Here is a 72,089-nt window from a genome sequence, read left to right as displayed (position 1 = left end):
GACTGTCAGCTACAAGTCCACTGTCCAAACTGTGAGGGTGAACATCCTGCATATTCCAGGTCATGCGTGGCCTGGAAAATGGAAAAAGAAATTATTAATACAAAGTTTAAATTGAACATAAGCTTTCGTGAAGCGTGGCAGCGCGTTTCCCCGCATTTTGCTGGGAACACATCGTATGCCGAAGTGGTGCGAGGGGGGTCAGCACCACTTCGGTTTTCGGCAATGCCTTGGACCACGCCCAGCGTACCGAGGCAAACGCCACAAGCCCCCATGGGGAGAGCAGCCTCGGCTGCCCCACCCTCCTTGAATACAGCCCCACCGAATGCCCCTGTGAACCTTGGCAGCAGCCAGGGCACCACACAAACTAAACAGGTCCCCTCGATCTCCAGCCCGGTGGGGTTTAAGGCTCCGTCTGGCACGGCGAAGCCTACAACGAAAACAACATTATCTGTCGTCTCTCCTGAGGCGATGGACACATCAACAGCACCGGTGCAGACTGCGCCAAAGGAGCGGCGGGTTCCCTTGAGCGCTCTAAAAAAGAAAAAACGGTAATTACAGGGCCTTCTAAAGGCTCTGTAAGATAAGTCACTTCTCTCTTTAGACACCAGCCACACTTATTTCATACACACAGCACTTCTTTACTCCCATAATGGAGATACAAATTATACAATGGAACGTCAGGGGACTACTTCGAAACCTCGACGATGTCCAAGAACTTCTACACAAACATTCTCCAAAAGTGCTGTGTGTACAGGAAACACACTTAAAATCCAAGAATACAAATTTTTTGCGTCAATATGTTGTCTTCTGAAATGATAGAGATGATGCTGTGGCGTCATCTGGTGGTGTAGCCATTATAGTTAATCGAGAAGTAGCATGCAGTCATCTACCACTACTAACATCCCTAGAGGCAGTGGCTGTTCGAGCAGTTCTATTGAATAAGCTCGTCACCATCTGCTCTCTATACATACCGCCGCAACATCGCCTGGAAAAACATGATTTCCAGTCTTTAATAGATGAGTTACCAGAACCTTATTTGGTTCTAGGGGACCTGAATGCGCACAGCGGTTTATGGGGTGACTGTCGATGTGATGCACGAGGTCGTCTCATTGAACAGTTCCTCTTTTCATCAGGTGCTTGTCTGTTGAATAGAAAAGAGGCAACATATTATAACCTTGCAAACAATACTTACTCCTCCATAGACCTCAGTATCGCATCTCCTTCACTTGTACCATTACTTCAGTGGAAATTCATAAATAATCCATACGGAAGTGACCATTTTCCTTTAGTTTTAAGTACACCAATAACATATGAATGTCCTCCACATGTTCCCAAATGGCTGGTGAACAAAGCCGACTGGGAACAATTTCAAAAGATTACACACTTAAGTTGGACCGACTTTTGCGGATTAGGCATAAATGAAGCTGTGCAGTACTTCACATCTTTTCTTACCGACGCAGCAGCCAAGTGCATTCCACAAACATCTGGACTGCCCGGCAAACGACACGTCCCGTGGTGGAACACTGAGGGTCACAATGCGCGAAAGGAACAGAACAGGGCATGGAGGTTGCTGCGCAACTCGCCGACAGCAGAAAACCTTGAGAGCTTTAAGAAAATAAAATCTCGAGGCAGGAGAACGCGTCGGCAGGCCTGAAGAGAAAGCTGGCACAAGTTTTTATCAGGGATAAATTCATATACACAAGAGGCTAAACTCTGGGACATGGTTCGTAGGGTAGCAGGAAGACAAGTACACTCACTCCCACTCGTAAACACACAGGGTGACAGCCTGGAAGATCAGGCGAACTTCCTCGGTGCACACTACGAGCAAGTGTCTAGCTCGGCACACTATACTGAAATTTTCCAAAGATATAAAGCAAGGATAGAAAAACAGAAACTAGAATATAAGTGCACAAAACAGGAGGCATACAACCAACCTTTCAACTTAGCCGATCTACAAACATCACTGAACTCTAGCAGTAATTCTGCACCAGGCTACGACCGTGTCACGTATGAAATGTTGAAAAACGTGCCGCCTAAAACGCGAAAAACTTTACTCTCTGTATAGAATGCTATCTGGCTTTCTGGCACCATCCCTGCTTTCTGGAAAGAGGCTATTGTTATCCCTATTTTGAAACAGGGCAAGGACCCTTCCTCAGTTTCAAGTTATAGACCCATTGCACTAACCAGCTGCCTTTGTAAACTTTTTGAAAAAATGATAAACCACCGACTTTTACATTTCCTTGAAACACACAATCTGCTCGACCAGTTCCAGTGTGGGTTTCGAGAGGGTAGATCCACCACCGACCATTTGGTGCGTATCGAGGCACAGATCCGAGACGCTTTTGTCCGCAAACAATACTTCCTCTCAGTGTTTCTCGATATCGAGAAGGCTTACGACACAACATGGCGTTTTGGGAAATTAAGAGACTTGTCTCGCCTGGGTGTGCGCGGTAGAATGCTTTCCATAATCGAGAGTTACTTGTCCAATCAGAAATTTCGCGTCCGTGTGGGCAGTACTCTCTCCCAAACATTTGTGCAAGAAACGGGAGTACCGCAAGGTGGTGTACTTACTTGTACACTTTTTATTATTAAAATGAATTCCTTGCACCTGTCTATCCCCTGGAACATGTTCTATTCCATATATGTCGATGACGTCCAGCTTGGCTTTAAGCCATGCAACCTAGCAATGTGTGAGCGGCAGGTTCAGTTAGGTTTAAACGAGCTCTCCAAATGGGCAGAGGAAAACGGATTCCAGCTGAACCCAGAAAAAAGCACGTGTGTCTTGTTCTCCCGAAAGAGAGGTGTGCACTCAGAACCTGACATTGAACTGAACGGTCAACGTCTGTCTGTCAATGCAGAGCATAAATTCTTAGGCTTAGTCTTGGACAACAAGTTGACATTCGTACCACACATCAAGTATTTAAAAACAAAATGTTTAAAAGCCATGAGTGTTATAAAAGTGTTGTCACGTACTACGTGGGGTAGTGACAGGAAATGCCTCATGAACCTGTATAGAAGCCTCATTCGCACCCACTTAGATTATGGGGCCGTTGTTTATCAGTCTGCTACTCAAAGTGCCTTGAAGATGCTGGACCCCGTGCACCATTTGGGCATCCGCCTTTCTACGGGTGCTTTTCGCACCAGCCCCGTAGAAAGCCTTTATGTTGAGTCAAATGAGTGGTCGCTTCATCTGCAGAGAACTTACATGTGCTTTGTTTATTTCCTTAAGGTGAAAGCAGACAAGAAACACCCCTCATACTCTACAATTATTGATTTATCAAGCTCAACTCTGTTTCAAAACAGGCCTTCGATGAGGCAGCCCTTCTCAGTTCGCCTGAAGAGTCTAGCTGAGGAAACTGGAGTCTCACTTGAACACAGTTTAATGGCTACTGTAGCATACCCGCCACCGTGGCAGTGGCAGTCTATAGACTGCGATGTGTCTTTCCTAGAAGTTACAAAACATGCACCTATTGCCCATATCCGAACATACTTTCTGGAACTTCCACACAAATACACATGTCCTGAGTTCTTCACAGATGCCTCCAAGACTAACTCCTCTGTGTCCTGCGCTGCTGTCTGCCCATCCTTTTCGGATGCTGGCCCTCTACATCCACGCACAAGTATCTTCACAGCGGAAGCTTACGCGATACTGGTGGCAGCTAAACACATCAAACAATTACAAATACAAAAAGCAGTAATTTATACAGACTCTCTCAGTGTGGTAACGGCTCTGCACAGTCTTAAAAAACAAAAAAACCCAGTCCTTGTCTCACTTTACTCCATTTTGTGCACACTCTACACACTCAAACAACATGTTGTAGTGTGCTGGGTGCCAGGGCACCGTGAGATCCAAGGCAACGTGAGGGCGGATCAGCTCGCTGCATCCGTCCATGAGAGCACCGCCATTACATCCATATCAATCCCGGCCCTTGATCTTAAGCCGTCTCTCAAACGAAACCTCAGGGACTACTGGCAGAGCAAGTGGGATACACACACACAAAACAAACTACACATTATCAAGCCACACCTTGGCCATCGGCCACCAGTATCAAAATCACGTCTAACAGAGCTAACACTAACAAGACTCAGGATAGGACACACATACACGACACACACACATATTTTATCCGGTGGTGATCCACCATTGTGTGATAAATGTGGTGAGGCTTTAACAGTTCTTCACGTTTTAGTTCAATGTAAACAGTTAGACACTCTAAGAAGACAACACTTTCCATTATCCTACCGACAACATATACCTCTACACCCTGCAATGTTCGTTGGCAGGGAACCGCTTTTTAGTAATAAATCATTGTTAGCGTTTTTAAAAGAAATTCATAATTTTCATATCATATACCCAGGCATTCCGTAGCACAACCTCTCCAGAGAGGTTTTTACTGCGTTGGCTACACTGGAAAGCACTTGCCTCACGGCCCTTGAACGCAAGGGTATGAACGTGTGAGGTACTTGTGCTGATGCCATACATGTCTACCATCGTTTTTCATTATCACCAACTTTTGTCACCTATTCACACCGCACACACCTTTCACGGCATGGTCATGATTTTATTACTTGTATGTTGTTACCCGCCTTGCTGCGAGGAATTTTATGGCCCTTATACAGCCACTAATCACAAGCATTGTCCACATTCCTTGTCCCATGAACTGGCGCTCTTTGGCCATCAAATGGCCCTTGCGCCAAAAAACACCATATATCATCATCATGATCATCATTAGTTTGTTAGAGGTCGTGAACTCGAACAGTACTCTATGCCACCTCGCCACCTTTTAAAGGTAGTTTTAAGCTTATGAATGTAAGGTAAAAACAGTTGCAAGTGAGCACCCATTTTCTCTGTGTTTTCTTCGTTTGTGTCTTCGTGGTTTTTGCTCAAATTCGACTATTCGATTCAGAAATTCGTGTTTATTCCCAGCGCATGTTTATTGTCTGTAGATTTATACTGCATGTTATTTTTGTATTCATACTTGCGTGTTCAGAAGTGTAACAGCTGAGCCAATTGTGTTAATTGCATACAATTTCTTATTTTTGCACAAACCTGGTACAGTATACCCAACCAGCCACAATATTTTCTCAGTAATGTCAATTTTATCAAGAAATATAAAATCCAGTAATCGCCGTAAGTTCGTGCATCACTATCCAACTAATCACAGATGCGCGAACCATAACCAGAACTTCTACTTCAGTATACCATAACATAAAGGCAAAAAACAACAAAAGTACAGTGGTTTAAAAAAGTTCTGTACCTTCTTCTAAGATATGTCGAGCAATTTTTAAGCCACTTCTGGCACAGTACAAGCTTGCTCTGTGGAGAAGCGCTCCATGACTTAGAAGTGGCTACTGGTACTTGCTGTCACAGGACAGAAAACATTTCTTCCCTTGTTTACAGATGAATGAAGATGCTAAACAATGAGAGGTACTAACTAGTGTGAGTGCTGGCATCTAAAAATTACTAGCAGTCTTTCAGAGTGATGTATGATGTTTCTTCTGCCTTAAGAAATGAAAAACATAATTGCATGCCATTTTTTTTTCTTTTCGCCACCTCTTTAGCTCCTCCTTTACAGATCTCCCGAATTTCAGCGTTGCATGTCACTTTGACAAGCTCGGAAAATGCTATTGTGAGCTTCAAACCTTGTTTGCTCTGTGGGACAGCTTAGACTTCCTTTATTGACATAGCCGTGCTCTTGTGTATTTCAAATTATTTAGCTGGCTGGACGTTTATTTCTACATATATTTTTATTTTCTCAAATTCAGTCTGATTTGTACTACTGGTATGCTTGGAATTTCAGGCTGAAATAGTACCGTGTTTTTCCCCTCAACCTGTTCTAGAATATTGCTCCAGATCCTAACAAGGCTGTTGCACCTTCGCTAGTTCTAACAGGTTTGCGCTTTGTCTGTGTATATTCCAGCTTTTTTTCGGTCTTCAACTCTGCAGCGCTGCTTTTACCTACAGTGCCTGGTTATTGTTTCACCCTGCTTTTGCGTGCCCTTTTGATGTGTCTTATTGCATTTTTTTACGACGACATGATACTATGTAATGCGCTCAGTTTTTTAGATTTTACATAAACTATTCTGCATGGTTAAGATGTGGTGACACTTTCAAGCTATAGTATATGTGCTCACTGTTTTCGCTCCTGTTTTATTTTCTTTCAGTATTCTGTATGCATGTGGCAGCACGCAAAAGATATTCTGAAATGAAAATGCGTTTTCAACAATGTGTAGCCGCTTTATTCATTAGAATATTCCTAGGCTTACATGTTATGCATCAGGCATGCCACCACACATGAAAACTTTGGCGTATCAATGTGGAAACTGCAGTGTGCTTTGATATGGTATTTCAGTATAATAAAGAAATAAGACATGCTGCATTGTATTAGTGTTTTCGCTGTTTGTAGGCTTCGCTGCACTGCACTTATTTATTGCATTGAGGCATATTAAAACCAGCTCTTCATTTTAAAGTGCAAATTCATGCTCTTGAGTTGTAGTTCGATACATATGCCTTGGTCGTTAGTGTTTCATATCATAACATTCACGCCTGGCTTCCTGTCTTCATTGGTTGCAAATAGAATTCCACTAGGCACCTTCTAAATATGCTTGTGAAAAAGAAAGTTCTCTGAAGCCTTTAGGTACCCTGTGCTGAATAAAATAAAGCTTGATTTCATCTTACACTATGGGACTGAGTGAACGCTGTGTTATATGTGACAACTCATTTTGAGTGATCCCTTCGTATTCAGCTACAATTACGTTTTATATGTGAGAGCCGTATATGCCATGCTTCATGCGCACCATTAAAGCAGTGCTAGTGCCAAGATATTCCCACTGTGGCAGGAGCCACTATGAAAAGACGTCTGCCCGTGAAAAGTCAAGCTAAAGGTTAATATTTTTAGTGCTTCCACAGGAGCCTACTGGAAGGGGGTAACGCTCGAACTATGGACATTTCGCATGGGTACTGGGGCATAATGCTTCATGAATCGCCTCACACCCTTTTTGACACTTGTATGTGTTACACCGTTTCAACAATTTTTTCACTTGGTTTTAATCTTGCTATTACACTCCCACACATTATTGGCCTTTTAGGTGTATTAAATTTTAACCTTCTACCCACTCCCTCTGTTCCCTTGGGTAGAGCTCTCTTAGCTGCGTAGCGGCTGTTGCTATAGAAGAGAGTGGAAGGTTGGTTGCACGGTTTCCGTGTTGTCTTGTCTTGGCTGCTGCAGCTTGTAAAGGATGGCGACCAGCGCCTTTCAATACGTTGCAACAACTCAACTTTATGTACAGCAACTTATGTACGTATTTACAAGACCTTTTCACTGTTAGGACCGTCGCATGTTGCCCCGGCAGAGCCGATAGTTCAGAGCACTGTTTGCTGCGACGAGAACAACCGTGAGGAGATGGCAGCCAGGTTTTAACCCCTCGGTTGCCCCTCCCGATTCTCCTCACTGCCAACCAAAACAATTCTGTCCGTTTATTGGACAAACTAAACACACTTGTTGCCGTCCTGTCATCTCGCTCTCTTATTCAAGCACTCGACCACTCGGTTGGAGAGAGGGAGACGAAAGGATAGATAGATAGATATGTGGGGTTTATCGTCCCAAAACCACCATATGCATATGAGAGACGCCGTAGTGGAGGGCTGCGGAAATTTCGACCACCTGGGGTTCTTTAACGTGCACCCAAATCTGAGCACACGGGCCTACAACAATTCCGCCTCCATCGGAAATGCAGCCGCCGCAGCCGGGATAGAAACTCGCGACCTGTGGGTCAGTAGCCGAGTACTTTAGCCACTAGACCACCGCGACGGGGCAAAAGACGAAAGGACCAGCCTCCAAACGCTGCTACGCGAACTGCGCGAACACACACGATGGTGGCGCCGTTTCTTCTGTGGGCCCATACAATTACTGCGAGATGACTACGCTGTCCAGCGTGAGAGCCATCCCGCGGACTCTAATCCAGATTGATGGTAGTCGATACACCGGATGTCCTCACATCATCCGCCGGCACTCCACTGGCCGGGGACCATCTAGCTGGTTGTTAAAAGCGGCAACCGACCGCGGTCTTTTTACCAGAATGGGCATCCTTACGCCGGGATTATCGTCTCCTGAGAATCGGCTCTTTGGGAAGCGCACCGTTTTGCGACGAAGAAGACTCACCCCCCTGGCCTGCGACGGCCGACCTTACAAATGTGTTTTAGCTATTATACCCTCAAAACGTGTGCACGCTCTAGGGTGGAAATGCGGCACTACACCTAATTCGTAGGGTGTTAGGGTGTGAGTTATAGCAGCCTATTACACCTATATTGTTGTAAATCGGTTTACAATGTATTTTTGTTGCCAGAAATTTGATACATGCTTTTTTAGCTCTGCCAGATATAGATGTTATAAGGAATAGTGGGCATTGCGCTTAAGGGAGACTACGCGTGCTTTCCAATAATGTGAACTTGAGTGATATGCATCTGATGGGACGCCTAGATATTTTTGCGGAACACATAACCTTTGTATACTCTGAAAATGGGTTGGTTTTTATGTCTACGGGCCAAACAATAGTGCCAAAATTTTCGAAAAGCTCCTTCGTGCCCATGAAATTTTACCAAATTCTCCGATTATTTACGCCACCATTTTTATACTAGAAAAATGTTTACAAAAAAGAACGCTAGGTTATCTGCATACGCCAATACCGTTAACTTATTCAGTTAAGCACTGAAACCATGGACATTACTAGATCTAATTACACCTAAGCACAGTGGCTCTAAGTAAATAGCAAAAAACATTGGTGACAACAGACAGCCCTGTTTAACAGATGAGTTAAGAAACACGGGCTTTGAAAGATAGCCATTAACTAATAAACTGGTACCCTGCCACGGTGGTTTAGTGACTAGGGTACTCGGCTGCTGACTCGAAGGTCGCGGGATTGAATCCCGGCTGCGGGGGCTGCATTTCTGTTGGAGGCGGATATGTTGTAGGCCCGTGTGCTTAGATTTGGTTGCACGTTAAAGAACCCCAGGTGGTTGAGATTTCCGGAGGCCTCCACTATGGAGTCTCTCATAATGATATGGAGATTTTGGGACGTTAAAAACCACGTATCGATCAATCAGTCAACAATTAAACTGGTTGAACATTCATTGTACCCTAGTTTCACACCTTTAAATATAGTAGAACCAATGTTTGCATGTTCGAGAATAGAAAACATCAAAGAATGGTGAACCGTATTAAAACCTTTCGCTAAGTCTACTTGTAGTGTTGCCAGTTGTTCATGTCAGCGTGAATAATGTTCCAATGCTGTCAGAGTATTGTGTATGTTTCTCTGTATCGAGCGACATTTTAGACCGCAGGTCTGATGGGCGCCAATAAAGTATTGACATTGAAAATCGAAGCCTGTTTAAAAGTACCTTTGCAAATATTTTGTAGTCAACGTTGCACAATGTAATTAGTCTGTAGCCATCAACGTGACGAAGGTTTCTCTATTTGAGTATTTTAGCATTAAAACAGTGTGGCTTTTAGTAGTAGAGCGAGAGGGCGCCTCCTGGTTTCAACTCGGCGTAAAAATGTCGGGCAGTACAGGGCACAGTATTGATTTAAATGTTTTGTAAAACTTGCTGGATATTCCACCAGGTCTTGGCATTTTGGCAATGGTAACTGTGCAATGGCAAGTTCACACGTCAAGCCTTACTCGATGATTATCGCCAAGCTAAAATCAAATTCCTAGCAGCCTTTACTCGGGAAAATTATTGGTCAATATTGCAGTGAACTTATGTTGGAATTTGAAACTTATTAAAGAGAATAGTTCAGTGCCTTTTCTGAAAACGAAAATGAAGACCAGGTTACACATATTTTGCCATTTGTATAGTGAATTCCCCACTAATCAATTCGCAGTCTACGTCAGCTAGATGACTCACAAATGACAAAAAGGTGCATCAACAGATCTTCATTTTCGTTTTCAGAAAAAGCGCTGAACAGTTATTTTTAATAGGTTTCGAATTCTGAAATAATTTCTCTGAAAGTACTGACCAATCATTTTCCCGAGTAAAGGTTGCTATAAATAGGAGTTCAGCGTAGCGATATTCATCGAGTGGCGATATTCATCGCAACAATTACTCGATGAATTCATCGAGTAATTGTTCCGAGACCGAACGCGGGCACCTCTGTAACGTAAAGGATCTTACCTCTGGAATGTGTTTTGGCATGAGCGAATTCGGCTGTGTAGTGACCTCACCCTCGAATTCAAATAGGTTTTGAAAATTTTGCTTTAGCATCTTTTTGTAAAAATTCTGTGTAAAAGCTCCTTAAACAGCCAGTTTCTATAGCTATCACTCGAACTTCTTTTTCGAATAATTTTTAAGAGGTGAACAGAGGCATGACAGCCGACAAACAGTTTCTCAGTGCTACTCAAACGCGTGCAGTAAAATCCTGGTCACTCACAGTTGAGGAGTTGAGTTTCCAAACAGCCCACTGTGATCTGAAGTTCGATCGAATGTTGCTACCTATCTGCCCCACAACAATGCAGTGAGTTGAAAAGGAAGTAGGCTATGTTTTGCATCACAAGTCACAGTAAATGAGAAGTGCTGAAACGTAAATGCGATCGAGGCACGTATGTGTGCTGCATTGAGCATGCGTATACGAGGGCAGGTTGTTGAGTGATCCTAAATCCACTAGTCTCGCATTTTCATCTATGAGCGAGAGCACTTCGGCACTCCTGTCATTGCGACTAAGCCCGGTACGATCAGATGGATTACAGACACAGTTGAAATTGCCCATGAGCACAATGTTACTGTGAAGATCTAATAAGGTAGCCAAACTTTCAAAGAAACTAGTGCATCGTGGTGCATCGCTAAAGGCATACACGTTGATTAGGCGCAACGACCAACCATACAATACAAACTCACACTGAGCCGCTCTTCGTCGTCAACACTATATGCTATCGAATACGGTAAACTCTTCCTGAGAAACAGAAGGCAGCCCACCGAAAGGCCAACAGCATATGACACAAATACATCAAAAACAGAGAGATAAGGCTGCAAGGCCCTCTCTCTGTTCACTTCACTACTTCATTCTCGGTCTTTGTTTCTTGAACATTGACGAAATTGAGTGTCGGCTGAAGCGCAACCGGCGGAGGAAAGTGGCTCGACTGCCTGTCCTCGTCATTCACGTCATCGCAATTTATCACAGCCCGCTGGGAAGTGCAGACACTCAGACCAAGAAGGCCGGGACCTGGTGACGGGGTGCATTCACACGCCCCTTCTCCACCAGACCGGTGAGTGCATCTCTGAAAAGAATTCAGACACCATGGCGCCACCCCAGAAAGTCACGACTGCAACGGTCAATGTGTGTGGACTATAGTATGCGATCCAAGCTATGCCATTGATTGGTACTTGCTGGCAAACTTGCCTTAGGTAGGCTTGATGTCGGGAAAGCAATCCAGTTAATATGACATATAAAGCGTTTCTTAAAACAGCAAAAGAACAAGTTGTCGTCGCACAGTGCGAATAGCCTCACCATTGGGTCGTCCAATGCTCCAATCTAGTGGGAAAGCTTGTTCTTCTTCGTCTGGTAACTGTGGTGCATACTCAATTCAAGCATAAATCCTCATCTTCGTCAGCCACTGCATTAGCAAGGGGCAAGCAATTTGTTGTAAGTGTTTAGCGAATGCCACTTTTCTCAGAAGAATGACGAAAAGTAGCTCTGCGAATGCCTGCCTTTAATCAAAAAGTTTATTAATAATTCTTAGTCAATCAAAAATTTTATTAATAATGCCGTAGTGAGTATCAAGCAAGGGTGCTTTCAGTAGTTATCCAATGAGTTTTTGAAAAAGGCTCGGAAAGGCCGCTCTTCTGGCTATCGCTGTGACTATGCTGCCCCTAACGCGCAGATTGGCGTTTTTTTAAACACTACTTGATTAGCAGCTGCAAGCCTCCTTGCATCCACTACGCCATAGATTATCACACACATTCCACCTAATATGCGGGCATTGCTTATCTTGTTAATCTCTTGTGACTCATAACCACTTTGGGGTAATTGCACAAAATTCCTTGCAAGTGTGTAGCGGGAGTCACGTTTACCTGAAGAAGGACGAAGGATGGCACAGAGAATAGCTGAATCATCTGAATGAAACCAAAAGACTGACAAATTAATCTATATTTTTCTGTCGAGCAATATTTGCGGCTCATACCAACGCATAAATTCTTTTTTAGGTTGCATTTCGTTTTAGGTTATTATTCATTAATAGTACAAAAACTTTACAGTAGGTGCAACTCAGTGATCATCAAAATTTTGTTCTAAAATTAGTGACGTTTTTATTCTGTCAGTTCCCTTACTGTAATAATAAACAATAGTTTTTAGGAGCGCTCAATAATCGCGAATCCCCCACAGTGGGTATAAGCCACAAGTGATGGTCAGCAAATTACCTGGTTAAGAACAAGAATACTTGGCCAGGCATTATCGGTGCCATATATCGTCACTTTTCGGGGAAGTGTTGCACACGCTACACACTCATGTCCAATTTTTTATGTTGTGGTTCACGACGATGACGAATTATACTTGAAGCGTTCGTCACGGCTTGGAGCAATCAATAACCCACTCGTTACGCAGTTCACATTGTGTTGCGCGTCATTCTTTTGCTTTTCTAAAACACTCTATTACTCAGCGATTCCTTTCACGAAATTAAGGTCAGTTTACCATTGAGCGACGCCACTGCATAGACAGAGTACTGGGATGGCATGCCAGGCAGCCATGTTTGAATCCCAATGTATTTTGGTGTTTTTTATTCACTCAGTTTTTTTAATTAACGCGATAGGGGTTATTGACATCGGCGGCGGAGGTGGCGGCGGACAACTACGATGCACGCGACCCTTTTTGAGGTCTCATCACAGATTTCGCTGTAAAAAAATGGTTGTTGGTGTGTTTACCTTGCTGGTGTTTTGCCAGAGTTCACATGTGCGCCTCTGAGTTGTACTTTGAAATACAGAGCTTGTAGGTAGTTGCGGTTGTGAAGGTGATGATGCCACATGCGAGGTTAGCCTCTCAGACCTGGCCGGCAATCACGTCGCTGTCAGTGCTCTTGAGGGTCAATTTCGTAGGTTCTGTGTTTTCGCTACAAAGTTGGCGTTGAAGGTGTACACTGCACGAGGGTCACTTTGGTCGATTGCAGTGACTGCATATGCGAAAGAGATGCGCGGCTAAGAATAAAAGCCAAAGGCTAGTTTGAGTAAAACCTGACAAATTGCACTCGTTCTGTCTATGACTGTGCGTTTTTTTCGTAGCCGGTTTCGTTCACTATAGTGTCTTTCATAATCATATTGATACAAAACAGCCGCTAAACACGGCTGCATGAAAGAGGAGGACGAAGTGGGTTTTTTCGTTGGATGCTGGTCTGACGCCATCTTGCTCGTTTGGTTCTCTGCGCTGTAAATAGCTCAATAAACAAGTTACTCGTAACATTATTGGTGGAGGTGGACGACCCCCGTACCTCGATGGAGACGCGCAGCGGTCGCACCATCGGCGACCTTTCGACTGCTTCGACTGCTGGTACTTCCTCTACGCCACCCTCATCAGTCCAAGCCACCACCTACGTCACACTACCACACCTCCGGGATCCCGGCACTTTCTCCGGTGATGGTACGATCGATATCGACACTTGGCTGAAGCGGTACGAGCGCGTCAGTGCTACTCACCGATGGGATCCCACGCTCATGCTCGCCAACGTGCTTTTCTACCTGGACGGCACTCCCCGAACATGGTTTGAAAGCCACGAAGCCGACATAACGAGCTGGGATCTCTTCAAAGAAAAGATACGTGACCTGTTTGGCGATTTATCTGGTCGTCAGCTCGCTGCGAAGAAGACTCTTGCCACACGGGCCCAGTCTTCTACCGAATCGTACGTCTCTTACATTCTTGACGTCTTGGCCCTTTGTTCCAAGGCCGACCAGTCCATGTCGGAAGACGAAAAGGTTAACTACGTCTTGAAAGGCATTGCTGACGACGCTTTCAACCTGCTGGTTTTTAACAACGTCTCGAGCATCGACACAATCCTTAAAGAATGCCGACGTCTCGAACAAGCTAAAGCCCGCCGCGTAGCCCAAAGCATCGTGCGCCTTCCGAACACAGCGGCCACTTCTTCGTGTGACGACGCCTTCCACCAGGCCCCTCGATGTGACAACCTTACACGCATCATTCGTCGAGAGGTCGAGGCAGCACAACCGGTAGCCACGCCATTACCGACGCCTGCGCCTTCCCCGACCACGATCTCTTTAATACAAGCGGTCGTTCGTCAAGAGCTATCGAATGTCGGCCTACATCCTGTTCCTACCGTATACTCTGCTGAGCCTTCTTATCGTACCCCTTCTGCACCTCGCATACAACGCAATCCGTTCGAATGGCGTACTCTTGATGACAGGCCCATATGTTTTAACTGTCGACGCGTTGGTCATATCGCTCGTCAATGCAGCAGCCGCTGGGCTCCACCGTCCCATTATGCACCTCAGTATCACACCACTTCTGGTCGCCAGGCGTCCCCACCACTTTCTCCATCAACGCCGACCACATTTTCCGCTCCTACAGCACCTCTGAGCAGACCTCGCTACGACCGGTCACCGTCCCCTGCTCGTCGTCAGTACCAGTCGCCCCCCCCAACGCCGTGCGGCCTCCCCGACCTATTCGCAGCATCTCCGACCAAAAAACTAGGCCGTGCAGCTTCTGGAGGTGGAGCTGCGTTGACGACCTTCGTAAGAAATCTTCGATTAACATTAACAACGAACCGGAACCGTTTGGACGTTACTGTCGACAATGTTCGTGTCAGTGCATTGACAGATACTGGCGCGTATGTGTCCATTATGAGTGCTAACCTTCGCCTCCGACTTATAAAAGTTGTCACGCCCGCCCTCAACCGAGCTGTACGAGTCGCCGATGGAGGAACTGCCGCAATTCTTGGCATGTGCTCTGCGCGAGTGTCTATTGGGGAGAGAAGCACTGTCGTTCTTCTCGCCGTTATCGAACGTTGCCCTCATGACCTCATACTCGGTATGGATTTTCTAGCCACGCGCTCTGCCCTCATAGACTGTTCAGCTGGCTCTCTCCATCTCGATTTACCTCTCTTTTCCGACCCGACCAGCCCACCACAAACCAGCCTCTGCTGCATTGATTTCACACGCCTCCCTCCTAACTCTGTCACACATGTCGACTTATCCTCCACGCCGCCAGTACCTGATGGTGATTACATGGTGGCCCCGATTCCTGCAGTGATGCTAACGCATGGGGTTGCTGTGCCGCATATGATTCTGACGATTAAGAGAAACCGCACCTTACTTCCACTGGTCAACATTTCACTCACCACCCAAGTTCTGCCACAGGGTATCTCCCTGGCCAAAATTACTGCTCTCCAAGATGACCATGTCGAGCCCTTCAGAGTTGACGATTGCTGCAGCTCAGTCAGTGGTTCCACTCCATCACGTTCTTGGGGCGGCGACATCGAGCGGATGGTGTCATCGGACCTCACGTCTGAGCAAGCTGCAGCGCTTTGCCACGTTCTTGAGGGCTATCGTAGCATTTTCGACTTTGACAGCAACTCTTTGGGCCAAACGACCATTGTCACCCATCGCATAAATACTGGCCATGCAACCGCCATTCACCGACGCTCCTACCGTGTGTCGGCGTCGGAGCGTGCAATATTACAACATGAAGTCGGCAAAATGCTTGCGAAAAACATTATCGAGCCTTCATGCAGCCCCTGGGCTTCTCCAGTCGTCCTTGTTAAAAAGAAAGATGGAACATGGCGCTTTTGTATCGATTACCGTCACCTTAACAAAATTACCAAAAAAGACGTTTATCCTTTACCTCGCATCGACGACGCCCTCGACTGCCTGTACAGTGCCACTTATTTTTCAGTTATTGACCTTCGATCAGGGTACTGGCAGATAGCCTTCGACGAGATGGACCGCGAGAGGACCGCATTCATCACTCCTGATGGTCTTTATTAGTTTAGGTAATGCCCTTTGGACTCTCCAATGCACCAGCCACATTTGAAAGAATGATGGACTCATTGCTCCAAGGGCTGAAATGGTCCACCTGCTTGTGTTACCTTGATGATGTTATTGTTTTTTCGCCCACATTCGACTCGCATCTTGATCGTTTGTCACCTATTCTGGACGTTTTTCGTCGAGCCGGACTCCAGCTTAACGCCTCCAAGTGCCGCTTCGCTCGTCGTCAAATTTCCGTGCTCGGTCACCTTGTCGATGCTCAAGGCGTGCGTCCAGACCCAGAGAAAATTCGCACAGTCACGAACTTTCCCGTTCCGAAGACCACAAAGGATGTCCGCAGTTTTGTGGGGTTGTGCTCATATTTCAGACGCTTTGTTAAGGACTTTGCGACCATTGCACGCCCACTCACAGACCTTTTGAAGAAAGACGACTCGTTTACCTGGGGCCATGACCAAGCGTCATCGTTTTCGCAACTTACGACATTGCTTACAACGCCACCAATCTTGGCTCCCTTTGATACATTAGCCCCAACCGAAGTTCACACGGACGCCAGTTGACATGGCATAGGAGCTGTGCCATTGCAGCAACAACGCGGACACGACCATGTTATAGCCTACGCAAGTCGACTGCTATCTCCAGCCGAGCGCAACTATTCCATCACGGAGCACGAGTGCCTCGCCCTTGTATGGGCAGTCGCCAAGTTTCGCCCATACCTGTACGGGCGCTCATTCCGTGTTGTCACGGATCATCACGCGCTCGGCTGGCTAGCCTCCCTGAAGGACCCCACGGGACGTCTCGCTCGTTGGGCTTTACGCCTTCAAGAGTACACGTTCTCTGTAATGTACAAAACAGGGCGATTACATCAGGATGCGGATTGTTTATCCCGCTACCCTGTTGACGAAGCAACCGATACTGACGCTATCATGGACGCTTTTTCCGTGTCGCAGCTGTTAAACATTGGCGAAGGGCAACGTCGGGATGCTTCTTTACGAGCCATCATTGACAAACTGGAGTCAACGCCTCGCGACCCGTCCCTACGAATGTTTTTGGTGAAAGACGGGATCCTATATCGCCGCAACCTTGATTCCTTCGGATCAGACTTACTTCCTGTCATCCCAGCGCACCTGCGTTCCACTGTCCTGCATCAACTTCATGACGCTCCCATGACGGACCATTTGGGCGTTTCTCGCACATACGATCGGGTACGACGTCGGTTTTTTTGGCCTGGACTTGCCCGCTCTGTTCGACGCTATGTCGCCGCTTGTGAGCCCTGTCAGCGTCGCAAAACGCCGTCTGCCCTCCCAGCCGGCTACCTTCAGCCGATCGATGTTCCCAACGAGCCTTTCTTTCGAGTTGGTCTCGACCTGTTGGGCCCTTTTCCACTCTCCACAGCCGGAAATAAATGGATTGCTGTTGCCACGGACTACGCGACGCGGTACGCAATCACACGAGAACTCCCGACCAGCTGCGCGACCGACGTTGCGGACTTTCTGCTGTACGACATAATATTAGTGCACGGTGCTCCCCGTCAACTTCTCACCGACCGTGGCCGCACGTTCTTATCAGCTGTCGTTCATGAAATCCTGAGGTCTTGCCATACCAAGCACAAATTTACTACTTCGTACCATCCCCAGTCAAATGGCCTGACGCCCTAACAGGACCCTAACCGATATGTTTGCCAAATACGTTGCGCTAGACCACCATGATTGGGACATTCATTTGCCGTATGTGACGTTCGCCTACAACTCATCTCGTCACAACACTGCCGGATATTCGCCCTTTTATCTACTATATGGCAGGGACCCAACTCTACATTTAGACACGTTACTACCTGGAGCCACTGAATATGCTGGTGAAGCCTTTGCCCGCGCCGACTACGCGCGCCAAGTCGCCCGTAACCGTCTACAGGCTTCACAGGCGCGCCAACAACAGCTCTACAATTCTCACCATAGGGACGTGCACTTTTCTCCGGGTTCTCTCGTGCTCCTCCGGTCACCTACTCGGCGTGTGGGACTGTCGGAAAAACTGTTGTCGCCCTACACTGGACCATTCCGTATCGTTCGCCAAGTGACAGACGTCACGTACGAGATTGTTCCAACCGATCCAACAAAGTCATCGTCAGATCCGAGCGACGCTGTTCACGTGGCTCGGCTAAAGCCCTCTTACCCCCCTTCGACATCATCTGCGTAAATTTAGCACCGGGACGGTGCTTCTACCACCGGGGATTATGATACAAAACAGCCGCTAAACACGGCTGCATCAAAGAGGAGGACGAAGTGGGTTTTTCCGTTGGATGCTGGCCTGACGCCATCTTGTTCGTTGGGTTCTCTGCGCTGTAAATAGCTCATTAAACAAGTTACTCGTAACAATATCTTTGTTTCACCATGCTAAAGCCGAACAATACTTATATCTTTTCCGCAGTAACAACGAAGAGGGCAACTAACTGTGCAGGTGCGTATATTGCCTAAAAAAGGCGTCGAGGGGGTTTCGCTGCTTCGTAAAATGGGATGGAAAGCCTAAGATAAGAAGAAAGAGAAAAAGAAAGAAAAAAAAGAAGGAAAGAAACAAGGAAAGAAGGAATTAAGAAAAACTGGAAGATCACACGTGCAATGGGAATCGATGATATACGAAGCACGAATGAGGAAGGTTGATATGCCACTTTAAATTAGCACAACATTATGAGGCGTATAGATGTATCACGCAGTAAACACAAGTAGAAATGTTATGTGCACTTAAGTATCTATATAAATGAGCCGCAAGTTTGCTGTATAAAGTCGCAATATGACGGTGCCACCAACGTTTCAAATACCGGCAACAGCATGTAAATCATGCCGCACATGGCTTCCATGCCTTTATTATCTTGTTTGGACGCATTATTTACCTTCGTCACCTTTTTACTTAACGTAATACTAAACTTGGTATATGTGAAGCTAGCGAAACATCCGCGAGAGCGCTATGGCCGTAGCATGTATGTTTTACATGACACGCATATCATGATTGTCATGTTTGGCTGTGTCACTTACCTTCGTGGAATAACTGCACGTACTTTATTTTTAAGTACGCTGAGTGTGTATGAGCCATGGGAAACCTCATAATCATTATTATCATCGTCCTCATACAGCCGTAGGTAGGGCGATAACCAAAGTGTTTCGAACCTTTTTGTGAATGGCGGTTTGGAATCACGAACGTCAATTGTGTCGTCTGATCCGGTACGGAGCGTGGACTACTTGGCGGCCAAGGAGGGCGCCAGAATAGTCAACCATGCGCATCATTCCAATGTTGGAAGACAGAACGCTGGCAGCTTCGGGCAGCCACGACGCGTCTTTTCGGCCAGACGATGGACTCTTTATGGGCACCGTGGATACTCCATCTCGAGGTGCGTTGCGATGGTTTACATGCTTCCGATTTTAGAATGTGCGATGAGAAACATTTTTGACTTGTTGGCCGCAACGCTGTCAGAGACGTCATCATAGGTTCTCAGTTGCACCACCGATACGAATCATTGCATGCGGAGGCACCGCATGGTCTTGGGAACCGAAGTTATGAGGGTGTTTTTCAAACAGTGAATGCACAAGAAATGTGTCCAGAAATTGCTATTGAAAGAGCAATAGTGTAGAAAAAACAACTAGAAGCTTCATCGTAGTAGTGGTCGGCTGCTGAGCCGCCGGTCACGGGATCAAATCCCGACTGCGGTGGCTGCATTTTCGATGGAGGTGAAAATGCTTTAAGCCCGTGTGCTCAGCTTTGCGTGCATGTTAAACAACCGCAAGTGGTCGGAATTTCCGGAGCCCTCCACTATACGGCGTCCTTCTTAACCGTATGCCGGTTTTGGGACGTTAAGCTCCACATATCAATAGCCGCCAGCTTTCTAAGCGGTATAAAAATAGCTTTGAGCAGTTGAGCACACTATCGGAGATAAATAATTGCGCATAGAGAAGGCGTTGTTTTTCCTCTGAAATACCTACGTTCACTCCAACTATAACTGACAGAAACTATATATATATTGTAAGGACGAGAAATAAGACACAACGCCTTTGCTGCAGGCCGGCTGTTCTTATTCTGCTTCCTCTTCGTCGGCTTCCTCCTAGCATGCGAGTCTGTGCCAGAGAGAGTTCCAGTTTCGGTTTTCGTCATTACACTCGGCCATGACTGCTAGCGCGCAAAGGGCAATTTTCTCTGGAGGGCGGCACTGGGAGTGCCGTGGTAGTCTGTCATGTGCACGCCTCGAGCTGTCCTGTGGAACTGTCCTGTACTCTGGTGGACGACCCTGGCTGTGTCGAGGTGGTCGCTGCAGGTCGCGTCCGCGCGGCAAGTTAATGTAGTCACCTGGAGAATGTAAACCCAGCAGGTGATACTGGCTGGTGCGGAGTGATCGCATTGGTGGCGGACCATCGCGATGACTACCCCTTCGCTGCTTGGATGACATTGCAGGGACACCAGTATGCAGTACTGCGGCCCACACTGAGCGGGGACGCCTGCGTTGTTCAGAGCGAGGGAAGGTACGATGGGCTATATCGATAGATATCAGCGACATCGCTGTGTAGACTTTGCGCGTAGACTTGCGACGCAAGTCGTGCTCTAGCGTCTTCGCTGATGCACTGCTGGTCGAAGTGGAGGTTTTTGCCAATCCGTCACGTGCGTTCATGTCGACATGGCCAGTTGCCTCGCCATCCGGAGCAACCGTGAACTGCACCGGAATGACTTCGATGGCATCCTCCTCAGGTGGAGTAGGCACTTGTGGCTCGTTAGGGGAGACGGCATTTGGCAAGTTACGAGCGTCCACGCACTCGGCCAATGACGGCAAAGGTGGCAGGGGATGGTGCGGCTCCTTACTATGGGTCAAAGGTAATTGTGTGTCAGGTGTCGACGCGGAGTCAGAGATCTGCCCGGAGGAGTACACCGTCCAGCTTGTCTCGATGATTGCCGCAGGGTACTCTGGGAAGCTGTCCGGGGAGGGGGCACGCGGCACAGCTGTAGGGGGGCGCGGCGCCTCGTGAGGTTGATCTCCGAGGTAGGGCAGGTTGGCAGAGGGTGCAGCTGCCTCGTCGTTGTGCTTCTCAATAGCCCCTTGCTCGGTAGTGGCGAGGGTAGAATGAGAGGTAGCAGTGAGGTCAGACTCAATTCTTCCAAACGCAGCAATGAGCTTGGCGCTCCAGTCCGCCCAGGACTGCTGCCGCACGCCTTCGTACCTGTGCCACGCAGCAGCAGGATTTTGAAGGCGGTCTAAGGCCACGCACCACTTCTGATTGTCGCTCCATCCCTTGCGAGCTCCGAGAGCATTGATGGTAGCCACCCAATCGACGGCATCGTCCTGGAAGCCGCGAAACTCGGGTAGCTCGGAGGCAGCCGGTGGTGGTGTCACGGCAGGCGAAGCTCCAGAAAATAGCGACGCCACACAGCCAAGTTGGTGTGAAAGAGCCGCGAGAGTATACTGGAGCTTGCTGCGGCTCTCGGGGGAAGTTGTTGAATGGTCTTGCGAGGCGGCCGCGGCCAACGCCTCATCGATAATGTGAAGTCCCGGCAAGGCAGCAGGGAATATCGCAGAACTCGACGCTGTCAGGGCGCCGACCTCGAGGCGGAGTCGCGCAATGGTGCGCGAAAGCTCGGTGGCACTCTCGGGCGGCCCACATGCGGAGCCAGTGGGGACGTGTTCCCCGATCAGCGTACTCACTGCTGTGGTACCCTCGGCCGAGGGAGCTTGAACAGCACCCCTGAGCGGCTGAGGTGCCGATGAAGCACTGAGCAGGACGTTGTCGCAGTGGGAAGCGTGAACGGCATTCCCGGTCAACGACAGGCCATGTACTGTCGTGGTGGGGCCGGGGCAAGCCTGCCCAGGAGCCATCGAGAAGGCCTGGACGCCGTCCCCGAATGGCGGCACAGGTGCTCCCGGCTGCAGGAGGGCTGTCGGCTCCATGATCGAGGAAGCGTGAACAGCGTTTTTACGATGAGAGAACCACGCTGCCGATGATCCACGAGGGTACGGACAGGTGGCTTGTGCCGCAGGGTTCACTTGTGGACCTGTGCTCACGGCACAATCCGTGGCGAAGGACGCGTAGACGGTGTCCCTTTTCATGAAGAAATACCGGTGATGGGTATACTAGAGCCGCCGAGGAGGCCTTGGCGCCATCCCCGAACGGTGGTGTCAGTGGCGGCAGGTGAACAGCTGCCGAGGAGGGCTTGACGCCGTCCTCAAGCGACGCTTACCGCGGCTGCACGTCGGCGGGCGTTCTGGATGACGAAACCGAGACGTAAGCCGTTTTCTTCGTCGACTGCGCCATTGTAAGGACGAGAAATAAGACACAACGCCTTTGCTGCAGGCCGGCTGTTCTTATTCTGCTTCCTCTTCGTCGGCTTCCTCCTAGCATGCGAGTCTGTGCCAGAGAGAGTTCCAGTTTCGGTTTTCGTCATTACAATATATATATATATATATATATATATATATATATATATATTAGCCCTCATACTTTATATGATAACATTGCATGTGGACTTCAATTAGCTCATCAAAGTAGTGTGAATTGCAGTGATTGGAGGATATACTAATATTTGCCACAAAATTAACGCAGTTCTTGTCCTTCGGTCGGTGTCATCCTAATTCATGTACGAGCGTAATGGCGGCGACTAGCATGTAGAGCGAGGGGTCCTTATGTATACTAATTCGCATCCAATAAAAGCTTACGAAAAATGTGTCGGTTCTACTTCTTAGCTCTCTTTATGTCAGGCCATATCCCATGATACGTCCTTTATTTTCAAGAAAAACATATGTGCCTAATATCTTCAGTTCAGTAGTTGTCTTCCGAGCTAACGGGGGAGTTTCTACTCCCTCCCACGCCTAGCCGTGCGTGGCTTTGCCGTGTCCGGGGAAAAGGGGATCCTGGGGGTTGAGCCGACGCTGGGTGATTGGACAGTTAAGGCCCCCCGGCAGAGGCAACACACCCCTTCGGCCCCGGCTTCACGTAGACGGCACCCCTGGGCTGACCCACCCAGGGGAAATCGGCAGTCGCCTTTTCCTATCTCTCTCTCCCTACATCTTCGTCTTTATCTCTCACTTTTTATCTGTCCTGTCTTCTCCTCTCTTCTGTTTACTTCCAAACTTCCTGGCGGCTAGGGTTAACCCTGTGCAAATAGCCTACCTTGGTCTAGGCGCATTGGGTTATAGTAGCGTTGTACGGCTGGCGTCTGCAGGTTTTAGCACCCGCAAACTTGTAGCGTCCCCTCGTTGGGCTCCGTTGTAGCGAAACGTCGGGGTTGTTAAAGTTAGGCGCATTGGACGACCAGGGAGACGAATAAGTGTGGGTGAAACTCCGCGGAGGCAATCGATGAGACGTCAACACGATGATTTCGGGGAGCACTCATTGGGGGTTTATTTAGCTAACACAACTTAAATTTACAAAATGCACTGGGTCACGAAGACAAAACATAGAAAATGGTGACATACCCCACGGCCTGCATGGCCTGGTCTCCCGTGGTGAGATCCGCTGTTTACCCCGACTCCGCTCCGCTTTTCAAGTTTAAACATCCTCTTTTTAACCCTTGGTCGAACAAAGAGTCTTTACAAAAACCAATCACATGTTGGGACTCGCAGCATCACAACCAATCACAGAAACACTTTCATAAAAGGCACTACATTTGTAAAAACCTCCTTACCAAAATGAAACACGCAAAGGGAAAGGTCCTCCGCACGTGACACTCTCTCCCATACCAGGCCGTGCTGCTTCCTTCAGCCGACTACCGTCGGCGGCCGTTCCCACGCTCGGGCCCCGTAAGTTCTTTCATTAACTGTTGCTTTCTAGAAGCGTCCTTAAGAGCGATGGGTACACCATTGCTTACCAGGTGTACATGCGACAGCGAGGCGCCCGGACATCCTAGCAAGAGCGCGGGGGAATATGGTCGTTTACCGGCCGCCACTATGTCTCGGTCAGGCTAAGTGGTCGCGTCCCCATGTCATTCTCAATGACACGCGTGCCTGTTAACAATGGCTTAGACTCAGACGGTGGCGCCGGACCTGCTATTGCTAGACGCTTTTCCTAGTAAGCTTTCCCCTTCTAATCCCGAACAGGGCGACCTTGACTGCTCGCTTTGTGAGCCGTAAAATGCAGCGTGTAGGCGCCTGTTCCAGGCTGGAAAACACGATTTATCCCACATTCCATTAAAGTCAAAAGCCGAAGCTCTGTAATGGAGCGAGAAACAAACCCAAAGGTAGAAGAGTACAAAGAAAGACTTAAAAAAGAAGCAGGAGTTGGTTTTGCACAAATTTCCTGAGAAGATACTGGAGCTGGAAACCTTGCTCTCGCGACACCTCCCCCCTACGAAAAAGAGTGCCCCACTGGTTTTATCTGCAAAACACGACAATAAATAGACTAATTATACAAAGAGGTTTTGCATTCAACAAGTGTGTGAGATGCTTATTTGAAGACACTTATGCATGTGTATAACAGGTGAGAGGCTTTAAAAAAATTACATAAAAACAACAGATGAAAAACAAAAATCATTGGACACAGAAATATATGGGTTCACTCATCGGTACTGCAATACAATTCAGTGTCCGTTTCGTAAGCACTGACATTCTGTTGTGCGTTGTTATTACTTGAAAATGTCTTCCAGTCCGAGTAAAGTTCAGTGTCCGTGTCGTAGCTTTCGCACTGCTGTACTGGAACACTGGTCTGTGTCCCGCGCACACAATGTTGCAAACGGAGTTCCTGACCCACTCGCGAACCGCACTCGCGCACATCACCATTGGAGCCGCACTCGCGCACAACACTTTGATGCAATCCGTGGTCATCTCTCCTTGCACTGCACTCGCGCACAACACTTCGATGCAATCCGTGGTCATCTCTCCTGGCACTTCCCTCGCGCACATCACCACCGAGATCGCGGACCTCATGATTATCATCAGACTCATCGTCCGCGTCGTCGGCATCGGAGCCCAATTGAACGTGGCAGGCCTTTAAACGCGCCACATTCACAACGTCACGTTTTTTCCCAGTTTGGTCTACCACCTCCCAGTTGTTCTCGGCTACCTGGCGCACAAGACGGAAAGGTCCGTGATATTTGGGAAGAAGCTTTGTCGTCTTCCCTTTCGCCCGGGAGGGAGTCCACAAGTACACCTCTCCCTCGGCAACACTTTCCTGGTGTTGTCTACAAGATACCATGCGCCAATTGCGAATCGGTGTACATTGGCACGAGTGGAAATTACTGCAGACGTCTGATGCAACACAAGAATGACGTCGCCAAGGGCCACACAGTGACAAATGCACTCGCAGAGCATGCCGAGAAGACGGGCCACGAGATAAGCTGGGACAACGCACGCATCATGGCCACGGAGAAGAATTTTACAACCAGACTGAACCTCGAATCACTAATCATTCAAACGACAAGTAACACAATCAATAGATCATCTGGCACACTAAACCACGTGTACTCCCGGACTTTGCGTCATGCGCTCAACGTTACATAAGAACCTGGTGCTCAGCCGTCATCCCATTGTGAACAAGGGATCCGTACGGATCCCGAAACGTCTTTGTTTTTATTTGACATTGGTCAGTGACCTGTTTTTTCAACAATGCCTTTACCTGACCAGACGGCATTCCGTCGAACTCTCGACTATGAGGTTATCTGATTGGTTGCCAAAGTCAAGGCACTAGTGAAAAATAAATCTTCACTGCAAAGTAGTACGAATCTTCAACCTCATTATTTAAACGAAAGAAATAAGCTAGTTTTTGGTTCTTTAAGTATTACGGCTTGGTGGCATTAGCCAACGCCCAATCATCCATCCATCCATCCATCCATCCATCCATCCATCCATCCATCCATCCATCCATCCATCCATCCATCCATCCATCCATCCATCCATCCGTCCGTTCGTCCGTCCGTCCGTCCGCCCGTCTGTCCGTGCGTCCGTCCATCCATCCATCCATCCATCCATCCATGCATCCATCCATCCATCCATCCATCCATCCATCCATCCATCCATCCATCCATCCATCCATCCATCCATTCCTTCATTCAAAATAAACCAAGCAATCACGAAGTTGTTTTCGCAGAAACATTGTGTATCGTACGTGTGGTGTGAAAACCGTGCGGCAGCGTTATTACGAATGATTTATTTTTTTAAGTATTTTTCTCTCAATAAAATAATTGTTAAGTTTAACGTCCGAAAACCCTCATATTATTATGAGAGACACCATAGTGAGTTTATTACATAGCCTTTAAACGTAATGGCAGACTTATGCGCAACTCTGCTCCCGTAGGGAGCATATAAAGTCCGCAACACCACGCGCCCCCAAGCCCACGGAACCCGAAGCGCTTGCGTACCCAGCAATAAAACTCTATTGGCGCCGGCAGGGAATCTTATCGAGAGATGGAGCAGGTGACAGGAGAGCTCTAGTTGCCGGCCTGGATAATAGAGACCGTGAGGAGTGCTTCGACAGGGTCGAAGGGAGGTGGGTGGAAGGGCGTCTGGTTTGCCGCTTTGAGCCCCCGTCGAACGACACGTGCCAAAATACTCTCAAAGGATGGTGTGACGCCGATATCAGAGAACGTTGATATAAGGCCAGCAAATTGCTCTACAATGCGGTGGCTCCTGTACCTTTTGAGGCGGCTGTATTACTTAGTGGTGAGGTATACAGCATTGTTCACGACGCCCTTATATATGGCCCACCTTCTCACCCCCGGATATTCGCTTCTACGTTTTTCTGCACAGCGAGAGTACGTGATGTGTGTACGAGACATACGACTCGGTCGATGACTGCACAGGGGTGGCGAGTTATTCTGTCTCACTAAGTACTCTACTTCCGACGGCAACAATTTGAAGACTGATGAAAAGGTTTCGTCATCTAATGTAGATTCTATTTGAACGAAATGGCGGACTCTAAATTTAGCTGCAGTATGTCTGCGTAGACGCCTCATCTTAATTTTACCACATACGACTTACGCGACAGCACGAAGGTTCAGAAATGCTTGTTTGCAAAGTGAAACAGGTACTGAGGGAGTATTGGGTCAAGAATGGGACAAAGTAAAAATATCCATACAAATAAGCACTGATGAGCAACTGTGTTCAAGTTTAATACACTCGAAAATATATAGCTGAAAAAAAAGAAACAAGACTAAAACCATGCACCACGTGCCCGAAAAGATTACATGTGAATCTGTCGCTAGCCGAAATGTCCCAATATATTAAAATCTTTCTTTCGAGAGGAGTGAGTGAAGCCTCACTGACGCATACATTTTCTTTTTTCTTGATAGAGAAGGCATCGTTGATTTCGCACTTCATCCTGTGGCGATATTCTGAGAGCACCTCGATATTATGGAAGAGTGGGGTGCAGCCACACGAGGAACAATGAGGTGCTAAAGTGGTGCTCATTGAAGTCCCAAGAATATACCATGCTCTCTCGGGTGGTCGTTCAAGCAGTGAGTTCCAGCATAGGTGCAGGCACATGACAGCAGAATGTCGTGAACGGCATTGCTAACACACTCCTTATACTGCGTCCTGTGCTTATTCAGGCATGCGTGCTCCTAGTGGTTACTAGCGTTTTCTTGTTGGCATAGGTTGCCAAGCATGTGGTGAGCGAAAAAAGGGGGTCTTACGCCTGCTTTGCTAACGATATTCCTGAGCGCATTGCTCACACCGTGGACGTGAGGGATGACAGTTTTCTGTTTTTCCTGTGTGGACGTGGTCTGTGGTGTAACTCTTGCTTCGTCCCATTTTGCTTAGTATAATACATCAATAGACCTCACTAGACACCCTCCTCAAACAAGTAAACAAGATTTTCTGCATATAAGCTATTGCTGGAATAAACAGTGGTACCTATCTCGCCTGTGAGAAATTTCTCACTTCAGACTGTGCTGTGAAATTCCGCAACTGAATTATCAATTAAACAAATCTGGACTCAACGTGTCCCTGCTGTGCATGTTTTGAAGTGAACTGAAACAATGGGACATTTCTTTATACTCTATCATCGCTATTTTATTCAGAGAAGAACAATTCTAGAAGCCTTATTCGAGAAGTTTCATTTATTCGAACTTTGATTTTTACCCTATAGGTCTCCCACTTGGTTTTAGTTTCACAGTTCATTATTTAAGCATCCTGCCACTAGGCTCATGGCCCATCTCTCTGCGTGGGAGAGGGCCAACCATACGAGGTCGTCATTATCAAATGACGGAACACGTTCTAATTGAATGTGTAGTATTCAGCCAGGCGCCATGTCAATAAAGTTACTACAATCAATAAATCAACATCAGCCTAGGTGTGCGCCTAGAAAAAATCATTACGCGAAGCCTTATGTAGAAAACGACAAAGAGCTGAGATTACCTGCAATAGGCAAAATGATAAATGGTAATAGTACTCATGGCCAAAACGTAGAGATAGAACATAAACATCATCAGCAGGAAAAATAAACACATTCTGCCAAACGGGGAAAAGTTGGAGTATGGAATACTTCTTTCTCCTCAATGCGGAGATAGGTTCTACTGAAATAGACAGTTACGGCATTACTCTGAATAAAACAACAGAAAATGTTTTTCGATATTTGTCGCATATGGTAGCACTCTGGTCATTGTCGCATTATTACTATTATTAGTTGATTTGCATACACAGATTCACAAGGGCACTGAGAAAACAGAGGTGGAGCAAGCTGGCCACTGACACCTGGAGGGGCACAATGCCTGCCTGGCCTTCCATATAGAAAGCAGGAATGTGGCTGGAAGATGAAAAACTTGTTGGAGATTTGGCTCATTCCTAACGTAGCTTTTGGTTCGAAATCAACACGAGAGACGGACAAGTGAACATCTATCCGCGCTTGTCCGTCGCTCGTGGTCATTTCGCACCAAGAGCTACGTTAGGAAAAAAAGAGAGGTACGCTCATACCTACCATCCGTCAATTCAGACCCAATTATTAGCTAGAATTTCTTCAGGCTGTATGGCTTCGTTATATTTGTACAAAGTGGCAGTGCATCGCCTCTGCGCAGGTGACGAGCCACGGCGGCGGGTACCATCGGCGTACTACGTGTGCATGCAGCGCTGCACGGTCGCCGCCACCTTGTGCCTCGTTGTCCTGGCCTTCAGCGCGGTCATTTCTGGCGTCTCGAAGAAGAAGGGCCACCACGCTCTGTTCTACATCGAGGTGCGACACGCCACGGAGCGCACCGAGCCGACGTCGACGTACGTGAGCGTCAAAGGAGGTGCCCGCCCAAGGGCGCTCGACTACGACACGACAGTGCGCGACGACACAACTCCTCTACGCTACAATGCCACGCTACACGAGGACAAAGAACAAGCGCAGACGCTCGAAGCATCGTCTTGGTGATTCCACACATACCTGCCAGCGCGATGATGGAGGTTTCGTGAGCTGTACATAAATTTCATTTAGGGTAGCCCATCTGTGCAACCTAGAATGCAAGGCTCAAACGTTATATCTTGCTTTGATTGCTTCTGAGAACTTCATTCAACAAAGTGCTACACTATCGTGTGAAATATTGGCCATCGTCATTATTCGGCGTAGACCGTAATATTTGAAAAAACGTCGCAGACCAGTGTGGTGTGTTATCTGCTATGACAACGCACTGACTATAACACACGTCTTGTGGTTAATTCCCGCTGCAAGAAGGATGCATGTAGTCAAAGTAATTACTGGTCCTTAAGGGGGACCAGATTCCAAGTCAAAGCGTATGCATGTGGGGGAGACATATAATTCGGCGAGCAGATGTTTGCAAGTGTAATGTGGCAGCAGCCAGCGCAGGATGGTAAGAGGCTTTTGCCCTGCAACGGTTGTAGATTGTCGTGGCGGTTTCGTTGTGGTGCGCAAGTGAAAGGAATTATTTATGGTGGCGCCGGTGACGTGGAAGCCAAAACAATACACGAGAAAAGCCATTTCATTGAGTTTTCATCCTAAACTCTTGAATTTCTGGAATTTAAACAATGAGAGCTGAGAGAAGCGCAAATTATTGAGTTAAAAGTGATAACGGAAAAAAAGTGTCTTCGTTCTTGTGGTTTTCAGCCGAAATAATAGTAAAGAAACGGGATTGGCGATGGGCGGAGATCCAGTAATGTATAGGGTAAAATTCCTGGGGTTCCACGAACAAGGAACACGCTGCAGACCGTAATGAATGGCTCCAGAAGTTTCGACCACCTGCGGTTAATAACCGTGCACTGACATCGTGTAAACGGTTGTCTGGCATGTAGCTGCCTTGACAATGCGGCCACAGTTAATGAGGTCGAACGCGCGTCTATCAGCTCAGCATTAGAAGACCATGTCACTGTGATTAATGGGTTTATAATTTTTCCACAAATGTGAAGCACAGTTGTTTTATTTTCATTTTTTGTATACTGGTTGCATTTGTTTTACAAGTAAGACTCATGAATGGAGGGCACAGTTGTGTATTTGGTTACATCGTGTTTTCACTATATGATGAAGCGTACACCGGTGGTTGGTACATGCCAGTAATTTCAGAAAATGACGAACTCAGACTAAAACAACGCCTATAACATGAGAGGATATTTCTCCAACAGAAAAGCTGAGACCAGCAAAGTTTTAATGAAAGAATTCGGTTCGAAGACATGACCAATACGCCAATGCCCCGTTAGTACATAATGTACTATTGATGAAAGCAGAGATGTTGCTGTAGAGGCATGACAAGATCCACTAACCCAAAAGCCCATGAGCCTTAAAAATTCATGCAGATAAAAAAACGCAGCGAATGATGCCTCCTATTGACATTCCTCTAAAAAAACAAAGTGTATTTGTGATAGTGATGTGGCAAATACCACTCATCATAGAGTATTCTAAAATTAAATAGAGGGCACTCTATAGCACTGCAATCGTTCAGTGATAATGGAACGATGGGAAGTACACGGATTTGCGTATTCCTCGTACTAGGGAGTTACTAATCGCTCTTGTGGTTCCGTTTATTCCTGTGTTTTGGTTTTGTTTCGAAGGAAAGAACCAACTTTTTTGAACTTCGTGACCCGATTTGAAATCCCCGCAGGGGCGCCTGCGCAAGTAGGCGTTTGGTGTGTAGTGACAACACGGACCCGAGCTAACGGGAGAGTTTTGACTCCCTCCCACGTCTATCCGTGCGTGGATTTGCCGTGTCCGGGGAAAAGGGGATCCTGGGGGTTGAGCCAATGCTATGTGATAGGACCTTTAATGCCCCCCCCCCCCCCCCCCGTGGCGGCAACACACCCCTTTGGCCCCGGCTTCACGTAGACGGCACCCCTGGGCTGACCCACTCAGGGGAAACCGGCAGTCGCCTTTTCTCTTCTCTCTCTCTCTTCATCTTTGTCTTCCTCTCTCACTTTCAATCTTTCCTGTTCTCTCTTTAATTTACTTCTGTTTTTTCCTGGCGGCAGAGTTACCCTGTGTGGCTATTCAAACTAGGGTAAACCAAAATGGGTTATAGTAACTGCGTACTGCTGGCGTTGCGCAGACATGCCCACATGCTCTTCCACGTCCCCTTGTTGGACTCCATGATTCCACATTTTCCCATGAGATCCTCGACCCCCTCTCTAACTGATCGTGCGTTGAAAAGGGTACGCACTGACGCAACTTCTCTACTTTGGCCAAAAAACAGAGAAACTTTCCCAAAATACCGTGTCTTCCACTGCGAACAATCATCTACAAAAGCTAGAGCAATCTCACCATTCCTTGTGGCCAAGTGCTCGAGAGAGACCACTGGAACCGGTTATAAGGCCACGAAGATGGCAAGAGGAGATCTGCTTCTCGAATTAGAAGACAAGGAACACTAAAATGAACTCTCGCACCTTGTAGCCTTTGGTAACATCCCTGTCTCTGTGAGCGCACACCGTACCATGAATACAGTGAAGGGCGTGGTATCGCACGAAGATTTGTTGACACTGAGGGAAGAAGAGCTCCTTGATGGATGGAAGGACCAAGGTGTATTACATGTCCAGCGCATCAAAATAAGACGTAACAACAACAAAATAGCAACAAAACACTTGATACTCACCTTCAACTCAACCACTTTACCTGAGACTCTCGTAACTGGCTATCTAAAATTCCATGTCCGACCCTTCAATCCAAACCCGAGGCGTTGTTTCAAATGCCAGCGATTTGGTCATGCATCCCAGTGCTACCGAGGGCATCTGATGTGTGGTAAATGTGGCACAACCGGCCACAGTGCTGATTAGTGTAGTCATGATGAGGTCCTCTGTGCTAACTGCGAAGGTAGTCACCCCGCATACTCCAGAGCGTGCCCAGCCTAAAAAAAGAAAAAGAAATAATAACTAAAAAGGTGAAGGAAAATATCACCATCAGAAAAGCAAGACAACGGATCTCGCCATCATTGGCACTAAAAACACCTTTCGCCGAAGTGATGCAAGGAGGGGCGGCACCACAAAGGCCCTTGGCAGTTTACCGGACAGCGCCTAGCGTGCCGAGGCCAACGCCACAAGCCCCTACGGCGGGAGCAGCCAGCGCTGCTCTGCCCACATTCAGCCTGTCTACACCAGTGACCTCTACAAGCTTTGGCAGCAGCCAGGCCAATCACGAGGCCTAGGGGGCCTCATCGACCTCCAGCTCGGTGGGGACAAAGACCTTGTCGAACAAGGCGAAGTCTAAGCGATGCACAGATCGCTCTATAGAGCGGACGTCCAGTGCCTCGCAAAAAGCTATGTACAACAGTTCAAACCAACGGCGCAGAAAGCGCCGAAGGAGCGGCGAGCTTCTCTCGACCGCCCCAAAAAAGACAAAACGCCGATTACAGGGCCTGACAAAGGCCCTGTAAAATGAGCTAATCTCCGTCTTCCCTGCACACAGCACTTTTTCCTTTTTTTCTACTATGAACAAAATCATACAGTGGAACGTGAGGGGAATACTTAGAAATTTAAATGACGTCCAAGAACTTCTGAGTAAGTTTAACGCGAAAGTGTTATGTGTGCATGATACGCACTTAACTCCCAAGCACAAGGACTACCTACGGCAATATATTATTTTCCGAAAAGACCGGGAGAATGCTGTCGTACCATCTCGCGGAGTGGCCATTATAGCTGATTGAAGTATAGCATGCCAGCATTTGAATCTCCAAACGGCCCTTGAGGCAGTGGTCATTCGAGCTGTACTTTTTAATAAACGCATTACCATTTGTTCTGTGTACATACCACCGCATAAACAGCTACACAGACGTGATCTAGAATCATTAATAGATGAACTACCAGAGCCGTTTCTGGTTCTAGGTGATTGTAACGCGCACAATGTCCTGTGGGGCGATGCTCAATGTGATGCGCGAGGACGTCTCAATGAGCAGCTCCTTTTCTCTTCTAGTTTATGTCTTTTAAATATAAAGGAGCCTACGTATTTCAGCCTTGCAAACAACACGTACTCCTCCATAGATCTTAGCATTTCATAACCGTCCCTTTTACCTGTTTTTAAGTGGAACGTTCTTAAAAACCCGTATGGGAGTGACCACTTTCCAATCATCCTAAGTGCGCCGAACAAAGATCAACTACCCCCGCAGGTTCCTCGATGGAAGATTGACTCAGCTGATTGGGAGGGATATAGAACTCTTACACACATGACATAGACTGAGCTGTCTGCCCTGACCATAGATGTTGCTGTCACGTATTTTACAGCTTTTATACTTGATGCCGCATCTAAATGTATTGCCAAAGCAAGCAGCATGTCTTCTAAACGGCGAGTCCCATGGTAGAACGACGCATGCAGGAAAGTACGGACCACTCAGAAAAAAAAATTGCCCGCAGCTTCCCTCGGGGGAACACTGAGGAGGATGCGGACCATATAATTGGTTAACGGGGTGTTAAAGTGCGACTTACTTGGGTCGATGGCTAAATTGGTTAACGTGGTTGTGAAATGGGGTGTTAAATTGCGACTTACTTGGGTCGATGGCTAAATTGGTTAACGTGGTTGTAGGAGGGGGTGTTAAATGAGTGAACACGTACACACGTATGCGAAAGGGCGGCGCTGGTCGAAGGGACGTCGATCATTGTGTTTGTGGATTCGTTGGAATTCATTTCACCGCGACCTTGGACGTCGACGCGCCGTACAAACCAACTGACGAGCGGCAACTGAGCGAGCGAGCGCCGACCTTGAGTATATATACAGCACAACGGCGCATGCACTGTCAGCTGTTGAATGTTCTCGAAGCGTGACGCCACATGCGCGTCCACTGGAGAATCAGGAGAATTTTAGATGTCGAACGCGGTGTGTAGAGGAGGAAGGGTGCACAGATGGTGGAGGAGTGAAGCGCGCGCGGTGTGTAGAGGAGGAAGGGATGCACAGATGGTGGAAGAGTGGGCGACGGCGCGACGGCGCATGCGCGCGCGTCAGCTGTCGAATGTTCGAGAAGCGGTGCGGACGGCGCACTACAAGGCACGAGTATAAGATGCTCCGCATCTAAAAGAACGAGCGTTGCTTCGCGATTCCCCAACAGCTGAAAACCTGGAAAGTTTCAAGCGGGTCAAATCGCAGGCAAGGAGAACGCGTCGACAAGCTAGACGAGAGAGCTGGATAAAGTTTATATCGAGTACCAACTCATACACAGATGAGGAAAAAGTGTGGAATAAGGTAAAGAAAATTAAAGACCAACAAACGTATTCCCCTCCACTAGCAAATAGCCTTGGGGAAAGTTTGGAGGACCAAGCAAACTTTCTTGGCGCACATTTCGAACACATATCGAGCTCCTTACACTACTCCGAAACCTTCCGGAATTACAAAGCGTGAAGAGAAAAAAATTGCCCGCAGCTTCCCTCGGGGGAACACTGAGGAGGATGCGGACCATATAACTGGTTAACGGGGTGTTAAAGTGCGACTTACTTGGGTCGATGGCTAAGTTGGTTAACGTGGTTGTGAAATGGGGTGTTAAATTGCGACTTACTTGGGTCGATGGCTAAATTGGTTAACGTGGTTGTAGGAGGGGGTGTTAAATGAGTGAACACGTACACACGTATGCGAAAGGGCGGCGCTGGTCGAAGGGACGTCGATCATTGTGTTTGTGGATTCGTTGGAATTCATTTCACCGCGACCTTGGACGTCGACGCGCCGTACAAACCAACCGACGAGCGGCAACTGAGCGAGCGAGCGCCGACCTTGAGTATATATATAGCACGACACGACGGCTCATGCACTGTCAGCTGTTGAATGTTCTCGAAGCGCGACGCCACATGCGCGTCCGCTGGAGAATCAGGAGAATTGTAGATGTCGAACGCGGTGTGTAGAGGAGGAAGGGTGCACAGATGGTGGAGGAGTGAAGCGCGCGCGGTGTGTACAGGAGGAAGGGATGCACAGATGGTGGAAGAGTGGGCGACGGCGCGACGGCGCATGCGCGCGCGTCAGCTGTCGAATGTTTGAGAAGCGGTGCGGACGGCGCACTACAAGGCGCGAGTATAAGATGCTGCGCATCTAAAACAAAAGTTGGAAAGAAAATCCGCAAGAAATGAGGCATATAATCAACCATTCTGCTTAGCACAATTGCGAACAGCACTCAGCTGCTGTAATACATCTACCCCAGGTTATGACAACATAATGTACGCGATGCTGAAGGAACTACCCTTCGAAACTAGAAAAAACCTACTCTCTCTTTATAATCGCATATGGTTTTCAGGTGTGATTCCCTCCTCCTGGAGGGAGGCTGCTATAATTCCGATTTTGAACCACGGAAAGGATCCTTCTACTGTATCATGTTACAGACCTATAGCGTTAACAAACTGCCTATGCAAACTACTTGAAAAAATGATTAATTGCCGCTTACTCCACTACTTAGAAACAAACAAATTGCTCGACACATACCAGTGCGTGTTTAGAGAGGGGCGATCTACCATAGATCATCTTATACGCATCGAGGCACACATACGTGAGGCCTTTGTTCATAATCAGTTTTTCTTATCTGTGTTCCTCAACATGGAGAAGGCCTACGATACTACGTGGAGGTTTGGAATATTGAGAGACCTCTCACGCATAGGTGTACACGGTAATGTGTTCACTGTCATTGAAAGCTGTCTGCCTGGTCATACATTCCGTGTTAGAATGAGCAATGTTCTGTCCCGAACATTTGTACAGGAAACCGGAGTGCCACAGGGTGGGGTGCTGAGTTGTGCGCTCTTTATTATAAAATTGAATTCTCTCCGTCTGCACATCCCATAAAATATCTCTTATTCAACATATGTCGACGATGTGCAGATAGTTTTTCAATCGTGTTCTCTTGTAATCTGTGAGCGACAGGTCCAGCTTGCCCTTAACAAGGTATCCAAATGGGCTGATGAAAACGGGTTCAAACTGAACCCACAAAAAAGCACCTGTGTCCTTTTTTCACGAAAAAGAGGCTTTCACCCTCATCATCAAGTGGTCGTCAAGGGTATGCGTCTACCCGTAAACACTGAACATAGGTTCCTAGGTATAATTTTAGATGCGAAGTTAACCTTTGTACCGCACATAAAACATCTTAAAAATAAATGTTTGAAAACAATGAACATCCTAAAGGTGCTGTCACAAGCAACGTGGGGCAGCAACATAAAGTGCCTCATGAATCTGTATAGAACCCTTATACGCTCACGCCTTGAGTATGGGGCAATACTCTATCACTCTGCCACGCCAAGCACTCTGAAAGTGTTGGACCCTGTTCATCATCAAGGCATCCGCCTGTCCACAAGCGCTTTTAAAACAAGCCCAGTTGAAAGCTTTTATGTGGAATCGGCCGAGTGGTCATTCCATCTGCAGAGAACCTATTCTTCCTTCATATATTTCCTTAAAGTAAGAGCGAACAGTGAGCAACCCGCATATTCCACCATCAACGAACTGTCCAGCTCTCAACTTTTTTGCAATCGGCCCGCAATGGCACGCCTTTTCTCACTGAGTGTTAGAGACCTAGCTGAAGAAACAGATGTCCCACTGCTTGATTACCACATCAGCCCACCCGCTCTGCAGCACCCGCCATGGCAGTGGCAGGTTAAAGACTGTGACACATCTTTCGTAGCTGTCACAAAGCATGCCTCCCCCGTACACATACGGAAGTATTTCTTAGAGCTGCAACACAAATAAGACTGTCTAGAATATTATACTGATGCATCGAAGTCCCGTACTGGCGTGTCCTATGCGGCGGTTAGCCCATTCTTCTCGGATGCCGGCGTTCCGTCCTCCAGCACAAGCATTTTTACAGCCGAGGCTTACGCGTTATTCGTAGCCGTTAAACACATCAAAAAATTGAATACGCCAAAGGTAGTTATATACACAGACTCTCTGAGTGTCATAAAAGCGTTAAAATTCTAAAAAAACACAAAAACTCTATAGTTATATCCCTCTATTCAATACTCTGCATGGCCTATGCTTCCAAGCAACATATCATCGTGTGCTGGGTGCCAGGACACCGCGAGATCGAAGGGAATGTGTTGGCTGACCAGCTCGCCATTTCAATCAACGGAAGCACTGCCAGTTGATGTCCCTATAATGGACCTAAAACCAAACATACGGAAAAAGCTCAGGGCTTACTGGCAGATGTTATGAGATCTACAAACTCATAACAAGTTACACTTGATCAAACCATACCTCGGTAACTGGCCACCCACGTCGAAAATGCGCCGTACAAAGGTTAGTCTCTGTCGGCTTAGAATAGGACACACACACAGCAAGCACACACACCTTTTATCCGGTGGTGTCCCACCCAGCTGTCACAGATGTGGCCGTCCACTTACCCTACTCCACATACTCCTTGAATGCTCTGAGCTAGAGGCTCACAGGAAAAAAAAACATGTTCCACTAGCGTACAAGGAACACATACCCCTTCATCCAGCTATGTTTATTGGTCGCCAACCTCTTTTTAAATATAATGCATTGATTGCATTCTTAAAAGAAGTAGATACTTTCCATGTTACCTACTCAATTGATTGGTAGCACGGCCTTTGAAAGGACGCTGCTGCTGCGGATGCTCTATCCAAAGAGAGCACCTGTCTCCGGGTCCTTGGGACCAAGGGCGCTTGCGAGGTATCACTGCTAATATAACACTCCTATTCTGTTGTGTCACGATAACTTAAGACTCATTCTCACCAGGCATGCTTCACTTCACTTTCATGATTTTAATAAATATATGTCTTACGCACCTTTAGAGCGCAGAATCTTAGGCCCTTTTACAGCCATTTAGCATAACCATTGCTCCAATTCGATATCATTTCCTGGCACTCTTTGGCCATCAATGGCCCTTGCGCCAATAAACAACATATATCATCATCATCATCATCATGACCCGATTTGAAATGGTAAGCCTTGATAAATATTAAGGTGGTGAAGCGCAAACACTGAACTTTTACTGATCTTTGTTTTATGACAGAATACCTACAAGCCACATGAAGCCACAGAGAGCTAAAAGTACGACGATTAGACAGATCCGTGTACTACTCATCATTCCCATGCTCGCTGAAGTGCCGTGCGTTGCAGCTCCCACAGCAACTGGCACCAGAGTTGCCTTTAGTGTATATTTAGGAAACTCCATGCCACTCGTGGCCAAGTTTTTTACTGCGATAGCAATTTCATGGACACTCTCGGCTCGATTGGGCCGTCGGCGTCGGCGTTGACGTAGGTGTGGCCGTTACTCACCGTATATGTATACGTGTATATATTATATATATACACGCAAGCAACGAAAAAATCCAGAAAAGGACTCAGGCGCATGGAATCGAATGAGAGACTTCCATGTAGTGAATGCGAGCCATTAACCCCTGAGCGATGGAGGGGCGCCTATCTGTTGTGTAGGGATGGAGCGCGGCGTAGCCGGCGGCAGGCCGGCGGAGAGGCCCCGCAACCGGCCGGCGAGCGAGGACACGCAGACGAACTTAGGCTTGGCTGATGAGAAAATTCATGATCTTCCGTGTTTATTGTGGTGGGTTTTTAGGGATTGGAAAGAAGGTGATTGGTCACTTACACACTGGTCACATGACGACAGGTAGAAACTGGATTGGTTGCCGAGGCAAATGCTCAGCTCCACCTAGAGGCATTTACGGGAAACTCTTACCCACCGGTGTGTTACCGCGACACCAGTGGTCGCACGACACACTATCTCCCCCTGGGAAAATTACATTCTTATACAAGAGAAACGTCCTTAATGATGCTACAAAGTTTATGACAATTTACACAATTCAATAAAAAATAAGCAGAAGTAGCCAGTTTGAACTTAGCTGGGACAAAATTAACAGAACTGTTCCTAACACAGAAATGACCTTACTTTGAATTCCTTGTTACAACTGCGTCACCATGAGGATATTGTGTATTAATGGGTGTTTTTTTTTGGCACACAAAGAAAACAGCTCAAGGCATCTGCAGAACTACTAGTGGTTTTTCGCACCTCTCAAGTGCGGAGCTAAACAGAGAATAATGAAGGCTGAATAAATACTGCCACATGAAATTGTCATTGCTACACGCAACGGGGACGTCGGGAACAAAGAGAAGCGCTAATGGCAGGACTACGAGCGACGAAGCCAGCCGCAATGCACGAGCCGGCCCTGCATGCGCACGGTACTTCACCGAACAGCCAACGCGGAGAAAGAAAAAGAGAACGAAGGTGCTCGAGGCAGAGGCTCACGAGCACTACCGACCTTCGGATCTTCTTGATTGTTGTGCGTCGTTCACTTTGGGCACAAGTTCGCCCTTAATAAACCGTGTAAATAGAACATCCTTGTTGTGAGGCTGCTACATTTCTCACAATAAAACAACGTTTAATGAACAAACAACCCAGAGAACGCAAATGCGCTTTGCCGACACATAACACAAGTGTCAACTAGCACTGTGCAATGAACTGCATGAAAATGAAGCCTTCTGCAGCTATACTGCGGCCTCCGAGGCAGTATTTGCCCTGAGCACAAACACAGTCGGTGCCTAGCGGCTGAAAGGCGAACCACACCCTACTGTGGATACAAGCTCGCGTCATCTGCTGGCGCACTTTGCGTTGGCACGTGCACTCCGCAGAGCAGCATGGAAAGCAAATAGGATGGCTCGTTTGAGGGTAAGTAAATGTTTTGTCACCAGTCGTTCACCAGTCGTTCGCAAGAACAATATTGAAACAATGAGAGGTAGTTGTACAATAAATAACCTGCTGCTTTGTTATTCTTAATTTAATTCTGACGGAGGCCATCGCTTACCGAGTGGAGCCAGCTAATGAATTTTTTTGCGCTTCGCAGTTGCCTACGCATGAGCCTAATTTCACCGCATATTGAAGAACGGTCGAGATGTCTCGTCGAAGACGTTTTAGTATTAGAGGCCAGCCATATAATAGTGGCAGCGCAGTGGCAGCCACATGCCGATCCGGCGGACCCGTACACACCATTGCGTACGCGCTGCAGTCATTGGGTCTTCACAACGACCCACATGAAGTGGAGCTAAAGCTTCAAGTACGCGCTGCAGTCATTGGGTCTTCACAACGACCCACATGAAGTGGAGCTAAAGCTTCAAGGTGATGAAACAATCGTCGCAATAAGCTGCACATGTCCCACCGGGTAAGATGAACGTGGTAAAACACGTGCGTTAACTATAGCACGTGAGTGGCACCCAGCGAACGTCACATTTTGTGCCTCTGTGAATATTGCCGAAAACCCAGTCACTATCAAAGTAGCACGTACTCGGCGTTCGAAATATCCATCTGTGCTGCTCATATCTATCTTATGTTTTACCACGACTTATCACAACGCCTAGATTCTCTCAAAACACGTGTGATGATCGCAAATGTTTAGCACAACAAAAGAAAGCGGTACGCGCACGTTTTCAATACGTTCGCTCTGCAGCCTCAGGATGACAACTCAGCCGCACCCAGTTTTACTACTGCTGTAAATGAATATATTAAAAGGCTAGCATTGCGTTTTTATAATAATTACTGCTCGTAATTGTTTATTATTAGTCTGAGCAACGCATTTACAATATTACATGATAATACTAGTTCCCGGTGTCTCTTCGCATTGACAAATTCGTCACTTTGTTGAAAGTTAAACTTAACGGAGGATGTTTGCCAAGTAGTGTGTATGACTGATTAATGTGATACTCTGTGCACTCAATAGAGGATTGTTACGCTTCCAGGGCGTCCCGAAAAAGTAAGCACTTTATTGAAGTTTCGCTCAACATAAAGCAAACATAACGGTTGACTCTGCTGTCATCAACAGACTTGCCGCAGTCTTGAGCACAAAATGCAAAATATACATTCAAGCAGAAATATGCCCCCGCAACCGTGACTGCACTACCGTGCTGCCTTAAGGTGGCTTATGTTGTTGGCACTATGAGTACATCTGTAGACAGGAGACCAAGTATGCTGAAAACCACTGTATTGTAATTTCAAAGTTAATGTACTGCCATGTATGACTAAAAAAAAGGGGCCTTTGCACTAAAGCTCTTCCTAATAATATATTTTGTATCTGTTGTACCAATTTTCTACATTGAAATGTGATTTGATGCTTTTGCAACTGTCCCATTTCCCAAAACAATACTGGAAAAATATGTGTTGTTGCAGCTCACATTTAAAAAAAATGAAATCTACTTCCAGGAACCATCTGTTCACCATGCAAAAGAAGAGGTATTGCAACGCTTCATGGTCAACCTGCCTTACACTTCTACTGCACAAATGCACATAAAAAAGTGAGACTGGGTAAGAGTCGGCTTCAGTTTTTCAGATCACTGAGTAGAATATGACATAGCACGTAAAACCCGATGTCGTTGGTCGAACATTATCTTTCGGTACAGCGGCACAGCGAAAGATTTGTAGGAATTAACGAAACATTTTGGTAACTACATTAACTACAGAGGCGACTAGTACGAAGCATACTAACACTAGCTTCACACGAGCGACGGTCGCCGCTAACGTTGCGCGCACCAAAAATGACAGAACCAGCGACGTTCCACATTTCGGGCAGCAGTGGCGGCAGACGGTTCAGCGGAGCACGGTCCTAACTGTCTTCTTGCCCATGCGCAGAAACCCCGCAAAGTGGACGTCATCCGCGCATCCATACCAGCCTGCAGTGCCCCGGGAATGACCAACTGAAACCAAGGAAAGTTGGTACTATCCGCATATCCACCACAGCGCTGCGCGGGCACTTGACGGACCAGCTGGTGATACGCCCCCCGCCCTTTATATACTCGGTCGCATCGTGGGACTCAACCACATTTCGGGCAGCAGTGGCGGCAGACGGTTCAGCGGAGCACGGTCCTAACTGTCTTCTTGCCCATGCGCAGAAACCCCGCAAAGTGGACGTCATCCGCGCATCCATACCAGCCTGCAGTGCCCCGGGAATGACCAACTGAAACCAAGGAAAGTTGGTACTATCCGCATATCCACCACAGCGCTGCGCGGGCACTTGACGGACCAGCTGGTGATACGCCCCCCGCCCTTTATATACTCGGTCGCATCGTGGGACTCAACCACATTTCGGGCAGCAGTGGCGGCAGACGGTTCAGCGGAGCACGGTCCTAACTGTCTTCTTGCCCATGCGCAGGTTGGTTAGTTTTGGTACGTTATTTATCGCTTGAAACTGCTCCTGCCGCTACTGCTGTCCTCGAGTTTTGTATTTTGTGACTAGACAAGTGCTGCAATGAGTGACGTATGTGAATCCTGTAAACAATACTTTTCTGAAGATGAGGATGTCATAACATGTGCAGAATGCCGGCAATGCTATCACATCGGAGAATGTATCGGAATAAGTGAACGTACCTATAAAAAGAAAGGGAAAGAGGCAAAGAAAGCCTTAAAATGTCAGACTTGCCGTGTGCCTTCATCTAGGAACACTCAGATGAATAATAACGCTGATCAATCAGCTTTAACGGAAGCCTTGAGCCAGCAACTTGCGGAAATTAACAAATGCTTGGCGCACTTGACAACTAAGGTCGATGACCTTACAGAATTAAAGCAAACAGTCACCAGCATTGAACAATCCATTCAGCACATGTCAGATACGCATGACAAGCTTCTTGAAATCAGCGCAAGGCACGATAGAGACATAGAAAGCCTCCGCAACAGAGTAGAAGCTGTGGAACAAAATTTTGACGAAAAAGAAATTCGCAAGCTAAACCTAGAACTAAATGACCTTCAGCAATATAGTCGCCGCCAGAATCTGGAAATTCATGGCATGCCGTTTATTGAAAAAGAGGATACCCTGTCACGAGTTAACGACCTTGCGAAGAGGCTTGACCTGCAGACACTATCTGACTGTGACGTTGAAAGCATGCATCGCTTGCCACCCCGTAAAGGGAAACCCCCAGTTATACTGATAAGATTCGCTCGACTGAGCTTGAAGGCAGCATGGCTTGCTAAACGTGCCGAACTAAGAGAAAAAAACAGTAATATTCAGCTATTTGATAACTTAACTCCTGCAAATAAGAAGCTCCTTTGGATGGCAAGGACTAGAGCCACCGAGATGAACTATCGATTCACTTGGTCTTCACAGGGAAAGATTTTTGTCAGAAAGAATTCAGAAGCACGCGCAATCCGAATTGCATCTGAAGATGATCTAAACAAGATTGTTTAAACACTTACTGTACCTATCGCCTTTTATGGCTTTTTTCTGTTTTGATGATCAAGTCGATGCATTACAATGCTGTCTCTTTCAAGAATTTGATTAAGGACTCGAACTTTCTTTCTGAACGTGGTCTTTCCCTTTATCATATTAATGCACAGAGTATGAGGAACAAGGGTGAGGAAATTGAAAGCGAATTAGTACACCTCAACTATGACTTTGATATCATGGGCTTCTCGGAGACATGGTTTTCTTCACAGTCAGACGTGGTCAGTTTGGGAAATTACAATATAGAATCAGTATTCAGAACTGGAAAACGCGGTGGCGGTGTATCTTTGTATATCAAACAAAATTTGCCCTATGAGGCGTGGCCCGACTATTGTGTTGTGTGTAGTGATTTCGAAGCAGTTACTGTGATACACAACAAGGTTGTAATAGTACTGATCTACCGCCCCCCGAATGGTAATACTGACTCACTTCTTGAGTTTTTAGAGAAGCTTCAACATCATGCTAATTCTAATCGATGGTTCGTGATATCATTTGGTGATTTTAATATAGATATATCAAAAGATGGTCCTATTAAGCTAAAACTAATGGAGTTAATGTTGTCTCATGGCTGCGAAAACATCATTAGCACTCCTACCAGAATAACAAGCACATCAGAAACGATCATTGATCTCTGTTTCACTAATTTATCCCCTGACAGTGCATTAGCCGGAGTATTCAGCTCTGGTATAAGTGACCACTTACCTTTTTTTGCACTATTAACAATGCCAGAACTGCAGAATTCTCCAAAATACATGCGTAGAGATATAAACGATCCAAATATTCTCCGTTTTCGCTCTCTAATGTTTAACTGCAATTGGGATGACCCGTACCGAGAACCTGATCCGTCTAAGGCATACAACCTGTTTATGTCAAAAATGGTTAGTAACTACAATACTGCTTTTCCGTACGTTGTTGTAAAGAAACACAAGAGAGCAAGAAAGGAGTGGATTACGCCGGCACTTCTTAAGCGGATAAATGAAAAAAACAAACTTTTCCAGCACTTTTTGAAAACAAAAGAACAAACTGACCTCATTGAGTTTAAAAATTTTAGAAACAAAGTAAACAAAGACCTCAAGAAGGCGAAAATAGATTTCTATGCCTACAAGTTTTCTACAGTGATTAACAACTCAAAAATGGTTTGGAGCTCGGTTAATAAATTGATAGGAAGAAAACAAGCCACTGTCCCTAGCTATATACAGATAAACGATATTCACTTCAGTGGCAAGGCACTGGCAGACAAATTTAACCTTCATTTCCTTGAGGCAGGATCCTCAAGTAATATAACACAAGCGACTGACCTTAAACCGGCTGAATGCTATATTGAAAGCTCTTCCACTAATTCTTTGTTTTTATTACTCGTTACCGAGGAGGAAGTAGCCACTGTCATATGCTCACTAAAGAACAGCTCACCAGGAGAAGATGGCATCTCCGCAGCACCTATCAAGGCAGTTGCTGATTTGATTGTCGCCCCATTCACTTACATATGCAACAGACTCTTCCTGACGGGAATTTTTCCATGTGCCATGAAAATAGCTCGCGTAACAATAATTTTTAAAGGAGGTGATAAAAATGAACTTCAAAATTATCGCCCAATCTCTATTCTGCCGCTATTCTCTAAGGTCGCGGAACGCCTGATATATAAGAGGGTATTTTCTTTTATAGCAAACAGAAATGTCATTTGTGAAGAACAGTGTGGATTCCAACCAGGTAGATCAACTCAGTCTGCTTTACTCCGTATTAAGGACAGCCTACTTCATAACTTTGAAAAAAAATTTTACACTGTGGGAATATTTCTCGATTTCCGTAAGGCTTTTGACTCGATAAAGCACGATATATTAATTAGGAAACTTCAACTGTATGGAATACGCGGGATTGCGCTTGATCTAATGAAAAGCTATCTTTGGGCCAGGAAACAATATGTACAGCTCCACAATTATAAATCTGATTTAGGCGTAATTAAGTATGGGGTTCCCCAAGGATCGATACTTGGTCCTCTACTTTTTATACTTTATATCAATGACATAGTTAACATTCAGTCCACACCAAACATAGTCATGTACGCCGACGATACCAATGCCTTCTTTTCTGGTTTAGATCTTCGCGATATTGAAATAACTGCAAATTCTTGGTTGGATAAACTAAAATCATGGCTTACAGTCAATCAGCTAGAACTAAACATAAAAAAAACTAAATTTATGCTCTTCAAACAAAAAAATAGGCCTGTAGATTATGCTATCTCTCTGATTTTTAATGGAGAAAATATTGCGCAGGTAAATAAAATTCAGTTTCTGGGTGTGTGTTTTCAAAGTGACCTTAGTTGGTCCCACCATGTGGACAACCTGCGAATAAAAATATCAAGATCGATCGGTCTAATTCGACGCTTACAGCATCTCCTTCCAGGGAGAGTTAAACGGCAGCTTTACTTTTCTTTTATCTACTCGCAAATCATTTATTGCATTTTAGTCTGGGGTACGTGTAACAAAACAAATACAGAAAGTATAATTCTTCTTCAAAAACGCGCACTAGGTTTGATAAGTACCTCGGTCCCCACTAATATGTCTCTTTTTTATATGTATAATGTACTCCCGTTCCCAGAGTGCTATAGGATGCAACTAGCCATGTTAATCTTCAAAAAAATTAAAGATAATTTCCAGATTTTTTCTGATGTGTACTTAAGCAGAGATCTTACGTATAATCTGCGTACTGTTGCGTTGGTCGGGCCAATGTGCCGGACTAACTATGGTGTACAGTCAATTAATAACCAAATCATTCTACTGTGCAACAGGATTCCTGAAATAATTGAATACGCTAAGGAGGCTAAAAACATAACACAATTTAAGAAGCGAATTTACAATGTAATAAACAGAACACAAGTCTACAGTGTATGTAAAGGAAATATGTAATGTATGTAATATTTATAGTATTCACTGTTTTTCAACTTGTATTGTATTTCAAAATATGTTATGGTGTTTTGTACTGTCCTGCTCTACCTGCCCGAGGTGCCTCACGAAGAGGGGCCAAGTCAGGAGACACACTCTCCTTTTGCCCCCTTCGTGGGCATTTCTGCGGAAATGTCCGAATAAAATAAAATGAAATGAAATGAAATGAAACGTTTACAGACTCGCCTTGTCCGTCTTTCCTCGCTGTTATGAAAGCGTCGTCAGGGAAGTGTTTGATGCAGACCATAGCAAACTTTGACGGCTGCTTGACGTTTTCTACGTGTGGGGAGAAGTCCTATCGCCACCTGCTCGTGGTTCCCCTTGCCACCTTCCGTTTCAGTAGATGTTAGCTTTGTGCTTTCACGGCAGCTATGGAAGGTGCAATGGCGAAGGCAACAAGGATCGTTTGGCTGTAAAGGTGGTCCGCAATCACTTGGCCTACCACGAAAAGTGCTGGAGAACAAAGCGGCTGCCGACAGGCAGTCGCACCAGGTGCAGGACCTAGCCGGGCGTTTACCCGCTCTATGCGTGCACAGATGGAGCCTCTGCTGCCCCCTGATGTGAGCGCCGAATTTCTTTGTCACCGACCATGCTTCAAAAGGGTCAGTCTGGAATAAAAGAGCGGGCACCTTCGTTGCGCTACCTCCCCGTATGCGGAACGCAGCGGCAGTGTGCGTGCCTGCCGGCGGCAAACAGACACGTGTCCTTACGGTGTAGTATGGGGGCACGGCCCCAGGAATGACGGCCTCTATCACCTGTTCTGCTATCAGACTCTGATTCTGATGAGCAGGTGGCACCTGTGTCTTGCAGTGAGGCCACCGGGGGGGGGGGGAATTCACAGACTCCATCAAACGCAAATAGAGGTTGCTTTGATAACGCCTCAGTTGGGGGAAGTAGTTCCAGCACGAAGCCAAGAATGTATTCTTTTCAAGAGATTTCAACTCACCATGTGTGCTCTGAATGTAATAGAGAATTTGGCACCCTGATTCGGCTAAGTCAGCACAGAAGGCAGGCTCACGCGTAAGAGTACAATGCTGATATTGATTTACAGTGAATCAAGCCTAGATGGCATGACGAGGAAGAATATTTGATGGCTGTGTATGAAGTTCAGCTGTGGCAAGAAAAGGTGTATAACCTCACCCTACGACTACACCAAAAGTTTCCATCCAGAACGTTCGATGTTATCAAGCCTCAACGTAGAGATGCAAAATACTGAAAACTAGTGGAAGATCTTCAAAGGAACCATAATCGGGAACCAGCAAGTGGGCACAATGGGTATCAAGACGAGCAGTCTAACAACGTGGATGTGCAAGATGCCAGTTCTGTGAATAAGAGAACGGAGACCTGTCAAGAGATCAGGAAACTTACATTAAAACCTCCTCCAAAATCATACCAGGCGTGTCGTCTTTGGGAGACAGCGAAACACTTTTTAAGGGGGGAGAACATAGCCATGAAACTCAAGGCATATTTACGAGAATGTTTCTATTCAGATGGCATTCGCCGGAGTACTCGTAGCCGAATTACTCTGTCGGAGAAAGCAGAACAAAAAAAAGAGGAAAGAATACGCGAGGGTCCAGAACTCGTATGAGAAGGACCAATCACGCTACATCCACCAGATCCTGGATGACACTGGTGTATCACAAGTAGAGGACCCGGATGGTTTCTTGGAGGAGTGGAGGGCAGCAATAGAGGCGCCCGTCCAGACAACGGCTTTTTCGATGAAACTCAGCCCTCACAGCTTAAGACCGTTTGATCCACGGAGTATAATCACTGCCTCTGATATTAAACATGCTTTGCCAGCTAGTAATAGTGCCTCTGGCCTAGATGGTTTCTAGGCGAAGCGGCTCCATACAGTTCCAATGGTAATACTTAGGATGCGGATCTCACCATGTTGCAGCAGAGCCTGCTTTCGGTACTATGTAATGCCGGAACCATATTTATTCTGAAAGTGCCTGGAGCATTCACAGAATACTTACACAGGCCTATCACGGTCTCTAACGCCCTCACTCGAGTGTTGTATAAGATATATACTAAACGTCTTATGAAGGAAGTTCAGCTAAATCTCCGCCAGAGAGCCTTTGTACCAGCGATTCTTTGTGCTGAAAATGTTTTGCTCCTCCAGACAATTATGAATGAGGCTAAACAAAGCCTGGCGCCACTGGCAATGGCGTCTGTTGATGCCGCAAAGCCATTCGACAGGGTGACGCACCAGGTGATCGTCCATGGCCTTAGTTGCAAAGGTGTTGTGGCAGAAGAGTTTTGTGACTATATCAGTGACTACTATTCGATGGCAACGACAGTTCTTGGAATGAATGGGAAGACTCTATTGGTGCATCATCCAAGAGGGGTGAGACAGGGTGATGCATTGTCACCCTTGCTCTTTAAACAGGTTTTAGATAAATTTCTCTAAAACCAGCACCATGCTATTTCTTTTCGTAGCGGAGGTGTGTCAGCGTCCAGCGTGACCTTCGCAGACAGTATATTTCTTACTGCGGTAACTCCAAGCGGAATGCAATCCCAGTTAAAACATTTACATCGATACTTGAAAAAACAGGAGCTTGATGTAAACGCAAGTAATTGTCAATCCTTGACCATCATCCCCAGCGGGAAGAATAAAAAGGCAAATATTGTCACTGACCTAAGTTACACTATTGGGGGACAATCCATAGAAGCGACCTCGTGTAGAGCAACATGGAAGTACCTTGGAATTCAATTCCGCGGTACATTGCTGACGAATGACTCGGTGGGTAAGATCTGGCGACATTCCTTAACCGCCTTGCCAGAGCTCCGCTGAAGCCTTAACAAAGGCTGGGGGCTTTGAGATTCTACATGATATCCAGACTCATACACAAGCTGGTTTTGGGCCCTGTTACGGCAAATATGTTGTTGAATCTAGAGAGGATGAGACTAGCTGCAGTGAGGCACTGGCTGATGTGCCATTGTTTTTTGTATGCCCCGATCTCAGTGGAAGGTCTAGGTATATTTTACTTGCGCAGTACAAAATCAAGTATGCGCATAAAACGGCTTAACGGCATGTTTCACTCATCACACTATCCCTTTGCAGCAGCTGCAAGCACGGAAACAATGAATAAAGCGTCATGCCAGGTGGAGAACCTGGCCCACTTTAGGAGAGAGGTGCTACAAAATTCCAAGGCATCAGCCAAATATTGGACGAAGCAACTACCCCAGAGTTTTTTTTATGGGATCTTTCTCCGGTACTGTACCAATGCGGTCGGTTCAGTGGCGTGGCTGCGTGAGGGTACTACCTTTTTGTCAGGAAGAGAGTGTATTAAACTTGTGAAGTTTTATATCTCAGCAATGCCATTATGAACTCACTTGAAGCGAGGCCACGATGTCCCCGTAACGTGCAGGGCAGGGTGCGACGCAAGAGAGTCCTTGGGCCATATCTTGCAGCAATACCGTAGGACGCACTATCAAATGATTCAAAGACCCGACGGGACCGTTCGTTACCTGATGTCTCTAGTGAAGAAAATTGATGAAGGGTGCTCTAAGAACCTTACTACCGAACATCTCAAGGCGCGAAGATTCTAGATTTCATCATTCACAGAGAAGGTGAGAAAGAATAACAAGAGCTTCTCTTCTGAAGGCCCAACGAATGGCCCTGGGTCACAGGTACTAGAGGGTGCACGTCAGGTGGGACGGAGTCACGCTAGGTGATACAGGTGCAGAGCTGGGCTGCACAGCCGGGATACTGAGAATGAATTGTTGAGGAAAGACCTCTGTTGTGAAGGGAAAAGGTAATTTGCTCAAACCATCGTGATTAAAGAAGAAATGTGCGTCAGAGATCAATGCAGACTGAGGCCTTCATGGAAGAGATGCTGCAATCACATGAGGGATGATCATTAACTTTGATGCATTTCACTTTTTTTGATCGCTTAGAAGAAATGTCGATGGATTGATTAGCTTGTTGCAGGACGGTAAGCGGTTGGCTGAGCCTGAAGGTAGGTTTCTTTAGAGTGTAGCCTGACATTCACCTTATAGACTACTTTAGTGAGAGTTCGTTTGGCGTCTTTGCGCGTAGATACACAGGATTTCCTTTTTTTCTGCTTTTGCTGAACCTTCTGACGAAATGCGGAAGAAGAGGCATGTTGCAATACTGGAAGTTTACGCTTACTGATGTCTAATGTTGATCTCAGTTGGCATCCGTGAAGTAGGACAGCTGATGAACAACCAGTGGTGGCATGAGGGGTGAACCTTCAAGAAGCTAAGAACTCTGTAGTGCTTTGAATGACATCCTTTGTTTGAAACTTACCCACTTGAATGTGTTAACATGGTTGAATCTCTCTATTAGCCTGTTTGTCTGCTGGTATTACTTGGAACAGAAGTGATGGAGGATTTAAGAAGTCCTCAAATTTTCTGGACGTAAAGTGGGCTCCGTTATCTGTACCTAGGGTTTTTGGCAGACCTTCACGCATGAAATCAGTACTGAGTAGCTTTACGACGTCGCGCGTTGTGACTGATTTGGTGAAAAGGACCTCAGGCTATGTAGAATATTAGTCCATCAGAGTGATGATGTATGTAGGATTACGAGCTGTACTCAGAGGACCAATAATCTCCATACCCAGTTGCTGCCAGGGCTGTCTGGACCATTGTACTGGCTGAAAGGGAGGCACTGCACTTTCAGCGGATTTATCAGCAAGCTGACATATGTGGCATTGCCTGTCAAACTCATCGACACACTTATCCATGTGTGGTCACTAATAGCGCTCGCGTAGTAGCTGCTTAGTGCGAACGATACCCTGATGGTACTCATGTGCGAATTGCAAGAAGGTCGGTATAACTATATTTGGAATAACTACACATTCAACCCGCAATGTGAGTCCGTCAACAAAAGAGAGTCCCTCGTTTACATGAAAGTATGACATTAGTGTCGTTTCAAGTTTTTTTTCTGGGGTCATCCTTGAGTTACACAGGAGATTGCCTGTTGCAATGTTTCATCGGAAGCAGTAGCTGCCTGAACAGATTTCTTATCGACTACAGTGATCACAAAGTGAACAATCTCCTCATCTAGGGTAGTGAAATAGTCGTTTTGTAAGGGAATCCTCGAGAAGGCATCAGCTACACTGTTCACAGATCCTTTGCGGTACTCAATGTTGAAGTCATAATAAATTATGCTAGCTGACCATCGAGAAATACACAGAGGACGTCTGCCTGCCCTACCTGCTGAGAGCAGGGCAACGACCGCCTAGTGATCTGTCCTAAGTGTAAAACGCCATCCCCACAGATAGATATGCCACCGCTCACATGCAAATAAGCAGGCTAAGGCTTCTTTTTCACCCACAGAGTACTTTCGTTCTGTAGGGGTTAATGTCATTGATGCAAATGCTATAGTGTGCAGCTGAGAACCCGCACGTTTCTGCAACACTGCACTCAAACTGACATCAGAGGCATCCGTTGTGACAACCACTGGCAATGAAGGATCAAACATTTTTATAACAGGAGCACACGCAAGGCTAGCGTTTATTCATGCAAACCTGCGTTGCGCTTCTTCCGTCCACGAGAATTGTTGTCCCTTTCTAAGCATGGTGTGGAGAGGCCCAACAATATCTGCGGAGTGGTGAAGGAATTTGACATAATAGCCTGTGAGGCCAACGAAGGACTCAATGGTTTTCAGGCATGTAGGGAGAGGAGCATAGAGAACTGCGTCAACTTTGCTTTCCATGAGCTATATATCCTCTGCAGAGATTTAGTGCTCCAGGAATGTGAATTCCTTCTCCGCAAAAAGACATTTGTGATTCAACTTCATGCCACTCTGCGCAATACAGGTCAACACTTGCTTTAAATTCGCATCTTGCTCCGAGTTTCGTGTTCCCCACAAAATTATGTCGTCTAAGTAGCATGCAACATTTTTACAGGATTGCGAAATGGCAGACATTCTTTGAAATACCGCAGGTGCGGAGGATAGAACAAAGCATACCCATATAAAACTAAACAATCCTTCATGCGCAATGAATGTAGTGAAGTCTATACTAGATTCCTCTAAGAGCAGTTGGTGGCAGGCTGATCCTAATCCCGACTTAGAGAAGCCGGTCGCACCATTCAGTATTTGGAGGAGTTCTTCTACATGGGGCAGCAGAAAGGCGTCCATAACAATGGCGTTGTTGGGCTCTCGCAGATAGATGCAGAGACGGATGTCCCCGTCTTTCTTACGGACGGCCACGAGTAGTGATACCCATTCAGATGCCGAGACTCGATTGATGATGTCATTGTCCTTGAGTCAATGCAGCTCGCTAACGACTTCTTCTCGGAGAGCCAGGGGCAGCCGACGCAGTTTGGAGGGCACTGGCGTGATGTCTTGACCCGATGGGCGAAGGCCCGGACGAGTCTTAGCTGCCCATCAAAGAGGTGCTTATACCCCGGAGGCACACCTGCAGGAAGCTGCGAAGAAACTGCAGTAGCAAGGTGACACGTTAATGTCGTGCCGTCGATTAGGCGACCCAATCGATGAATGGCATGCAGCCTCAGCAATAAAGTGCCTTGTTCTATGACGTGAAAGGAACAGAGAAGCGCTTCCCACCGTGCTGCACGTGAGTGCGGAAATATCCACGAACCGGTACGCGGTGCTTCGGGAAGTTTTGTAGTTGCATTTATGTCTGAAGCAGTCTGTGCTTAGGGCGAAATACTTCTCGTAATCCTTCTCCGTCAATAGCGACGCCGTGGCGCCGGTGCCCACCAAAAGAAACATATGAACTTTTTCGCCAACCACCACAGGGATGTGAAGGTCCTTCGGGCTAGTCGGCATAATGCTCACGGACAGGACAGTGGGAGCGCCAGAGTCAGAGTGTTGTACCTCCTGTACCGACGCTTGCCGTTTACGGCAAACTGCTGCGTAGTGGCATATGATACGGTTGAATTGGCAGATTTTGTTCCTGTCTGGGGAGTTTAGCGAGGTTGCAAAATGTGGTGATTTTTCGCAGCAGAAACACGGGCCCAGTAAAGGCTTGGAAGAAGGCTTGTTGTTTGTGACTGCCGTGGAGGTTCGTTGACGAATCAGTGTGGCCATGGTGAGGCAACTGTGTAGTCGGCGAAGAAGCCGAGTCGCCACTTTGAGATGCCTTGACGCGCAGGTCCATGCCGCCATCACTGGCGAACAAACTGAGCAACTGTTCATTTTCGTTGAACGCTGCGTTGGCCCTGTGAAGTGCCTCGTAGTCTCGCCTCAGTTGTTCGGCTTTTCGTAGCGTGAGGGCTTCACTGTTTGACAGTATTTGGCTCGTACCTCTACGTTGGCGACTCCGTGTATTATTTGGTCCCGAATTCTCTCGTTGTAAGTGACATCAAACTTGCACGTAAGGGCAAGTTTAGCGCCACTTACGACAAGTGCCGCTCAGCTAGGACGTTTGTCGTTTCGGCGAAAAGCTCATAAAAAAATTGGTGTAGCGTGTAGTACTCTGTCGGCGTCGTCAATGCTGCCGCGCCAGTCTATGTTGTTGACACTGTCGCCAAGCCCGATGCAGTTTGTGTAGCATTTGGGACGGCTCGCGCTTCGAGCTGTGCCTGTGCGGTGAAGTATTTTCGCTGACCTTCGATGCCAAGTGCACTGAGAAGCGCTCGGCATCGAAAGATGTAGTACACTGTCGACATGGGTAAACAGTCCAACGACGGGGCATCACTCGGCGACAGCTATATGGTGTCAAGAGATCATGAATGGAGAGTGGATCGGCAAGAGGTGCGCTAACGTTGGAGTCTGCGGGGGGGGGGACACAATTGTTCATCTCTGAATCAAGCAGGTGATTCCCCTTCACGCTATATATGTGGATGTCATACGTGTTGTTCTCAAGCTTGTTTCCAGCACTTAATCAAGCATTTTAGCATTTCCAGTACTGTCAAAGACGCATCGTAAAACCAAACGTGTACCAAAACTGGCTCCTGGATAAATGGTGCCAGCTGTCTAAGGTTAGAAACAATTAGCAAACCTGTAACATATGCCCTTTGATATTCGGTAAGGTTCGTAAGCCTACAAAATCGACCATTTCAGTACGACTCTCAAAAATAGTACAGAGTAGATTAGAGTACTGTGCTGTAGAAGCATAAGGACATGAGTTCAAAACAAATGGAAGCGTCCATTCAGAGCTTACAGGCAACAGGGCGCATGGCGGCCGCTTGATAGATTCGAGGTGGTCGACAACTGCATTCAGAATAGCGACCATGTTTGTCGTAGCCGGCCAAGCTTGCTGCGCAATCTGAACAGCTCGCCCGTGCACGGCGGCGGCCGCTGGTCGGCGGATCCGTGCCGATAGGGCATACTTGCCGATAGCGGGAATGGCCATGGTAAATGCATTTAAAAAAATTACATCATCTCTCTCTTACAAGAACTATGTGTAGACGCGAAGCAGCGGGTGCTAACGCGTCTACTGGCGGGGATGTTGACATTGGCACCCCTAACCGAAATAGAAATCCTTCATTAGAAGTATTATAGAGGTCAGGATCATGTGCCTATATATACTGAAAGCCAGAGAACGGCTGTTCCGCGTGATCAGTCGTCAAAAAATACCATTTGCTGCCTTCTTGAAGTGAATTTAGAAAATTTTAAGTATGGCTTAACTGTTAAAATGCGGAATCCGCAAGCAAGAGGGGGTATACGAGCATCTGGTTACAAAACATTGTTAGCTTGAATTTTATCACACCTAAAAAACTTCGAATAGCTTCCCGCTTCAGATAATCAAGGAGTTTATTTTGTGTACTGGTCCACCAGACAATAGTACACATCCGAATTCCAGAATCAGACAAATATACATGCAGTAATTCATGATCAGCGTATCTCTGCAAAAACCGCAACGAAGCTGGCCTAGTCTACTTATCATCGCAACAGCGCGTGTAGCCTTAATTTTAATATGTTCAGTGTGATTACACCAGCTCAGTTTTTCATTTTACAATACACCCAGATATTTATTACTGTCAACTTAGGGAATTACGTCTTGATGGTAGTGAAGATAAATATTAACTGGCACGTCCAATGAAAAAACTGACTTTCAGCTACGTTCAGCTTCATATGAATATCCTAAAACCAGGTGTGTAATGTTGCCAAAATAACTGTTGCAGTGAATCTATATCGCTGTCAGATGCAAAAAAAACGCAATGTTGTCTGATATACATATACTTATACCTTATTGCACAGTGGTATTCAACCTAACTAGATGATAAATAGAACTGGCAAGCCCAGTTCTAGAGCCCCCAAGAACACTTCTCGTTTGGCTATACTTAGCTGTTGAAACACTTCGTTGGGAGCAATAGAACTTTCTGTGTTTAAAAAATTCACACATCTATTTTGTAATATACTGCGGGAAGTCTTTTAGGGCATAGTAAGAGCTGTATGTTCAACACTATCATATGTATTGGCTAAATTAAGTGTTACTAGAGGCGCATATTGTCGTCATCTGTACCGAGCAGCTTTTATATGAGCCTTTAAATTGATGTGCACACACCATAATGAGTGATCTAGTTTAAATACAATTTGGAATGTGCTAAGAATAGCTTTATCTGTTTTAAATTTCGTAATTCTAACGTAAAGCATTTTTATATTAACTTAACTGTATGTGATATTAAAACGATGGCCTAATGTTATTTTTCTTCATTCCTAGTACCTGTTTCATAAAAAGCAGAATTATTTTTGCAAATCTCCAGTCAGGAGGTATCGCACTATTTTTAAGTCAGTGACTGACATTGCTAAGAAGGTCTGCATGAGAGATGTGGAAAAATATTTTTAACATTCCTAAATCCTGGACCTGGACCTGTGTTTGGCAGAAGACAAATGACATGCGCAAAAGCATTCTTAGTTATTTTAACAAAATTATTCACATATGAAGATGTCACCAACTTTATATGTATTTAATACGATAGCATTTATATGGACACTCTCGGCTGGATTTCGCCACCGTCGTCGGGGAGGATGTCATGCACCCTATATGTACGCGTATCTATATATATGAAAACGAAAGAACAAAGAAATCACAGCCTTCACACGGAGTGAATGATGACGAGCGGGGCGAAGCGTCCGTCTGCGCGTCCATCCGTTCATTCTTGCTTCCGTCCGTGCTCCTGTCCGTCCGTGTTCTCGTCTGTCTGTCCATCCGTCCGTCCATCTAGTGGACACTCCAAGGGCCGCTATCTCCCATCTCGCATTCCCTGTCGCGCATAACTGCTCTAGAGCGGGCATGTGCAGCCGATGGATACGTGCGACAACAACGGACAGACCCACACCTTAAGGAGCTTCGCCCCTAAAAATTCAGAAAAAAGACTCTCGACCGCGGAATTAAACGTGGCACCTTCGCGTCGTGAATTCGAGGTGTTAACCACTGAGCCAGCGAGGTATACCTCATTCAACATTCAAACAGTAAGCTATTTATATCTACCACTTACCGCTTATTTGAATGATGTGTGGGGTTTAACGTCCCAAACCCACCACATGATTATGAGAGACGCCGTAGTGAAGGGCTCCGGAAACTGCGACCACCTGGCGTTCTTTAACGTGCACCCAAATCAGAGCACACGGGTCTACATTTCCGCCTCCATCGGAAATGCAGCCGCTGAAGTGGGAAGTCGAACCCGCGACCTGTGGGTCAGCAGCCGAGAACTTCAGCCCCTAGACCACCACAGCGGGGCTACCACTTGCTGCTGTTGGCGATATTGAACTAATGGGTTGATCGGGATTCCACCCACTGCTATCCTTTGCGGAGGTGTTGGGACTTCGCCGTTACAGGCTCCAAAGGAACTCGGGAGGAAGACGCCGAGCATGAAGAGAATCACGAGAAAAACTGTAAAGAGGTTTATTTTACATATTTACAAGCGAGCATTTCTCGCCACAAGACAAACATCTAGGCGAAGATGTCACCCTACATCGTGATGATCTCGTCAAAGGCTCTTTAAGGAGCAGCACACTGCGGCTGGTTATCAAGTCTTTTTCCTCCTCACCCTTGACTGGGGAGAACGGGTTTTAACTTCTCTGTCCAACCACCGCGCACACATCACGTTCAACGGTACCACAAACCCGCCCTGGACAACGTCTTCGACCGGATTGATTGATTGATTGATTTGTGCGGTTTAACGTCCCAAAACCACCATATGATTATGAGAGACGCCGTAGTGGAGGACTCCAGAAATTTAGACCACCTGGGGTTCTTTAACGTGCACCCAAATCTGAGTACACGGGCCTACAATATTTCCGCCTCCATCGGAAATGCAGCCGCCACAGCCGGGATTTGATCCCGCGACCTGCGGCTCGGCAGCCGAGTACCTTAGCCACTAGACCACCGTGGCGGGACAACGTCCTTGACCGGGGCCGTAGCAAGCAGACTTCCCCTCTGGCGGCTGGTTGTCACTTCCTTGAGATGGTGATGCCGCTTTGTGCTAAGCAACACACGCTCGCATTGCCAGAAGCATCAAAGATTCCCCGCTCGGCACGCTATATCTTTCTGTAGAGTGGTAACAAGAAAACAAAGCTTTCTTGTTACCCCTTTTGAGTAGATAAGTATAACGTTTTTTGTTCATAGTCATCTTTAGGTAATGATACTTTTCTTTTGAACGTAGCTTTCGCATACAGATAATTTCCCCAATTATTAGGGCATTGGTTGGTAAGCAATTTTTTCCAGGCAGCTTTCCGGCGTCTATAATTTTTAGAAAAACCAAGTTCCACCAGTCAGATAAGAGGTTTTCTTTTGTTGAAAATACAGTGAACTGTGATTTTCGATTGTATGCTTTGAAATTGGAGAAAGGCTCATAGCTTTAACATTTCTTCCCATACTGGGCAGGGAAGACAAAGTTGACTATAAATTCTTCTCAATTTAGAGTAGTCTACAAAACATTGCAACTGGTGGGATTCCGTCACTAATGGAACGCAAACTTCAAATACCAGGGGACGGTGATCACTACTTTTAGCGGTATCAAAAACAATCTAACACAATTTAGTCCCATTTGAGCTAGCAAGTGCTCAATCTATGACTGACCTAGAGTTACATCAAACGGATAGGGGAACTCTGGAGTGTAAACAAATCAGGTTATTCCGGGTAGTCCTTCGTGCAGCTGTTTTCCTGGTGAGTCTGTGCGCAAACCCCCCAAGACATGATGGGAATTAGTCTCTCGCAAATAGTATAGGAAGCCAAAGCAACGCATGGGGGTGCTGCGACCTTTAACAGGCAGCACTATCTTTAGTAGAGAAGTAGAAATCGGGGATGTATATGGCACGGTTTTCCTTCCCGCCAATGCGCTGCCGCTCGCTTACGTGCTCGTGCAGAGAGCGCGCGCTGCGTTTGAGTCACCTCACAACGCACTGCCTGCAGGGCGGCTTCATAAATATATCTGAACTAGACAAGCACTTCCGAGAAGCGAATCTAACACAAGGAGTAAAGCTCGTTAGTCAACTCTAAGATGTGGAGCAGACGACGAATAATAAGGACGCCGCAGTCACTGTGAAGTGCATTTCTCGGGTCCTTCATGATAATTAGCAAGTTTCGTCGCCTAAAGAAAGCGCATAGGGTGGTTCAATATGGCGCCCACAGAGAGTATCGGCGTATTGGAATCGCTGAGCTCATGTGTGGCCTAGTCTTCAGTGCTTTTTTTTTCGCTCCACGATGGCTCTACCCTTTCGCAGTTGGCGCCACGAAGTAATGTAACTGTTCTTCAATGCCCCATACGTGTGTGCAGCGGTAGTGTGGTGATTACGATGATCTGCTCTGATCCAAACGTCACGCGTTCGATGCCGGTCCTGGTGGTTGCTCTGCGATAGAGGTGAAATGGTAGAGACCTGGTACCGTGTGATGTGAGTGCACGTCGCCCTCCACTAACGGCGTGCCTCAGGATCATTGCATATTTGTATACGTAGTTTAGCACGTGAAAATCTACAAAAAGTTAAAAAGTTTTATAACATCCTCCGCTTCCTTTCGCGTCTTCAGTATTGAGCGTATATATATATATATATATATATATATATATATATATATATATATATATATATATATATATATATATATATATATATATATATATATATATATATATATATATATACTGATGTAGGATTTCGCTAAGTTATGACAACAGCGATATTTTTTAACTATTTGTTCAAAACAGAAAAAAATTGCCTGGACCCACGTACAGTTGGAAACATTGTTTGCGAAGCACCAATAAGAAAAGTTTATATATCATTTTAAAATCAGCACAACGTAACGAGGTGGAGGTAAATAATGCCGTACATGACTTCTGTGTTAAGATTACCATGTTTGTATGTGTCATTTACCTTCGTCATTTATTAACGTCGCGTGATACCAAATTCAGTACATGTGGAGATAGTAAAACGACCGCGAGCACGCTATGTGCGTGGTATGTTTTCAAGTTCTTACATGACACGCGCGTCAGGATTATCATGTTTGCACCAGTCACATACTTTCGTCATCTATTGACGTCACTTAACACCAAATTTGGTACACGTGGAGCTACCAAAACGGCCGCGCGCGCATCATGAAGGGCCCAATATATTCCAACGTAGTGTTGACGCGCACGCACGCTAGGCATAGTGACGCTATGTTAGCCAAACGCCAGCACTCTATAGTCTGACGCCAGGTGAGACCGGCGCGACCAGCGTCCGTCGGTGCGGCCCTATGGCAACCGGTGCGAAACAGACATGCTGCATTTCGCGCCAATGCGTGACCCAGGCAACACTGCGCCTCCCTATTTTCGTGACCGAGGGACGCCGGATGCGTTGAAACGCGCATGCGCCAAAGCAACACACCGCGGTGCGTGCCTGGGCGTACATGGTAAGACTGGCGCCTGGTATCGCAACGCCGGCCTGACTCGACGAAATGAACGCCGGCGAGCACGCGCACCGCGTCACGTCGAAATGTATTGGCACCTTGACTGTGGGATTCATGTTCTCGCATGATACACCCTTCATAATTATCATATTTTCACCAGTCACATACCTTCGTCATTCATTGACGTCTCGTATTACCAAATTTTCCATGTGTGAAGTTAGCGAAATGGCCGCAAGCGCATCATGAGCGTAGCATGTAGCCATATTGCCACGTTCCATTTCCCAAGTTTTTGTTATCGTCCGAAAACACCGCACGATTCTCAGCGCAAACCGCGCCTGCAGTTTTCTAGAAGGTTGCGGACTGTAGTAGATCATTTCGATAAGATCACGCCCACTGTGCGAACGGTACAGATTGTTCTGGAACCTATGCCACCGCCAGCGATAACGCTAGAACATTCGACGGCAAGAGTATAAATGCCGACGCGCTTCGCCGCTTGTCAGTTGTTGATCGAAGGCCGACGCTCCGTTCGCCGCTATCAGTCCGAGACTGCTATCTGTGCGAGACTGCTGCTGAATTGGACTTTCAGTTTACCGGGCACAGGTTCGCCTAAATAAACAGTTAAATCCTAACACGAAGTCTCCTGTCTTCGGCCACGTCACGACCCCGTGACATGGCCGAAGACAGGAGACTGGAGGTGCTGCTTCGTTCATGTACCGGACGCCCCCGTCAAGCCGTGAACCCAGCCCACGTCGCGGAGAAGACACCGACACCAACCAGGAGCAGCGAACAAGCCGCCGACAGCAAGGGCTACAACCGGAGTACGAGCTTCTACCAGACAAGGCGCGGAAGACGAAGGCCATGACCGCGACTGCAGCGACAATGACAACCGCAGCGTCCCAGCCCACATTGGTCATGCATCAACCCAGGGAACCACCAATTTTCCATGGGTCATCGTTCGAAGAACCGGAGTCCTGGCTGGAGACATACGACCGTGTGGCCGCCCTCAACCACTGGGACCATGACGAAAAGCTGCGTCGTGTGTTCTTCTATTTGGCAGACACCGCAAGGACTTGGCTTGAAAATCGGGAGTCCACGCTCCGAACGTGGGATGTTTTTTGCGGCGCATTCCTTCAAACGTTCGCGAGCGTCGCTCGCAAAGAGAGGGCCGCTGCTTTATTAGAGACTCGGGTTCAGCTACCAAATGAAAATGTCGCCATTTTCACAGAATAAATGACCCGACTATTCCGTCACGCTGATCCAGACATGCCTGAGGAGAAAAAAGTTCGTTTCCTCATGCGAGGGGTCAAACAGGAGCTCTTCGCGGGGCTGATAAGAAACCCACCGAAAACCGTCCAAGAATTTGTAGCCGAAGCGACCACTATTGAAAAGACCCTGGACATGCGCACCAGACAGTATAATCGTCGCCTGACTGCAGACTGCGCTGCTGCTCAAGCCAGTAACTCCGGAGACCTGCGTGAAACGATCCGAGCGATCGTGCGGGAACAGCTGCGCAAGCTGTTGCCTTCGGCCCAGCCTCAAGTGGATTCAATTGCCGACATATTGCGAGAAGAAGTTCGGCAATCGCTTCAAATTCCCCACGCACTGCTGCCCGAGCCGGAAGCTATGAGCTACGCCGCTGCACTGCGCCACAACGCTCCTCCCCGTCCACGCCAAAACGCCGCCCCATCGCACTTCCGTCGACAGACGCCACCGCCGCCACCACCCCCACCGACGTCATACCGTTCGCCAGCGGCCCAGCGCAGTGCACCGAGGAAGACTGACGTCTGGCGCACCCCTGACCATCGCCCGCTCTGCTACCACTGCGGCGAGGCCGGACACACATACCGCCGTTGCCAGTACCGACAGATGGGACTGCGTGGCTTCGCCGTCAATGCACCGCGTCCACAGCCAGGAGAACGACCACGTGACATCGCCGACTACCTGACAGGAACTCGGTGGACACCACGAAGCCCTTCGCGTTCACCGTCGCCCAGCCGCCGCACGTCACCGCACCACCGGCAGTACTCTGGCCCAACGCGGGGCCGGTCTCCTAGCCCGTATCCGGGAAACTAAGGGCAGCAACCGGTGGAGGTGCGGTTGCTGTGCGACGAACTACCGAAGATCCTCCGACGACGACGACGCCGCGACGGAGCTTTCCGAACACAACGCCAGCCAGGCAAAGCCCTGACGGCGAAAGCTCATTTACCGAAGGTGGACTGACGACGCACCATGGAAGCAGCGGAACAAGCCGACGCAGCCGTGACCCGACGCCACGCCCTAACTGTAATGCGAGACGGCGAACTAGCGACCTCGACGTTCTTATCGACGGCCACAGTGTGACTGCTCTCGTCGATACTGGAGCCGACTATTCTGTCATCAGTGGGTCGTTCGCCGCGAAGTTAAAGAAAGTTAGGACAGCTTGGAAAGGCCCTGAAATCCGCACAGCCGGAGGTCATCTCGTAACGCCTGCAGGAATCTGCACAGCGAGAGTCACCATTAACGGCCGTATTTATCCTACAGACTTCGTAGTCCTACAGCGTTGCTCGAGAGATGTCATCCTTGGCATGGACTTCTTATGCCTCCATGGTGCTGTCATCAACCTAAAAACAAAGTCGATAACGTTCACAAACAAAGTCGATAACGTTCAAAAACAAAGTCGATAACGGACACGGCGCTCTTCTCGGCCGTCACTCACTCTGTTCAATGTATCAGGTGCTGATCGGGCTCATGGCAGCGGCGGCGACGTATGCTACACCCGTGGCATTTCGACCGATCGACACATGGCCAGCGGCTCTTGGCATTCCACAAGCGACTACGCATGATCTACTAGATTCACCAAGCACCTCGGAGCGGTGCCATCTGCGCATCGAAACGAGCTGGATGACAAAGCATCGTGGTACGCTTCCGGATCCGCCTACTGCTGGCTACAAAAGGGAGCCCCTGAACCAATGCCCACTGGGACACGGCGCTCTTCTCGGCCGTCACTCACTCTGTTCAATGTATCAGGTGCTGATCGGGCTCATGGCAGCGGCGGCGACGTATGCTACACCCGTGGCATTTCGACCGATCGACACATGGCCAGCGGCTCTTGGCATTCCACAAGCGACTACGCATGATCTACTAGATTCACCAAGCACCTCGGAGCGGTGCCATCTGCGCATCGAAACGAGCTGGATGACAAAGCATCGTGGTACGCTTCCGGATCCGCCTACTGCTGGCTACAAAAGGGAGCCCCTGAACCAATGCCCACTGGGACACGGCGCTCTTCTCGGCCGTCACTCACTCTGTTCAATGTATCAGGTGCTGATCGGGCTCATGGCAGCGGCGGCGACGTATGCTACACCCGTGGCATTTCGACCGATCGACACATGGCCAGCGGCTCTTGGCATTCCACAAGCGACTACGCATGATCTACTAGATTCACCAAGCACCTCGGAGCGGTGCCATCTGCGCATCGAAACGAGCTGGATGACAAAGCATCGTGGTACGCTTCCGGATCCGCCTACTGCTGGCTACAAAAGGGAGCCCCTGAACCAATGCCCACTGGGACACGGCGCTCTTCTCGGCCGTCACTCACTCTGTTCAATGTATCAGGTTAGTTATTTATGCCGTTGTAATTGCTTTAGAAGCAGTGATGACATGCTTCTTAGAGTGTCGTGTCCCATTAACGGTAAATGGCTTATCTGGACGTGCTATGCTGTTTCTCGCGAGTGTATGGCTGCCGCATTGAATTGGTCTGTCTTGGAGGGTTACGATGTGGCCTCTCAGACATTACTACTCTTGGCTGGTGACATAGAACAAAACCCTAGCCCTATGTCTGTGCCTGAGCGAGAACAGATAAGTAAAATCGAAGAAATGCTAAAGGTGCTACAGTCAGGGCAGGTAACCGTGTTGGAAAAGCTGTCGGGCATTGCTAAAACTCAGGATGAGCTTCGGAAAAAGCTGGACGACGTGATTACTAAAACTAATGTAATTGAAAAGCGCCTTACTTCACTAGAGGAAACAGAAAAGAAGTTCGCTGACAAACTAGACGACTTAGAAAACAGAAGCCGGAGAACAAACTTGGTATTCTTTGGAATACCAGATAGTCATCCAAAGGAAACTTGGGAAGAATCCGAAAATCTAGTTAAGTCTGTCTGTACGGATGTATTAAAGCTGGAAAATATAGCAATAGAAAGGGCTCATCGTCTCGGGGCCTACAAAACAGAAAGAATTCGTCCAATAATTGCTAGCTTTTCAGGATCGAAATCAAGAGAATCTGTTCTGCGAAATGCATACAGATTCAAGGGGACGTCATACAGCGTATCAGAAGACTTCAGCAAGGCAGTTCAAGAAAAACGCCGGCAGCTTTGGAAGTACAGTAAAGAAAAACAGCTCGACAAGAAAAATCGTGTACATTTAAGTTACGATAAGCTGGTAATCAATGGACAAGCATTTGCCTGGGATACTGACATGCACCAACCAGTTCCTCTTCGGGCGCATGCTCAGATATTGGGGCGGAAATGACATGATCATTCTAGCTTAAGAACAAATGGGAAATATACCATCACAAAAAGCTTTACACCAGTATTGTTGGTGGTCAATTGTCGAAGCCTAAAAAACAAAACTGATGAGTTTACAATCTTACTTGAAACGGTGAAAGCGCAAATCGTTATGGGTACCGAATCATGGCTTGACGACACAGTATTGGATGTAGAAATATTTCCGCCAGGTTTTACAGTGTACCGTAAAGATAGAAACAGGCACGGTGGTGGCGTGTTTCTTTTAATTTCAAGTAGCCTTGCCAGCGAAGAAGTTGTTTTTGATAATGAAACTGAATCAGTATGGTGCCGCGTCCAATTTCCCCAGGGAAACAACATCGTTTTTGGATCATTTTACCGCCCACCTGACCACAACAATGAATCTTTGATTCAACTTTCCGACATACTATCACAAATATCTCACTGCGTAATACTGGGAGGGGATTTCAATCTGCCCGATATGAAATGGGATTCCGACTGTGTAGCCCCACAAAAAAATCGAAATTGTTCTGCCTTTTCAGAACTAATGAGTGTCTATGGGCTACAACAATATGTGAACGAACCAACTCGGATTAACGCTTTACTAGATCTTTTACTAAGCAATGACGAAAATGTTATTGTTCACACAAACGTATGTCCAGGAATTAGTGATCATAGTTGCGTTGTTGCAGAGTTAAACGTTTCTAGAATACCTGCGTGTAAGCAAACCCCTCGAAATGTTTGCATGTACGACAGAGGGGACTTTAATGCCATTTCCGAAGAGCTGGTCTTGTATTATCCCACTTTTTTATGCATATCGGAGTCATGCGGCATGGATGAATTGTGGCAAATTTTCCGTGACAAGGTTACAGAGCTGGTGAATATGTACGTACCTCAGAGGTGTCTAAGATGCAGAAAGAGGCACAAACCCTGGTTCAACTCTGAGATACGCAAACTTGTTAGAAAAGCAGCGAATGCCCATAAAAGGTTTCTTAAAAAGAGAACAGCACTAAATAAAACAAAGCTCAAAAGTGTAAACAAAGAGCTTAAGTTAAAACTAAAACAGGCAAAGCGTGTCTTCTTTGACAAGCTAAACACAGACTTGAAGTGTAATCCAAAATTCTTTTGGAAGTATGTCAAGAGCAACAGAAAAGACGACACAGCTATCCCTGACCTTTTAACCCAGGAAAAAACTATAACGGATGACTTGGAGAAAGCTGAAGCATTTAACGCCTATTTTCAGTCAGTGTTTTCAAAAAGAACTGAACACTCTCCAATGCTACCTTCAAAAAATATTGGTAATGAAATGGCGGAAATTGAAATCGATTACGCTGGTTTGGATAGTCTGCTGCGTACTCTGGACACCTCTAAGGCTACAGGGCCTGACGGTATATCATCTCATGTACTTAAAAAGTGTCACGTTATTATCGCACAATATTTATGCATAATGTACAAGTTGTCTCTAGACACCGGCGTTATTCCAAGGGATTGGAAAACAGCCAATGTGGTTCCTGTACATAAGGCAGGAAGCAAGAAACATGTACAAAATTATCGTCCCATATCCTTAATTTCAACCTGTTGCAAACTATTAGAACATGTTATTTATAGCGCATTGTTCAAATATCTCGAATCTACTCATTTTTTTGCCCGCTCCCAGCATGGATTTCGGCAGGGTCGTTCATGCGTCACGCAACTAACTGAATTTCAGCATGACGTACTGACTGCGCTTGACCGTAACAACATTGTTGATGCATTATTTCTCGATTTTCGCAAGGCATTTGATACGGTCCCACATAATCTGTTAGATATTAAACTGGCTTCACTGAATATTAATGCTAAGCTGCAAACCTGGCTACGGAATTACTTAAGTGGTCGTAAACAGTGTGTTGTTTTAAATTCTAAAACGTCTTCATATGTAAACGTGACTTCAGGCGTGCCACAAGGTAGCGTTCTAGGTCCGCTGTTATTTTTGGTTTATATAAATGATATAGCATATAACATAAAATCTTGCATAAAATTATTCGCAGACGATTGCATCATCTACCGTCACATTACTTCAATCACAGACACTGAACTATTGCAAGATGACTTAAACACGGTAACACATTGGTGCTCCACGTGGAATATGTGCTTAAATATCTCGAAGTGCAACCACATCAGCTTTGCAAAGAACATTTCAAAAATCCAGTGCACATACAGTATTAATGGCGAGGCAGTCAAAAAGGTGCCCGAGTGTAAATATTTAGGAATTTACTTGACAGAATCGTTCCATTGGAACAGACACATAGACCAAATGATCTCAAAGGCTAGTAGAACGTTGTTTTTTATTCGTAGAAACTTTCACTGTGCAACAAAAGAAGTGAAAGAAACTCTTTACTTCCTTCTTGTCAGGTCTATACTTGAATATGCTTGTGTTATCTGGGACCCGGCTCAAAAGTATCTTGCAAAAACAATAGAAAAAGTCCAAAACCAGGCAGCCCGTTTCGTCAGCAACAACTACGACCCATTCGCTAGTATGTCAGAAATAAAGGCCATATTAGGCTGGGAAACTCTAAAATCTAGAAGACGGAAACTTCGATTAAAACTTCTGCATAGCATATATTATAACCTAACAGGAATTAATAAGTCTGAATACCTACTAGCACCAACATATCGTTCCACAAGATGCCAACACTCACATAAAATACAAGAATACGCGTACAAAACCACTACTTTTGCCAACTCCTCCTTTTTAAAAACAATTAGAGACTGGAATGAACTTCCCGAAGGTATAGTGAACTTGAGTGACAACAGCGCTTTTTTCTCATCGTTGTGAAATTGTGACATATGTACTTCTCTTTTGGTACCTGTTGTCATGTGCAATATTGTACTAAAATATTTTTTATTTTTATATGTTGTTACAATTGAATTTTTTCACTATGTTTGGCGTCTTATCGCAGAAATGTTTCCTATGACTTCTTTTGTATACCCCCCTGCAGTAATGCCACTACGGCGTTGCAGGAACTATGTAAATAAATAAAATAAATAAAACGTTATCCACAGAAGAAGCACTACCGCCGCGCACGCCGTCAGGACACCACGCCTTGAATGTGCTGGAAGAAAAAGTCACCATTCCGCCTCGCTCAAGCGTCATTATTTCAGTCGGCGCTCCCAAATCACCTGACTTGGAAGGCGTCGTTGAAGGCAGTCAGCATCTGTTGGTCACCCGAAATATTTGCGTCGCAAGAGGAATTGCAGAGCTGCGGGGAGGCAAAGCAACGGTTTTGCTCACGAATTTCAACAATGAGTACAAACATGTGAACAAAGGAACAACGGTCGCATACATCGAAGAAATTGTCGAAGCCACCAGTGCTTTCGCCCTCGCCGATTCTGCGGAACCTGCTCAGAGGAACCAAGCCCCTCCCATAGCTTTCGACGTTAATCCCAGACTTCCGAACGATAAGCAAGAACAGCTCAAGGCCCTGCTCCTGCAATACGAAGATTGCTTTTCGTCGTCATCGAAAATTCGGCAGACCCCAATCACGAAACATCGCATCATAACCGAAGAAAATGCCAGACCACTCCGTCAGAGTCCGTACAGGGTTTCGACGCGAGAACGTGAGGCCATGAAGAGACAAGTTGATGAAATGCTGCGGGATGACATTATCCAGCCGTCCAAGAGTCCATGGGCATCCCCCGTGGTGTTAGTGAAAAAAAGGATGGGACCCTACGTTTCTGCGTCGATTATCGCCGCCTGAACAAAATCACAAGAAAGGACGTGTATCCCCTCCCACGAATAGACGACGCACTTGATCGGCTCCATAACGCCAAGTACTTTTCGTCAATGGACCTCAAGACTGGCTATTGGCAAATCGAAGTCGACGAAAGAGACCGAGAGAAGACGACGTTTATAACACCGGACGGCCTCTTCGAGTTTAAGGTGATGCCCTTCGGCCTTTGCTCAGCGCCTGCAACGTTTCAACGCGTTATGGATACAGTACTGGCAGGATTGAAGTGGCAGACTTGCCTTGTGTATTCGGACGACGTCGTCGTGTTTTCCTCGAGTTTCGACGAGCATCTTCGGCGCCTTGAAGCTGTACTTCAAGCCATCAAGACTTCCGGACTCACACTGAAGCCAGAAAAGTGCAGATTTGCGTATGAAGAGCTCTTGTTTCTGGGGCACGTTATCAGCAAGTCTGGAGTTCGTCCTGATCCACGGAAAACAGCTGCCATCGCCGACTTCCCGCTGCCCACTGACAAGAAAGCCGTGCGCCGATTTCTGGGCCTGTGCGCCTATTATAGGCGGTTCGTGAAAAACTTCGCCCGCATCGCCGATCCTCTCACTAACCTTACCAAGGCCGACGTGGAGTTCAAGTGGGAAACGCCACAGGAACACGCTTTCCAGGAGCTTAAACATCGCCTCCAGACGCCTCCGTTACTTGCCCATTTCGACGAATTCGCCGAGACAGAAATACATACTGACGCAAGCAGCGTAGGTCTTGGCGCCGTTCTTGTGCAGAGGGCTGACGGACTTGAAAGGGTTATTAGTTACGCCAGCCGATCGCTATCCAAAGCAGAAGCAAATTATTCCACAACAGAAAAGGAGTGCCTCGCCATCATCTGGGCTACGTCGAAATTTCGCCCATACCTCTACGGCAGGCCCTTCAAAGTTGTGAGCGACCACCACGCCTTGTGTTGGCTAGCCACTTTGAAGGACCCTTCAGGTCGCCTCGCACAATGGAGCCTGAGACTTCAAGAATATGACATTACTGTCATTTACAAGTCCGGCAAAAACACTCCGACGCCGACTGTCTCTCTCGTGCGCCTGTCGACCAACCGCTACCCGACGACACGGATGACGACTACTTCTTGGGAACGATCACTACCGACGACTTCGCTGAACGACAGCGGGCCGACCCGGAACTTAAGGCCCTAATAGAATACCTCGAAGGCAGGACCGCCGAAGTCCCGAAGGTATTCAAGCGCGCACTTGCATCGTTTTTTCTACGAAACGGTCTTCTACAAAAGAAAAACTTTTCACCGCTTCGGGCTAAGTACCTCCTTGTGGTGCCTTCAGCTCTGCGACCAGAACTCCTGCAGGCCCTGCACGACGATCCGACGGCAGGGCACCTCGGTGTTTCTCGCACGCTCGCGAGGATACAAGAAAGGTACTACTGGCCGCGTCTTACCACCGACGTCACTCGTTATGTGAGGACATGCCGGGACTGTCAGCAACGCAAGACACCGCCGACAAGGCCAGCGGGACATCTGCAGGCAATAGATCCACCTTGCCGACCTTTCCAGCAGATTGGTATGGACCTACTGGGGCCGTTCCCGACGTCGGCTTTCGGAAACAAGTGGATCGTGGTAGCTACCGACTACCTCACCCGCTACGCCGAGACAAAAGCCCTGCCGAAAGGCAGCGCATCCGAAGTAGCTAAATTCTTCGTCGAAAATATCGTCCTACGTCATGGCCGCCCAGAGGTCCTTATCACCGACAGAGGAACGGCATTCACTGCCGACTTAACTCAAGCAATCTTGGCATACAGCCAAACAAACCACCGCCAGACGACAGCGTACCACCCACAGACCAACGGCCTCACCGAGCGGCTTAACAAGACGATCGCCGACATGCTGTGAATGTACGTCGATGTCGAACACAAGACGTGGGACGCCATTCTTCCGTATGTGACCTTCGCATACAACACGGCGGTGCAGGAGACGACGCAGATATCGCCATTCAAATTGGTCTACGGAAGGAGCCCGGCAACGACGCTCGATGCCATGTTACCCAACGTCACCGACGAAGAAAACCTCGATGTGAGCGAGTACCTTCAACGCGCCGAAGAAGCCCGACAACTTGCGCGTCTCCGTATCAAGAATCAACAGACGACCGACAGCCACCGTTACAACCTTCGACGACGCTTCGTGGAATACCAGCCCGGTGAACGTGTTTGGGTGTGGACGCCGATACGCCAACGTGGACTAAGTGAAAAGCTTCTGCGACGGTACTTCGGACCGTACAGGGTGGTTCGACGGCTCGGCCCACTTGATTACGAGGTTGTCCCCGACGGCATCACGAACTCTCAACGACGCCGATCGCGACCTGAAGTCGTCCATGTCGCGCGCCTCAAGCCATTTCATGCGCGTTAACAAACTGAACTAGTGTTTTTTTTGTTGTATCGTAATTTATTCAATGTACTTTCTTGCATTATTATTGTACTTTCATCCTTAGTTAAAGCATCGGGACGATGCCTTTGTTCAGAGGGGGGCAATGCCACGTTCCATTTCCCAAGTTTTTGTTATCGTCCGAAAACACCGCACGATTCTCAGCGCAAACCGCGCCTGCAGTTTTCTAGAAGGTTCCGGACTGTAGTAGATCATTTCGATAAGATCACGCCCACTGTGCGAACGGTACAGATTGTTCTGGAACCTACGCCACCGCCAGCGATAACGCTAGAACATTCGACGGTAAGAGTATAAATGCCGACGCGCTTCGCCGCTTGTCAGTTGTTGATCGAAGGCCGACGCTCCGTTCGCCGCTATCAGTCCGAGACTGCTATCTGTGCGAGACTGCTGCTGTAATTGGACTTTCAGTTTACCGGGCACAGGTTCGCCCAAATAAACAGTTAAATCCTAACACGAAGTCTCCTGTCTTCGGCCACGTCACGACCCCGTGACAATATTGTTACATTACACGCATCTCATGTTTATCATGTTTGTACCAGTATCATACCTTCGTCATCCATTCAAGTCCTGTAATACCAAAGTTGGTATAAGTGAAGCTAGCGAAATTGCCGCCAGCGCATCATTAGCGTGGCATGTAGTCACGTTGTTACATAACAGGCATCTTATGATTATCATGTTTGCAGCAGTCACATACCTTCGTCATCGTTTCACGTACCATAATACCTAATTTGGTATATGTGACGCTAGCAAAACAGTCACGAGCGCATCATGAGCTTGGCATGTAGTCATGTTGTTACATGACACGCATGTCATAATTTTCATGTTCGAGTCTGTCGCTTGTGTTCGGCATGCAATCATGTCATACCATACTAGTTTTTCAACATGCCGCATGAATAAAACCACATCAAGAGCTGCAAAGCTATGAAATGTAAATCATGACACTCGTGACATCCATGCCATGATTTTCAGGCGGCTAGATAGATAGATAGATACGCTCAAAGTCGCCGAAGTTGGCTAAAAGATGCTTTGCATTTAAAACATTTTGACACGATATTAGAATTTAATTATATTCGCTAGTGCAGTTGTTTGTCGTTTGATGGGTCGAGTCCAGTAATGCCCACTTGGAGATTTGTGCAAATGGTCCATTTGTTGCGCTTAATGTTGCCATGCTGTGCTACTGAGGTTTTCGGGGTCATGGCAGTTGCAAAGCAGTCAATTCGCAACGCTGAAACCAGATCATCGTGATGTGCT

General features: G+C 47.0%; 2 protein-coding genes across 2 annotated transcripts; both read left to right on the top strand.

Moving 5' to 3' along the window:
- The first annotated feature begins 19,099 nt into the window (after nucleotides 1-19,099).
- LOC142767124 (uncharacterized) lies at nucleotides 19,100-29,948 on the top strand. The gene is made up of 2 exons (XM_075868349.1): nucleotides 19,100-19,352; nucleotides 28,943-29,948. Exons 1-2 carry the CDS (start codon nucleotides 19,238-19,240, stop codon nucleotides 29,278-29,280), a joined length of 453 nt encoding a protein of 150 aa, XP_075724464.1. The 5' UTR covers nucleotides 19,100-19,237; the 3' UTR covers nucleotides 29,281-29,948.
- Nucleotides 29,949-62,842: 32,894 nt separating this feature from the next.
- Nucleotides 62,843-66,212, top strand: LOC142767699 (uncharacterized). The gene has a single exon (XM_075869891.1). It carries the CDS (start codon nucleotides 62,875-62,877, stop codon nucleotides 64,675-64,677), a length of 1,803 nt encoding a protein of 600 aa, XP_075726006.1. The 5' UTR covers nucleotides 62,843-62,874; the 3' UTR covers nucleotides 64,678-66,212.
- Nucleotides 66,213-72,089: the final 5,877 nt, after the last annotated feature.

This window comes from Rhipicephalus microplus, chromosome 7 (genome assembly GCF_043290135.1).
Source record: "Rhipicephalus microplus isolate Deutch F79 chromosome 7, USDA_Rmic, whole genome shotgun sequence".
Classification (NCBI taxonomy): domain Eukaryota; kingdom Metazoa; phylum Arthropoda; class Arachnida; order Ixodida; family Ixodidae; genus Rhipicephalus; species Rhipicephalus microplus.
The sequence above is the reverse complement of the archived record's forward strand: the minus strand, read 5'-3'. Positions and strand labels throughout refer to the sequence as shown.

Bases quoted from the DNA above. Each gene is read 5' to 3' on its own strand.
- LOC142767124 (XM_075868349.1), top strand. From the start codon at position 19,238: ATGCGCATCATTCCAATGTTGGAAGACAGAACGCTGGCAGCTTCGGGC. The intron at 19,353-28,942 runs GTGCGTTGCGAT...GCCTCTGCGCAG, and splicing joins CGTGGATACTCCATCTCGAG to GTGACGAGCCACGGCGGCGG.
- LOC142767699 (XM_075869891.1), top strand. From the start codon at position 62,875: ATGTATCAGGTGCTGATCGGGCTCATGGCAGCGGCGGCGACGTATGCT.